The sequence below is a fragment of the Cyrtonyx montezumae genome, unplaced genomic scaffold (genome assembly GCF_038088225.1).
Source record: "Cyrtonyx montezumae isolate F1298 unplaced genomic scaffold, pur_monq_1.0 scaffold_10, whole genome shotgun sequence".
NCBI classification, from domain to species: Eukaryota; Metazoa; Chordata; class Aves; order Galliformes; family Odontophoridae; genus Cyrtonyx; species Cyrtonyx montezumae.
In genome coordinates this window covers 24,365,291-24,437,379 of record NW_027071826.1, presented here as the reverse complement: position 1 = coordinate 24,437,379, position 72,089 = coordinate 24,365,291, and the positions used below count along the sequence as shown (strand labels likewise).

At 37.1% G+C, this 72,089-nt stretch overlaps 1 protein-coding gene across 1 annotated transcript; it reads left to right on the top strand.

Annotated features, from left to right (window-relative positions):
• The first annotated feature begins 13,738 nt into the window (after window positions 1–13,738).
• ARHGAP5 (Rho GTPase activating protein 5) lies at window positions 13,739–57,615 on the top strand. Its single transcript, XM_065753669.1, has 7 exons — window positions 13,739–14,010; window positions 24,472–28,368; window positions 38,759–38,906; window positions 48,486–48,563; window positions 49,132–49,263; window positions 51,814–51,919; window positions 56,195–57,615. Exons 2-7 carry the CDS (start codon window positions 24,646–24,648, stop codon window positions 56,523–56,525), a joined length of 4,518 nt encoding a protein of 1,505 aa, XP_065609741.1. The 5' UTR covers window positions 13,739–14,010; window positions 24,472–24,645; the 3' UTR covers window positions 56,526–57,615.
• Window positions 57,616–72,089: the final 14,474 nt, after the last annotated feature.

Here is a 72,089-nt window from a genome sequence, read left to right as displayed (position 1 = left end):
TTAATATAAGTTGCCTAGATCTCATGAGAAATGCTTTCAAAAGCACCTACTGAGCATTTCACACTGCTTGAAGGGTTTAAAAGTTCTTAGCTAAAGTCTTTAAGATCAAAAGGAGTCACAAATTTCTACGTCATGGCTTAAAAATCTTTCTACGCACAATCTTCTAGAAATCTGGAGACAGTAAAAAAATGTTTCTTACCATGTATCTTGCTGATCATTAGATGGTGATGTTAAGTTCCTGGCTAAACATTTTTTTGACAATTAAAAGGATGTTGTCCTACTTAAGAGTTCAAATAAGGTTTTAGTCAAGTCCTTTGCTCTTTCTTGTTAGCATACTTCTGTGCTTCCATCTTCAGCACATTATTCTTGAGCCAGTTTTTTTTTCTCTCCAGAAATTCAGTATTTCTATTTTTGAAAACAAAGTTGTGAAAACTGTGTCAATGTCAAATACTGGGTAAAACCTGACAGAGGTGGTGGTTTCGAATGTGCTTTTACAAGCTTGTGTTGTTTCTGAAAGTGATTAACAACAGTATAAATTCCTGATACATTCTTTAAAAAAGCAGCTTTTCTTTGTTCTGCATAGATCCTTGAAGGCCTTAAGAAATCCTGATACAAACCTAATTTTATTAGCATTTTAGAAGAAACACTTATGGAAAAAAGTCATTTGAAAAGTTGTTTAGATAACTTTGGGATGTAGCTTTATTCTCTCATAGTATTATCTGACTGTTTAAAACTGAGAAGGAACTTGTTAAGAGTCCTGGTCCTGAACTCTGGAATGGACTGACAGAGGATTTTAATCTATAATAAGGCCACTGTTTTCAGGAAAATGACTTTCCTTACTATCACTTCTGAACATCCTGCTGATTCTGTCAACATACTCAAGGGAAAAGAGCACACAAGGAGTAAATAGTAACCATACCTTTCTTGTATGTGGAGGGACTGAGGAAATGTTTAGAGATGAGTAGTTCTTTGGGATTGTATTTTTGCTATCTGGTTCATCAATTTATTTTCAAAATATAACATATCAAAAAAGCACTGATTTCAAGTTTATTGAAAGTTACATCAATTCACTTAAAAACTTTAATTCTGAGTATAAGAAATCTTGAACAGTGGAACCACCCTACCCTCACTTTAATACCTCTAAGCTTACTAATTCAGCCACAGGAAATATTCCTATAAATGAATGCTGCTCTATCTTTGGGCAATTTTCAATATTGCTTGTCATGTATTAGAATTATTTCTCTGTTTGGGTGCTGGGGAAGCCTTAGCTAGTTCTTGCAGCACTCACTTCCCAGCATCTTCTGCTGCTAGGCCTGGATGTAATTCTTCAGAAGGAATTCAGAAGGAATTCTTAAGAAGGAAGCATTGGAGTACTTCAATTAGTAAACAGGGAAGAGAGTTAAACAGTTCATGTTTCAAAGAAATAAACTGAAAACTGAATATCCATATCAAGGTAGTACTTTCTTCATGGTTTGAAAACTCAAGGAGTCTGAATGAGAGAAAATTGAGTGAAAATACTCAATTAGATTACAGCATTAAAATAAACAGATAGTCTGAACTGAATTAAACCAGTGACATTTACATTAGAATGTAAAAGGCCATAAGAACAGTATGTATGCTGCTGAAATGCGCTAATATCATCATACTGAAAAAAAAAAAAAAAGAAAATCCTTCTGGGAGATTTGGGAGATTTAGTGAAAATCTATTTTTATGAGAAGAAATAACATGACTGTATTTTTTAAATTATCAAGAAGGAAGGAGAAACCTTACCTGGCACAGGACAACATATAGCAATCATTTGAGAGATTACATTTAAATAAAACCATTAACTAGAATGTTACTGACTTAACTTCTCTAGTTACAGCTGAATCTTGTAATTTTGGAAATGAAAACAACCAATACTGATTTTCTTGCTCCATTACTTAGAAGAATATTACATTTTTCTAGGATTTACAAAAACTGAAATAGAGCACCTTGTTTTCAGAATAATCCTACTTCAGCTATTAAGAGTAAATTAAGGGGAACATAACCATACAGTGAGAAAAACAACAAACAAGCAAGCAAACGAAACAGAAATCCAAACCCCTGACACACAAAAAGAACACTATAATAGAGTAAACCTGTATGTAAAGCAATCATTTTACAATAATCTCACAGATAATGAGATACATGCACTACTACATTTTAACAGGGAGACCATTACTAGTTTTTCTTCATTCAGACTGTTTAGTCAGGATTGTTAGAGAAATTAGCAAAACAGTCTAGATATTACAGCTATCAAATTGCAATTAAGCCAGATACAGTAGGCACCTTCCTTAAGCAGAAAATACAACTTCGAGGATTTTACAGGCCTACCTGCACTTTTACTGTAGACCTAATATACAAATGAAAAAAAAATCTGTTATAAGGCATTGTACATTGTTATCTACCTATCTAGTCAGCAAGTGAATACCTGAATTTTAAGTGCCTGACAGAAAATAAAAGCACAGAAAAATAGTGATGGGCATTACTTCTTTAACATCATATTCTCTTCTGTATTATATTGTGAAAAACTGGGACCTTGCCAACCCTGAAGTATATCTTAACTTTAGAAACTTCACACTGAACTTGGCTCAGGAGAACTATTGAAATGATTAAAGTTAACACGTACCAGGATGTTCAGACTATCATCTTAAAGGGGAGTAATGATAGCAAGAGTATTACTTTGCATACTTCAAATGGTTTCCAGGCATTTTACAGAACTGAAATACATGAAACTTATCGTTAACCTAAGAGGGGTAATATTGTAATTTCTTCGTGGATCTGAGTTATAAATCTGAACTATAAATATGAAGAATTAATTACAATAAAGGCAGAAGCACCTACACATTTGATGCCACAACAAGTAACTTTAAGGCACATGGTGATAAGAATGAGATTGAAAAACAGACTAGATGCTCAGTGTCCCCTTAGTAATGCAGGCGGAGTTGCTATTCATAAAATCGTGTGGTGAATGGAAAGTGATGTAAAGATGCCCAAAGAACTCAGAGAAGACACTTTAAAAGACAGACAGGTGACTCTACCTCTTAGATCAAAGATCTTCTGAAGTACAGTGGAAAGTTGCCTTGGAACACAGAAGAAAAATGTATATTCTCAGTGTTATTTTCCTCTTTGCTTTTCAAATGGAGAGTACTCAGACTTAAATCTTTTATTTCTAAGTAAAGATCCAAATGTCAAGGGAAGAGGCAAGAATGAAGTGTTTGCATTGGAGCTATCCACTGCAGCCACGTTAGTGGGCATAAAGGAAGGAAAGGCTCACATGGCTTCTAAGAGAGAAGAGATACATCATATCCAGCAGTTAGGCAACTAGCTGCAAGGGAGGATGCTGACATTCTGGTCTTCCTAACCATCCTACATTATGCAATCATTAGATAAAACAGAAATAACCCAAATTATGTATCTGTAGAGCTGGAAGATTCCTTACTCCTATTGCACTGGGCAGTATGAAATAGAGTGATCTAGCAGTAGGTTGATAGTAATCTTCTGGATATTTGTGTCCCATTTTGTATATATGCATCATTATTTTTTAAATTTAGCCCCAAGCAATTTGTTGATTCCACATAGCAATTTAACGGTGGAACAAATACAGGTTTCTGTATCATGGCCAACAACTGCAACTCTTGTAGAGCGCTCCTGAAGCACATTTTGAAAGCCTGAGGCAGATTTCAGCAATTTGTGTGACATAGGGTTTGAGAATCTGGTTACTTCTTCTGAGGGAAAAAGGGATTTCTTCAACAGCCAACAGAATATTTGATTTTGTTCATTGTTTGCCCATAATGGGTTGCATATCCCAGTCTAAGGTGGAGTAATCTTATAAGTATACGGGCAAGAGTTCCTTCTGTATATGTATTCTTGACAGAGGTCTAGCTCAGCTCTGCTGGAGATTATTTGCCACTCACTGCTCATCAGAGTGACAGAGCACTGGCATAGACTGCTCAGATAGGTGGTGGAGTCTCATTCTCTGGAGATATTCAAGACTCACCTGGATGACTACCTGAGTGACCTTCTATAGAGAACCTGCTTTAGCCAGGAGGGTTGAACTTCTAGTGGTCCCTTCCAACCCCTACAATTCTGTGATTAATGAATCATATACATAGACGACAAGAGAAATTTGGATCTCACTGAAATTATTGGCAAATATCCCACTGACTAAACAGGAGACGCAGTTGAACCCAGTGCAGAGTAAGAATATAGATGGATTCTTGTGGTTTCTCAGCAAAAATGAACTGCCCTGGAGCAGACAGGCCCCTAAAACAAGACAGCAATTAGCTACCTTATTGATTCTTTACGTATTCCAGGTAATGCATTTAGCTGAAAATAGAAATGAAGTTACTTTTATCTTTCGGGTGAAGTTAAAATGACTAAAAAAGTGAAAATAAATAACCTTTTTTTAAAAGCAGAAACCTGGTCAGCTTTCTGAATGCGATCTAAGTGATTAATGTGTCTCAAAAGACAGACATTTCTATAAAATATTAATCACTTTTGGACTATATTAAATTACACTCAGCGGTGTTGAAATTCCTTCTATATCTTTCTATGAGTTAATAATATTTCTTTAATTTGGAAACCACTTCCTGTGTAATTATAGTCCTTTAGCTAAAAAAACTGACTTGTATGCTAGGCACAATAGAAAACCAAGGAACCTCCTAAGAGCAGAGATGACTTCTGTGAGCAGGAATCTGTGGAATGTGCTTATTTTTGCTTACATCTGTTATGTTCAAAATTTCACATATGTGAATGTTGAAGATTTAGTACTTTTGTTTCAATTTTCTTTTTTTTAACAGCCAGATAGTATCACTGTAGCTTCTCTAATTTAAATGGTTTATATAGGCAAATTTATATAAAAGTTACGAAGTAATGCAGCTCAAATGCCTGACTTATCTCAAAATACCCAGAATGCATTTTATTTTCTGTTTTACTGAAACAAAAAATTCCCCTAATTGCAAAACTAATTTGGTGCCATATTAGTTGCTAGAAGTAATAGTCCATAAATACTACTATTACTTAACAAGATTATTTCTGTTTTCCTTTCAGTCTTATTGCAGATGAAACTTTGTAAAGAAGGACTAGATTATAAGATAACAAAACGGTAATAATGATATCTACTGTTTATTAAACACCAGATTTTCTCTTATTCATATGCTCAGAGATAGAGAGGAGTGCCACACCTCTTTCATGTGCACAACAGATTCACTGTCAGAAAGGAAGAAGTTGGCAGACTCATGAATAATGCTAAAGGAGGAGAAGCAGCTGTTTGGTAACAAAACAGCCTCAGTAGCTCTTTTCAGTCACTTGCAGTACCAAGTGGATGTGGTACTCGTGGAGCATGTGCATGCGTGTGCGCTTACAACTGGAAAGACAAGAATGTAGAAAAAAAATCAGAGTGGAAGTACTGATTACCATATTAACAAAGCAAATGTGCAATTTTTTTGGTAAGAGGAAAGTAACTGAAGGTTTTAATTATGAAAAGAGAGAACCACCTGAAGGAAACCTCTCCCATGTTTTTTTTCAAACTTCTTTTTGTCAGCACAAAGAAACTACATAAGGTATTGTGCCACTACTGCTGCTTCTGGAACACCACATCAGGTAAACTGTGGCTTCAGAACAGTCAACGGGAATTTTGCTGATCATACCAACTAAAAATAAATTTTACCCTATATAATTGGAAATGACAGTGTAAACATTACCAAAGAAAAAAGAATGGGAACTTAAAAAATCACAAAAATATGTATGCACCTGAGAAAAATGGCAAAGAGTAACTTTCAGAAACCAAATGAGAAAAATGTCTGTGCTGTTACTTAATGGAACAGTTTCCATAAAAGTATATGTGTGTAAGTTGTTCATACTCAGTAGAGTATTTCTCTCAACTGCAGTCTGAAAAATCTACATATAGAGAATGGGAAGAAACAGGCTCAAATTCATACCAGTGGGCAAAAGGAGAGAACTGTGTATCTATTTGTATGGGAACTGCTGAATCACAGCCTGAACCACTGATTGGTCACCTGAGGTGAGTACCGAGTCAGCCATGGTGCCACAGGTGAAGGTGATATACCTGTGTGAGTGGAAGGGGTGGAGCCTGGTTCCACCTCTCCCAAACCCCATTTAAGGGCTGACCACCACCAGGGAAGGATCTCTTCCTGGAGATCCCTCCCACGTGGAGTCCCTTGTGAGCCTTGTCATCATAAAGGTGAGCCATCTTCTCTTTTGTATTATCTGTATACTGTTTATATAGAACTACTTAAAATATACCATCCTCTATACTATCTCCTCGTGGAGTACCATCATTGGGAGTTATTTACCTTACACTATTCAAGACATTTAGCATCCATTATGAAAACACGTCTGCTCTGCATTCTTCACGCAGGCTAAGGAGCCATATACACATTTGGTGTAAAAAGCAAAACACAAGCAGGAGCAGTATATTTAAAGAGAATATATTCAATTATTCCAGAGTTGTATTTGTTTGCAGTTGTCCAGGACTCCAAAACACATTCTTCACACCAAGGATTTAAAGATTTTGACTAGGTTTTTTGTTGTTGTTGCTGTTGTTTTGTTGTTTTACCAGAGAGAAAAAAAAAAGTTATGTTTAACAGCAGAAATTATCTGCCATAAAAAAGCAAAACATAATATAAAATATTTAATTACATTAATAAATTTAGTCTTGCAGTTAAATGTGCTCAGTCAAAACTCAGTAAATCACTTTACAATGACAACAAAAGATCTTCTTTCTGTTTATTGCAAACGTATAATAACTTGGGGTTTTATTTGGCAACTCCTTTTAGGACATTTGCTCAACTGACTGTTTCCATGCATGTGTGTTTTAAGGTATGATTTGTTTATAAATTATTTGACTAGAAATATAGAACTCATTTCAGAATCACAGCTCGAAACTCACATTTTAGGAACACGTGTTTCCTTCTTACTCTTCTGCTAAATTATTATGAGCTCAAATGACCTGAATTCTCTTAATGTAGTCTGATCTGACTGCATACTGAATCCATGCTACTGGACAAAAGGAGAGAAATGAATATCTATTGAGGGCAATTAGCATCTACTAGTTTCCTAACAGACGGCTGTTTTGTGTTGTGCACACAGAAAAAAGAGTCACATACACTTAATATGTTACAAAAGCTCAAACAATAGATTTCCAGACAATGTATTTCATAGCAGCATTTGTTTGCCTTTGCCCAGGATTCTGATGTGTATGCAAAGCAACAGGCTGCTCAGACTCTCTAATCTTTAACACAAGATCTGGCAATCCTTTACTGTGTATTTCTTTCAAGAGGTGGGAAAGAGGAGATGTAGCCCTATAATTGTATTCTGTCTTGAAAGCATTGCAGCCTACAATCAACTTCTTGGCAATTGGTGGGCATTCCTAATTTCTACTGGATTTGCTGCTCAAGACAATTTCTAAATAAAAGATAAGTAGAATATTTTTATATGGATAGTCTCAATAGTAGGTGTCAATATAATCACTAGTGGGATCAATTCCTAACTGAAACCGCTGTTAGCAAAATGAACCTTCCTCCTCTTCTTTATGGTATATACTGCATTTAAATTTCATCAGCTGTGTAATTTGGAGGACACAGCTCTTCTTGTGATAGTAAAAAATTGTAGACTGACAACTTTTTATTAGAGAAGGTGCTTGTCCTATAAAGGTTGCTTTGAAACACAATGCTTAGTACCGTTTCTTTAGAAACTTAGTATTTTAGCATATTTTTCTCGTACGATCTAAACTGTTATTATCTGATCAGTAACTTGGTTACTGATATCACCTTGATATGTTTGGAATTTGACCAGTGATATTGTAGTCAAATGAGGAGGTATATTATTCACGCTTAGTTAGGTCAACTGAACACATTTCATCCTTGCTATGTTTGCAATCATCTTGACTAGTGTCATAATATTTTCCATCACCTCTCCCAAGGCATATTTAGCACCTTTTTTCTTTTTTTTTCTCCTTTTACAAAAAGAAATTCTCAATCACAGCTTTAAGGCAAACAAGCTACTGAAATCCACCCATTTCCTAAAGCTCCACTATTCCTGAGGCACCTGAAACAAAAACATTTTCAGTCTAATTATCTAGCAGAAAACAACCAAGAAAATAGTCTTATTCCCAACTCTCCTCTTCACTTACTTCTACAACCACTGTGCTTCTAAACAGAAAAGCCTGACTTGTCAGAAAGCATGCAGGGAGACATGATGATAGCACAAGCAAGCCTCCTTTATGCCCTTGTCCCCAGGAGTCTTTTCTAGTATCTTCTTCTCACAGCCCTCTTCTTGTTAACCTGTGATAAGCGTAATCTCTTCTCAGCAGCTCCCAATGCTTCATTCACTGATTTCTTCAACAAGCAAGCAACAGAAGAGTTGTTGTTCACAGAGCTCTATCTCTTTTTCCCTTCATCGGGCTGATGTTTGTACTGAAATGAGTTATCATCTGGCAAGTCCATAGGAGCTGGTGTCCAATGCTGCATGACAGCAGTAACCACTGTTGGGCAGTGCAGATGCCACAGGCAGGCCTGCACAAGCCTCAGGTATGGGCTGTCGGGTGCTGTGGGTTGTCTCATCCCCTGCTGGTACCAACATTTTCCTGAGGTCAGGCAAGAAGAGCTTGCAGTTTGGAATTAAAATTGCCCTCTTTTAAGTAAAATACCAAATAGAACTAATTGGCTATTTCCCTCCCAAAGTTGAGCTCTCTCCTGAGTGTTTAGGTTTCATTTGCAAATACCAAAGAGCTAAGCATATCCTGAAAGGTGTTTTTTTTCTTTTTTCCCAAACTAAAACATATGAAGTCTGGCTAATTTTTTTTATCCGTTAATGTTTTGAAGTAGAACAGGATACAATATCTTTGCAAGCTCTCTCTTTCTCATGTTCTCTTGCATCTTTCTGCATTCTCCTGGGACTTCCGAGTCCTTAGGAGCTTGTGGGCTCCATATCGGCAGTGTGGAAAGTAGTTTGGCTTACAGAAAGGCAAGGGGTCATGGCACAAAGAGCAGATTATGTGAATCTAGTGGCTGTCATTCTGGGACTAGGGTGTGATAGAAAAGTTTTGAGCCCTGGTCCAACTTAAATCTTGGGATAACTTTTTTTGTATGGCAGGTTCCAATTTATTTTTTCACAAGAATGATTTTTTTGTGTCTTGCTTAGGAGCAGAGATGGATAGAGATTTCTTGTCTAATATGCTCTTGGAGTCCCAGTATACTTTTTATACCTCTACAAAGTATTTTCCAAGCAGAACACACAAATATGATTATATAACACTGCACTGGTCCACAGGAAGATGGAAATGATCTGATCTGTGGGCATTGATGAGATGAAAACAAAAGACCCTGTTAAGTAGTAGCAGAGGTTCTGACTACCCTCAGTGCCCTTTCCTATGGCTACAAATTGCCCATTATTATGCAATGTAATATAAAATTATGGATTTTGTGGTGAAAAAAAGTCTTGAATGCTACATGATTTTCTCACAGATATGGAAAAAATTATGGTCCTGTCACTCACACTTACTCAAACTATAGTGTAGTCATGTAGTGAGAAAACGTGCATCATTTTGTGACTGTATATATAATAATCTTGGCACGGAAATCATCAAATTAAATGATGTTTTTAGTAAACAGTGTTGCATATAGTTAACTTGTATAAATTAGTGCATTGCCATATTCAAACATTTATCCACATTTCAGTTTTCAGTGGATAAGTGGCATTCTGCTGCAGATAAAGTCAATAAAAAGGGAAGAGACTTTTCCATAATTTCTTTTCAAAATAATTGAGTAGTGGAAACCCAAACAGTGGTCTATGCTGAACTGAATTTTTTATTAGTAGCTTTGTTGCATTTAAGTGAAGGATCCTTTAGAGGTAGAGTACTTCAGGAAAAAATTGCTTGATTTTGCACAAGCTGGGTTTACTGTGATGACTGACCACACTCCCGACACTCCTTTTGAAATTTCAGGTCATCAAAATGAATCAAAAGTGGTGATCAATGTAGAAGTAATTTTGAAAATGAATAAATGATTCTTTAAAACAATGACACAAGCACACTCAAAAACTAAACAAAACTAAGGATAGCTATGAGGAGAAAAGTACAGAAAGTTCTACCTGCTCTTTTTTTTGTCAGCTGCATAGATGATCAGGAAATCGGCAATGTTGGTGAGAATCTCTCCCCTTAATATTCTGGAATTACACAGTGATGTGGGTCTCTTAGTAAGTGAATGCATTTATCTAAATAAGCCATATCTGAAATGAAACACTTTTTCATCAAATTATTATTGGAGATGAAAGGGTATTCACACTTCTGTTTTGCCCTCTCTTCTTGTGTACAAATGCATTTACTTGCAATGCAATGAATTAATACGAGTGTAAGTAGAACAAGTTAAAAGCATGTGAAGATTTCAGTGTCTTTTCCTTGACGTAAGAAAGACCTGGCAGTTCTGCTGTTTAATGAAAGATATTGGGGAAGAGAGATGAAAAGCAGCTTGTGGTAAAATATTTTGTGCAGATTTCATTTTCTACAACCAACAATGGCACATTGATTTTTTTTGTTCTGTACACTGGTGAGATTACACAACTTGGATGTGCAAAGTAAACAAAGGAAGAGAAGATGGGAGAGCAAAGGCAATTAAGGAAATGTCATACCCTTGTGAAGTGCGAGCACTGCTGACTTTCTCTGTGGTTTGAAATCCCCAAATTCTAGAAGCTTGGAGAGACAGATACAAACTCATTTCTTGTTTGCCCCTGCTTAATGAGACAGAAGCAGTCTGGGAAATGGATTATTGCTGCTACTCTTGTTCTTTCATTCCTAAGGTCTTGCTGCCCTAAAGGAAAGACAGAAACAAATGATGCATTCTTTGCTCACCTTGCACAGGCTTCTAGATGTTTACTGCATTTGTGCTGATAATCGGTCCTTGAAACATTAGGGTTTGTAAGGGCAAGTCCATTACAGTAAAAGGCACAAATAATAGTTGTAAATAACAAATGGTGTATATCATTAATGCCTTTCTTCTGAGTTTCTCAAGCTTTACTAAAACATTTATATGAAATGTCTTTCTGTATAAATCAAAAAAACCTAAGATATTTCATTATTAATCAATTTTCATTATTGCGCTTTATTTTTATTAAGTTGTAATGTTCCTGTATTATCAGTTATGGAAAAGATTTTTGGAAGTATTTTTTTTCTGACAAATATTCACAAATATTTCAGATATACATTTTATAGAATTTCATATTTGAAAATACTTTGATCAAGTCATTTTCAAATAGCTTACTGCTTCATTAGTGATATGAAACTTTAAGCAGCTCCGTGGCTCTGATTATTATGCTCTTGTAAGGGTAACACTACTTGTATGTTTTTGTATTGATTTTCAATTTTCTCAATAGTTTTCCTGTGAACTTTTATAAACCTCACATGCCTTCTTAATATGGCTCTGAAATGGGCTATATTTCCATCCAATGGTTGACATAAAACTTAAAATTTTCATAGAATCTAAGGAAAATACTGTGTCATAAATATAACACTGCTTGCTGGTTCACTAGCCATAATTCTTGACTATTGGTAGCTTTATCCAGAATCAAAGGTTTTAATAAGCTCTGCAAAATCATAGCAAGCTGCCTGCTGTAGCCTGCCAGAACTTTGCATGGTTCCTGGAAGGGAACTAGCAAATGGAGTTTCTCCACATCAATTTCCTCTTACTGCAGCAATCTGAAGTAAAGAAATCTATATGAAAATCTCTGTATTTACAGTTTTCCTCTATTATACTAACTTTTAAAGCAACATTTAGGGGAAGAAGAATTGACCGATCTAATTCTGCCTGAAAAACTGTTCCTTTCTTTCACCTAAGGCTTCTTTTGGAGCTGATGCTGTCTCTGCTAGGGACCAGCACAATAAGATGCAACTTGTGCCTGCTGTCTTCCACCCTGTGACTGTGCATTCTTGAGAAGAATACCTCCACCCTCCCTGTAACAAAGGGTATTTCCATCTGCTTCTAACTGAACCATTCTGCATCATCCTTTTTTTTTATTTCAGGTTTGAGCTTGTTGGAAAAGGCTTCCTGCTATTCCCCTCTGCTTTATTAAACTTTTATTTTTAAAATGTACACCTATATAAGCCTGTTTGCTTTGCCTGAGTTTTTTGTCTTTAACACACTTTAGTTGGACATGAGGTTTGAGGTAAGTGATACAATCAATTCCTACATGAAAGGTCTTCTATGATAGAACTGTAAGAAAATTAATATTAACTGCTTAGGGCAATTAATGTAGAATTATAGATCTCATTCCTTAAATCCTATATTTTATTGAGCAAAAATAATCTTTTTCTAGAAATACTTTCCTGTAAGGCAGTGTCTACACGAGACTGTTTGCTCAACTTTAACATGGAAAGATTTTGCCAGTTAGAATTTTCTCAAAAATTCAACTTCACAGACCATGTGTCTTAGGAAGATATCAGAATTTTTAAACTGTTCATTTAATTTCACAATTTTCAGATCTAAGAGTGAAAAATGGGCATGCTGCATTATAAGTGCAAGGAACAAAACATATATTTATTAAATATTATGGGCACATGTTCAAAATGTTGAATTTGCTAGCAAAATGTTGATTTGTTTCTTTGTATGACAGTGATGCATACATACACACTTGTGCATGTGCAGAAATGATGCACACACAAGCAATGCCTAGCAATTCCCTGCCTCACGCATTGGATACAACAGAGCAGCACCAGCTTACCACTTCTCATCTCATGTACCATATCTCATCCACCCTGTGAGTGCTTCACCAACTGCAGTAGAGCCACGTGAGGGTGGTTTGACTGTCAGCCATCAGCAAATGGTGATACATGAAGATGACGGTGAAAAATGAGCGCCAAGTTTGGGTGTGTAATCGGAGCATTGGCTCTGTGATGATGTCTGCCTCATGGATAGGAGTGCTAGCTATAGGCCACAGAGCCTGCTTGCGTTTCCAGACCTTTAAGGCTGAAAGGGAGAACTCAGAAGCGGTGTGTTCTATGGGGAAATCCAATGCTGGCCACTCCAGCCCTGCGGCACGTCAGCTCTGATTGCCTGCCGTCACCTTTCTCTGGGGTCTGGCTGTCCCCAGCTGCAGCGAGAGGAGCACAGGAGCCCTTGAGAGGGTCCACATGCTTCTGCACATGGTCCTGAGTATTAAGCAGCTTTGAGGGTACGGCCGCACCCCGGGACACGAGGATACGCAAGGACCCGGCGTGGCTACAGCAAGCACTGCACTTGGGTGGGAGGGGACCGACTTCCGCCTCTTAAGAAGAGTTTTAAACACCGGCGTTCTGCCCTTCTTCCTCCACTCAGGAACAAGCCCGGTCTCACGCAGGCAGCGTGCACGGACACACCTCGAAGCGGCTCGCACGTACGTGACCGCCGCGGCGCCTCAGGCCTGCACCGCTGGCCGCGGCGGGACTAGAACCCGCGGCCCGCAACCCCTCGCCTCCCCGCGCTGCCCATGCGGCCACCGGGGCACAAGCGAGGCTTCGGGAGCGCGCGCCCGCTCGGGCTGGGGAGGGGGGGAAGGGGGAGGCGGGGCGGAGCGCGGGAGCGCGCGCTGGCTCGCGAAGCCCCGGCTTCCCAGGGAATCCAGCGGCAGCAGGAAGAGGCGCTTCCCCGCGCACGCGCAGCTGGCCCGGCGGGCGCGCGCTGAGCCGCGGCGGCGGGCGGGCGGGAGGGGGGAGGGGAGGGGAGGGAAGCTGCTGAGGTAAAGTTAGGGGGAGAGAGAGACTCCGTCAGCCAAGCGAGAGCCGGGGAAGCTCGGCGGCCGCCATTACTGAGCCGAGAGCGCCGAGGAAGGGAGCGAAGAGGCGGGACGGGACCGCGGCGGCCGGCAGCGTTCGGGAGCCGAGGGCCGTAGAGAGCCCCGCGGGGAGGAGAGACCGCCGGGGGCGCCGGCGTGGAGAGAGCGTCCCGGGAATGCAGGCGCTCCCGCCGCCGCGGAGGAGCCGGATCCCGGCGGCGCGAGGTGAGGGCAGGGAGCCGCTCCCCCGGGAGCGGGGCGGGCGGGACGGAGCCGGGGAGCCGGCCGCGGGCCGGGCGGGGCGGTGCGGTGCGGTGCGGTTGCTGCCGGCCGCGGCCGGAGCGCGGAGAGGGCGGGCGGCCCCACGGCACCGCGCTGGGGAGGGGAGGAGGGGAGGGCAGGGTGCCTGGTCCCAGGCAGGTGATGAAGGCCCGAGCGATGGGAGGGTCTGAGGCTGGCGTGCGAGCTGCCAGCTGGTCACGGCTCTCCGGGGAGAGAGGGAGGGAGGGAGGCAGGGCGGCAGGAAGGGGAGCTCCCTTGCTCCTCTGCTTTCCTTCCTCCTTCCCTTCTCTCCCCCCTCCAACTCCTCCGGCTTCCTCCCTCCTTCCATTCCCATCGCCGGTCTTTCACCCCCCCCCACCCCCAACCCCCTTCTCTTTTATGTCCCTCTTTCTCCGTACTTCTTTTCCTCCTCACTGCCCCCTTCTACTCGTCCTCGTCTTCTTTCAGTCCTCCACCAAATTTCTAACAGTTGTCAATTCTCCTCCTTCCTTTCACCTTCAAGTGTTGCGTTGATACTAAATTGAGGCAAACTTCGCTCTCCTGATGTGTGTGCGTTTCTGTTTTTCCACCAGGTGGATTTTAAGCCTTTGAAATAGGGTAGCCAGTTGCAGTGTTGCAGCTCTCAAGCATTCTGAATCCCTTAAACCAGCATAACCTTTAGACTCTCTCCACCCTAGGAAAGCACCACAGACACACAGATAGAGAGCCACGCTGTTGAAAATGTAGGACAGAAGAAGTGCAAAATACTATTTTAACTTAAAAATAAGGACCCTCTCTTCGGGGTCAGGAGAAATACAGGTCACCTTCCCCCAGAATCTGGCCTAGCTTTTGCTCAGTGGGCCCCTTTTGCCCTCTCCTGTATTACTTCTGGTACCAGCGTGGAGTATTTCCTTAATAAGTAGGAGGGAAGTGTTTTAAATCTAGATCAAAATAGGCCTGTGGGGGTATGTGTGTATTCTTTAGTTTAGTGTCGTGAGGATAACTGGAAGATTTTTTCATTTCTTAGTAAAAATCCGTGACAGAAATTTTAAAAACTATTCTGCAGTGTAAAAAAAAGAGAGAGATCAGTGTATGCTGGTCAATTGTACGTCCATTTTAAACCCGTGCACTGAGGCCAGTTACAGCACTGGTACTCATGTACTTACTGCCTAGATTAATGAGGAATTTCAGGGTGGCATTTTCCTGTTGAGCTGTTGTACCTTCCGAGGGCTCTTCAGCGTGACAGCTGCTGTCAGCAGTGACATCACTGAGCATAGTTGCACGTTTTCTCAGGGGAAAAAAAACGTTTGTATGTAAAACTTGTAGTGCCTAACACTAGCATGTTGCAGATGTTAGTCCAGGTATGTTTTTAGGAGGATCTGTTCTTCTTTGTGCCTTATTTAAAAATTACTTTTAAGATATGCTCTAATCTATTTCTAGTGCTCCCCTGGAACTCTTGTTACTAGAGCTCAGAAAGTGTGGTGCCGCTACAGTAGTTTTTTTGAAAGAGTCTACAGCACTTGAAGTAGCAGAAATCGTTTTAAACATTTGTTACCTGATCACTATCTTGGTGTATTTTATATCAAGTTGTTCTTGAGCCTGGGGCATACTGAACTGAAGTAGTGTGCATTTTTTAGAAGTATCCCTATGGGAAGTGGCTGCCAGTATTATGTATTTAAAAAAATAATTAAAAAAAGGGTAAATAATTGCAACCAAATGCTCTCTGCTCTCTGGTGTTGGGCTGTATTTTAGGTAGGTATTACCTGTGTAATGTAATCCAATTAAATACTTTATGCTCAGACTGAATTGTTTTAAAATCCTGTATTTTGTGCTAACGGTCACATGCTGCAATTTTTGAGGTTAAAATATGCTTTCCTAAAGCTGAAGGTGCCTTTTCATGTGCAAACTGAGTAGGACAGAGATGCACTGACTGGGCTGGTAGGCTGTTCAGTGTATGTTCCCTCCCTGGGAGCTGTTGCTCCAGTGGATGGAACAGAGCTAACTGCACTTGTGTTTACTGAAGGTACTAAAAGGAGGCAGTATCTTAAGGCTTCTCTAGGTATGTCCTTAACAGTAGACGCATCCTACATACTGGCATCTTCTGCCACAGTTTTGCATACGACTCTAAAACTCTCCAAGCATTTATTTTCAGTTGGCTGACACGTGGAGTGCCCTCAAAATCCCATGCATCAGCCGTGCTCTGGGTGCCGTGCTGGCCGACCTCCTGGGGGAATGTGAGTTTGTGCAGACAGGTGTTCAGGGCCGCTGTCATGGCTGTGTTGGTTAGCGGGCCGGAAGCATCGCATCCGTAAGTGGCGTTCCTATGGGAGCAAAACCTGCGTTGCGTTCTTAGTGTGGAGTGATGGAGAGTTCCTTTCCGAGGTTCTGACTGCCCTGTTAGGGCAGTTTTGCCCTGCCGGAGCCGTTGCGTCTGCGGCCCGGTGGCCGCCAGGGGGCTTCGTCGGCACGGCGATGCGGCCCCGCGCCCCGCCGGGTGGGAGCACCTGCGCCGGGGACGGGCGAACCGCTGGCCGCCTCCTGGCCTGCGGGTGTGCCGCCAGACCTGCAGAGAGCAGCGTGGGGACGAGCCGTCCCGGTGATACTGCGAGCTGTCTGTTAGCACTGCCAGGATTTCTTCTATCCGTTATTACCAACGTAAAGGAGGCAGAGTGCTCTTAATCGTCTTTTTTTTTCCCTGAGAGCTCTTAGCCTAGAGGTCAGTGTAACTGAGGTTGGAATGCCGTTGTTTTTTCATTGTTTAGGAGGTACTAGTGGAAGGGCATTTGTTTCGCAGATTGTTTGAGCCCTATCATCAATTCCATATGTTTGTGCATTTCAATGGAATATTTAAACTAAAGAAAAATGAGTTTGGAATTTTTGGCAGGGGAATTGAAGGAATTGTAGCGAAGTTATTAGCTGTGCTTTTTTAATATCTTACACCCATCAGAAACTGAAAGAATCTGTAGTTATTTCATTGTGGTTATGTGTTTTGTGGTCTATCAGAGCAGTTTCCTTGGTTTTGCAGTACTGTATCACTAGATATGCTAGCATAACTGAAGGATGTTTGCATTTAGCAAGGTAAAACTCATACCTCCATGCACAGTTCTAGAAATACGGATGTGTTCACATCGTAACATTAACTCAGATTAGCAAATAATTCTGCAAAATATTATTTGTCACTTTTGCATGGCTTTTCATTTGTTCACTTTGTGAACAATTTGTGTTCTCACGTTACACAGCTAGAAATTACACATGTGAGTTGTGCAAGTTACTCTTTGAATCAAGTCTCCAAACTTCTGTCAGTACCTAAACTTAGAACTCTGTACTGCAGTTCCTCATCAAGCCAAATAGCATGAAGTGATGCAGATGCATGGATTGGCAAGATTTATTTAAGTTGCAGCAGATGCATTTTAGCCCTGTTTATCTCCTTACCTTGATATCCTCCCTCATGTGCTTCATTTTCTTCCTGTCTGTCAGTTCAGTCTTGGGTACTTTTTGTAAGATTTCTTCCCGTAGTGCTTTTGTGTTTTCTTGAATGACTTTGTCAGTAGCCTGATCGTGTAGTCTTGCACTAAGAAACTCGCATGAACAGTAGGCATGTCTTCAGAGGGAACTATTCCTGTGGAGGAAGGATTATGATTTTTTTTTCCGGTAAGCTTGCACTATTTACTTTGCTGTTAAAATGAAAGCTTTGGACGTGTATTGAATGCTCTCAAGTATTCAGAAGTCTGTAGAGAAGTCACTTGTGGGGCCTGAGTTCAGACTTGTGCAGTGATGATAATTGGAACCTCTGCAGTTTACCTATGTTTTTCCTTCATCTAATTTGTGTAGTTTGTGTTTTGTGATTTTTGCCAACAGCAGCAATGACGAGAGATTCCCCTCTCAGTAGTACAGGATTCCAGCTGAGGGGTGGTGGTCTCTTTTGAATTCAGAAATAAAATTTAGGCCTTGCTTTAATTCTGGGCAATGCAATAGCGATTTGCAAATTATTCTTAGTACTAGAGTAGGCTTAGTAAACTTCTGTGTTAAACCCAGCTTTGCACTGTATGGGGCAGTCAGATATTCTTTCTGTCCTTTTATGAACGGATTGCTCTACTTTCCCATGTGAAGAAGTCTTTGGTGTCTCGCTCCGTTAAGGGTGATAGCTGGACATCGTAGGAACCAAATCTGAGATGAATGCGTTTGGGCAGTCCCTTCTTGTTCTCTGTTTGTTTATTGGGACCAGCCACACAGCATCTAAGACTGTATTCCTTTTGAGTTTGAGTGTTATTGCTGGAGATGTTTCAGGGCATCATCCCTTACTGTCTCCTTGCTTGATTAAGTAATTTCCTGATGTGCTGTCTAAACCACTACTTCCTAGTGTTGGTGAGTACTTGCAGAATTTTACCTCAGAGCATGGAGTTTACCCTTATTTATAACTAACTATACTTTATATTTTCAGATTGCCAGTTCTGGTGAGGATGTGATTATTGGCATGTTGGTAAGGGTAACAGGGCACATGAATGACTGGTGAATCAAGATTCTTAGTGAGATTATATTGGCAATCACTGGATCTAGTTTAGTTGATTGAAAAGACTTTGATTTCAAGAGAATATATTTTTATGCTTATAAAGAAGATACATCTTGCTAATTACTGAATGTGCAATAACACTACTATAAGCTGGGTTTCTTTTATTTATTTATTTATTTTCATTAGGTTACAGTGTGTGAATTGTTCTGTTACACTTTGGGTACAATTAGTGATGTGCTGATAGATGTTAGAATTCAGATATCTAAGTATTTTCTAACACTTACTTTTGGTTCTCAAAGTGTGAAGTGAGGGCTAAAGCTATAGGAAAGCTTTGTCAGCAGTAACCTGAATCCAAACCTGTGGCTACCTTGAAATCACGGTCCTTGATATTTGAAAGTGGTGTTTATTTAAAAGTCATCCTGCAAACCTTGTCAGAGGCATTTAATGTTTGAATTGACTTTGTGATCCACTGTAGAGGTCGCAGTACCTTGATGTACCTTGCATAGATCTTGCAAAGCAGACTAGACTGGGATGGCCCTTTTTTATAATGTGTGCTTGGGTAGCTTCTTTATGAACACTGTCACAAGACTATGGTAATTGAAACCAACCCTGGAAAAAATAGTGGTCCTTAACTGTTGTCTCTGGCCAGCGTTAGAGTGAGCAGAGGACCGTGGGAGAACTTTCCTTACCTGTTGGTATTGTTTTTGGCTGCTGTTTGTTGTGGTCATGAGCAGTTTTGGAGAGCCTTTCATACAACACTTACACTCCAGCCTTGTTAGTTCTGCAGACGGTAAACGTTTTTAGGTTCAGAAAATAACTTCAGAAGGTATTCCAGAGTACTCTTAAGTATTTGTGTGTAAGTGATTTTCTTGGCTGTGAACCCACCTGCAACTTCCTGTGCAGCTGCAATTACTAAATAAAGACAAGTAATACTATTTTAGTATTTATTAGTTGCTGATAATATTGTATCCCATGATAATATTTAGAATTTTGCTCAGAAGGCTTTGAGATACATGTACTTGGAAATAAATGGCATCTGTGACTCTAGCTGTCTTTGATACCACAAATTGAGAATTGCAGTATTGCTCTGGCATTGATACACTGCTTATCACTTGCTGAACGTTCTGGTTTTTTGTTTTGTTTTTTTTTAATCAAAGAGAAGACGTAGTAAAGCTTAAGCTTTACTATTTCCACACCGAAATAGAATTACTGAGAATATAAAAGACATAGATGAAAAGCATACTTTTTGGATGTTATGCTTAGCACAGTTACAGCATGGCACTGAGAACCTTTCCTTAGTTAAAAGTGGCTTGCACCATGAAGTAGTCCAAATGCATCAAGTTTCATTCCTTTTCTGTGTATTAGTGTATGTAACATTGTCCTAGCATCTAAAGACTTGTTTTGTGTAGTTGCAAATGTAAGCTCCGTGGAAGAGATCGGTTTTTCATGGCTGTATGTAGTTAGTTGCTGCTACAAAATCAGCGTTTACTGGGGTTTATTACACGCAGGAGCGTTTATTTTATGTATTATCTACTTAACTGATTGCTTGAAGTTCATCTTACAAAACCATATTCCAGGTCTCTCAGTTACAAATTCTTCTGCAAGATTCACTTAGAAGCCTTTGCAACCTAAACGCTGTTGAAATACCACCTTGCACTTCTGAAATCAAAGTTACTAAGGGAGAGTTATGTCTTCTGTCTTTTTCAAGTATTAATAGCTGTATTTAGAGGATTTTAAATGAGGAGGAAGATCTAGCTTGGCCTCTGAGTTGTGAATTAAGCTTGCAGATTTGTGATGGGGGAAACAATTTTCATGCATAGGTTAAGAGTTACACAATTTCTGATCGGTGCTTCTGCTTTTGTAACTTCGAAATTGTTGATGAATCTAACCTTTGTCTTCAGATCCCTCAGGGAAGGACTTATTGAAGGTCACTGTTTAAATGTGGTGACATCACTTCAGAAGGATCACAGCAGGATAATCATCTTGCTTTGCACCTTGTTTTTCTAACAGTAAGTTTAGGCTTTAGGTGTGCGTAATCTTTTGTTTAAGGGGGGTAGGTGGGTGAATGAAATATGAGATGATACACCTTATTTTCTGCATAATTGCACCAGGAAATCTAAAAGCCTGTAAAGACATGGTCTTATGATGCAATTGTTGAAGAACCAGAGATTCTTTCTGCAGTGATGTCATAACACTTCAGTTCCTCAAAATCCTGATAACACATAGAAGTTGTCTATTATTTTCAATTCAAAGACTGAAATAACTTGCAGGAAACCCCTCATTTCAGTCTGTAATAAAAAAATTAGTATGGCACTTTGGATGTTTTTAGTTTGCTATACTAGGAATAGGCAGATTCAAGTAAGGTAATGAAAGTACCTTATTGTAAACTCTTGGTATGTATGTTTTAAAACTGTACAGAGCTATAGAGAACTTTTAATAGCTCACTGTTATTTTAATAAAAATCTTCCTTTTAGGTGTGATTCAATGATGATTACACATTAAATAAATTTCTACCAAGTTTATTATTTAATTAAAGTAAATATCATTCTGTGGATTTCCATTGTACGATCAGTGTAAAATAGAAATTGAAACAAAAACTGCATTTAAAATATTTGAAGTGATTCAACTCCCACTGTTTTGAAAGTCTTCCATGTCAGAAACGTTATGAGAGACTAGTTTCTTTCCTTTTCCTTGTTAAGTGTCATGCTTCAGCTTATTCTTAGTACTTAGTCTCTTAAAAATATAGCAGTTAGATGAAAAAGTTATTGGTGGAAGAGGAAAAATGTTTGCTATGCGGAGATGTAGGTGATCTGAAAGTACTGAGTCTAAACTAGTTGCAAATTGATAGTGTCTTCCTGGTTAAATGAAATAATCTGGTGAAGGAAGATCTCTGTTTAGTCCCCATCAAATGTGTATTATGCTGTATTCAGTAGAAAACATTTTTATAGTAGAAGTAGTGACTAAATTTCTCATTCTAGTGGTCTGAACGATGCTACACTGATAAAGTATCGCTTAGAAAGAAAACACTGGTTTGGTTTATTTGTACTAATATATAAATAGTGTTTGTGAAGGATTTACTTTCATTAAGTTTACTAAGTTTCATTAAGCAATATAAAAATATTAAGTGTAAAAATTACTGACTTCACTTTCCCTTTCCTTTCTCAATGTAAGTCATAGTTTATTCTTTCTTAAGAAGGTACTTTTCTTCACCATTTCTATAACTGAAAACTGTCTTTTATAATGTATTATATATTTCTATATGTGATCAATGAGCTTTATGATAAAGATGGTTCCATAGATACTGTTCAGATTTTCAGACTTTCAGATTTCTAGGTGGAAGATTCTGCCCAGACATTTATTCTGTATAGCCAGTATGTTAAAGGTTTCAAAACTTCCATCTTCTATTACAGCGTGATACAAATACTTCTTTAGAACTGCTAGATGGCTTCAAGTGTTCTAATGTTTGTGAATTAGTTTTTGAGGCAGATTTTGAGTCCATTGGGTGACAGATTTGAAGTCACAGTATTACCATGTGTCATGAATTGAAAAAGACCCAGAACGTCTGAGTTTAATTCGTAGCTCCATACAGCCCTCCCAAAAAATCAAAAACTTACATATTTCTTCCTTTTAATACTAAAGGAAGTTACTGTAGTAGTATTCTCAACAATTTTTTGCTTAGAATGCCAACATAGTAAATAAAACAGAGATACTGAGGTTAAGATTTTAGTGCTAGGACTCCTCATGCCTTTTTCTTTCATATATAGTTTGTTAACATTTGTATTTAGGTAATTTACACTGTTCAAAGTAACATACTCCAGAAATACAAAACCAAGTATGTTAAGTAACCTATGTATTGTATTTATAGCATTGTGTGGTTACTTTTATTTTTTCATTCTCTTGATTAGAAGATACGTTTTTAAAATAATTTTCTATCAAAAGTAATATTATGAATATATTTTTCACAAAATGGTTGAAGTTAGCAAGGGCTTCTGAGTCATTTTGGTCCGATTGCTTGAGTGGGGCCACCTAGAGCAGGTTGCCCAGGATGATCTATGTACAGGTGGCTTTTGAGTATATCCAGGTGAGGGAAGTTCTGCAGTCTTCTCTGGGCACCCTATTTCAGTGCTGAGTCACTTGCCTTTTTTTAAATAAAAATAAATTTGCTATGTGCATATGGAAGCTCCTGAGTTTGTTTGTGTCCGTTACCTCTGTACCAGTCATTCACCATTGCTGAGAGGAATCTGTCTCTGCCTTCTTTGTACCTTCTGTCCAAATATTTATATATATTGATGAGATCACTCCAGGTTAATCAATTTCATTCTTTCCTCATATGAGAGAATGAGAGATGTTTTAATCCCCTAACGAGTGTGGTGGCCCTTCACTGGACTCCAGGTGTGGCCTCAGCAGTGCTGAAATATTGGGGAAAGACCAGTTCTCTTGACGTACTTGTGACTCTCTTCGTAAGGCAGCCTGAGATACCGTTGACTTTCTTTGCCACAAGACAAAGTACTGCCACAGTACTGACTCATGATAACTGGGATCCCTAGGTCTGCATTTGCAAAGCTACTTTTAGTATGGTTGTCCTCCAGCATATATTTATATGTGCAATTGTTCTTCATGTGCAGGAGTTTGCACTTCTTGTTGAACTGCACAGGTTTCTGTCAGCTTGTTTCTCCTCTCTATCAAAGTCCCTCTGTAAAGCAGTGTAAACTTGTGATCTGACAGCCTTTCCTTCTAGTTTTATATCATCTTCAAACTTGCTGAGAGAACTCTGGCCCATCATCCAAATTATCACAGAAGATGTTGAAGTGTACTATTAACTCCTGGGTACTCCTCCAGTTTGTGACCTCCAGCTAGACTTGATGTTCAGGGCAACCTGCTGGGTTGCTGGCCATTCAGTCTTCTTTTGTTTGTTTTGTTTTCTGCATAGTGCAATTATTTCTAAAACAGTAAATCTCTTTCAGTTTGTAGTAATTACATAGGCAGCATCTTTTGATTAATAGCTGATAGTGCTACTCATTATACGAGTTGACAGCTTCAATGAAGCCACTGAATCCTTACAGTAATTCTGTGGAAGTTTGTGTATTTAGTTTCTGTTTACAATTATTGCTTTTTTTTTTTAATTTTATTTTCAAGGGACAGGAGGATGGATAGTATCCATCAGATAAAAACCTCAGAATTATATCTTTTTGTTTTAGTATCTGCATACAGGTGTTCACATTTTTTTTCAGTTGAATTTAGGTTAGAAATTTTTCCTTAAAAGCAGTTTACTCTTAGTGGGCAAATGAAGTAGTTTACTTTTGCAGGTAGGTGATAACTGAGTTGTATTGTCAACTACCTGGTTTTACAGCTTTGTATTTAGAATGTTTCTTTACTGTAATCTAAAACAAATGTATACAAAGTTGATGTTTGTGCAAGTAAGCCTGCTATCCTGTGGAAATGTGAGCATAATTGAAAGTCTATTTATGTGAATTTTTCTCAGAATTTGTTACTGTAATGTATTTATCTATAGTGAGTGCCAGATACCATAAAACTTAACTTGCCCCTTATCTCAATTAATAAAGAAAAATCTTGTAAAGCAGAAAATGCTGCTTGGTGCCTGTAAGTTGTAGAATAAAAGTTATTTGTTTTTTCCAGCCATATTCTGATCACCTATTCAAATAGGTGAACTATTACTAAACTGTGTCTTATACCTGTTTATTTTTAAGTCTGTGATATAAATAAGATTAATATGAATAAACTGTGAGCTCAGGATCTTATTTAAAGTAGTTGTGAAGCATTCGTGTACAGAGAAAATAATTTCAGGGTAAACAAGCAATATTGCTTTTAAAATCTCTTTTCTCTTGTGAATTACAGTCAGGACATACATGCAATCTATAACTTTTTTTTTTTTTTTTTTTTTTTTTGTCCTTTAGGAAGATGATCCTTCTTCATCCTGTGTGTCTGAGCTCTCAATGACAAGCTGAAGCAAGGGCAACTGAAAGCTGTTGGTGAAACCCTGGATATACAATTTAAACTTGTAGGATCATTTCCAGAATGAAAACCACATACAGTTACCTTAATAATTGCCAGATGATGAGAGGAAAGTTATGATGGCAAAAAACAAAGAGCCACGTCCCCCATCTTATGCTGTTAGTGTTGTTGGACTGTCTGGAACTGAAAAGGATAAAGGCAATTGTGGAGTTGGAAAGTCGTGTTTGTGCAATAGGTTCGTTCGTTCAAAAGCAGATGAATATTACCCTGAGCATACCTCTGTGCTTAGCACAATTGACTTTGGAGGAAGAGTTGTTAACAATGATCACTTTTTGTACTGGGGTGACGTAACACAAAGTGGGGAGGATGGAATTGACTGCAGAATTCACGTCATTGAACAGACTGAGTTCATTGATGATCAGACTTTCTTGCCTCACCGGAGTACAAACTTACAACCATATATAAAACGTGCAGCTGCCTCCAAACTGCAGTCAGCAGAAAAATTAATGTACATTTGCACAGATCAACTGGGCTTGGAGCAAGACTTTGAGCAAAAACAAATGCCGGAAGGGAAGTTAAGCATAGACGGATTTTTACTGTGCATTGATGTAAGCCAAGGATGCAATAGGAAGTTTGATGATCAACTTAAATTTGTGAATAATCTCTATATTCAGCTATCAAAATCTAAGAAACCCATAATAATAGCAGCAACAAAATGTGATGAATGTGTGGATCATTATTTACGAGAGGTTCAGGCGTTTGCTTCTAATAAGAAGAATCTTGTGGTAGTGGAAACGTCAGCAAGATTTAACGTCAATGTTGAAACTTGTTTTACTGCCCTGGTACAAATGATGGATAAAACTCGTGGTAAACCTAAAATAATCCCTTACTTGGATGCCTACAAAACTCAAAGACAGCTAGTTGTTACAGCAACAGACAAGTTTGAAAAACTTGTTCAAACTGTGAGAGACTATCATGCTACTTGGAAAACAGTGAGTAATAAACTGAAAAACCACCCTGATTATGAAGAATACATAAATTTGGAAGGAACAAAAAAGGCCAAAAATACCTTTTCAAAACACATAGAACAGCTTAAACAGGAACATATTAGAAAAAGAAAAGAAGAATACATAAATGCGTTGCCACGAGCTCTTAATACTCTTCTGTCAAATCTAGATGAGGTTGAGCATTTGAGCTGGGCAGAGGCATTGAAGTTGATAGAGAAGAGGCCTGACTTCCATTCTTGTTTTGTAGTGCTTGAAAAAACACCCTGGGATGAAACTGACCATATAGATAAAGTGAATGACAGAAGGATTCCGTTTGACCTTCTCACCACGCTAGAGGCAGAAAAAGTTTATCAAAATCATGTGCAGCATCTTATATCTGAAAAAAGGAGAATTGAAATGAAGGAGAAATTCAAAAAAACTCTTGAGAAAATCCAATTCATTTCACCTGGTCAGCCATGGGAAGAAGTTATATGTTTCGTTATGGAGGATGAGGCATTCAAATACATCACTGATGCAGATAGTAAGGAGGTGTATGGTAGGCATCAGAGGGAGATTGTTGAAAAAGCCAAAGAGGAGTTTCAGGAAATGCTTTTTGAACATTCAGAGCTATTTTATGACCTGGATCTTAACGCAACACCGAGCTCAGATAAGATGAGTGAAATTCATGCAGTTCTGAGTGAAGAGCCTAGATACAAAGCTTTACAGAAACTTGCACCTGATAGAGAATCTCTTCTTCTGAAACACATAGGATTTGTTTATCATCCAACTAAAGAAACTTGTCTCAGTGGCCAAAACTGTATGGACATTAAAGTAGAGCAGTTACTTGCCAACAGTCTTCTACAGTTAGACCATGGCCGTTCAAATTTATACCATGATAGTGCCAACATAGATAAAGTTAATCTTTTCATTTTGGGCAAAGATGGCCTTGCGCAAGAGCTTGCAAATGAAATTCGGACACAATCCACTGATGATGAATATGCATTAGATGGAAAAATATATGAGCTAGATCTTAGGCCAGTTGATGCAAAATCCCCATACTTGTTGACTCAGTTGTGGACCTCTACCTTCAAACCACATGGTTGTTTTTGTGTGTTTAACTCTATTGAATCACTGAATTTTATTGGGGATTGCATTGCAAAAATAAGAACTGAAGCATCTCAGATACGGAGAGACAAGTATATGGCTAATCTTCCATTTACATTAATACTGGCTAATCAGAGGGACAGCGTTAGCAAGAATCTACCCATTCTGAGGCATCAGGGACAGCAGTTGGCCAACAAATTACAGTGTCCTTTCGTAGATGTGCCTGCTGGTACGTATCCACGCAAATTTAATGAGACCCAAATAAAACAAGCTCTAAGGGGAGTACTGGAAGCAGTTAAACACCACTTTGATGTTGTGAGTCCTGTTCCCACTATTAAAGATCTGTCAGAAGCTGACTTAAGAATTGTCATGTGTGCTATGTGTGGTGATCCATTCAGTGTAGATCTCATTCTTTCACCCTTTCTTGACTCTCACTCCTGTAGTGCTGCTCAGGCTGGCCAAAACAATTCTGTGATGCTTGATAAAATTATAGGTGAAAAGAGGCGTAGAATACAAATAACTATATTATCATACCATTCTTCAATTGGTGTAAGGAAGGATGAACTCGTTCATGGATATATACTGGTTTACTCTGCAAAGCGGAAGGCATCCATGGGAATGCTTCGGGCATTTCTTTCTGAGGTTCAGGATACAATTCCTGTCCAGTTAGTGGCTGTCACAGATAGCCAGGCAGACTTTTTTGAGAATGAAGCTATCAAGGAGCTCATGACTGAAGGAGAACACATAGCAACAGAGATTACTGCAAAGTTTACAGCTTTATATTCATTATCTCAATATCATCGTCAAACAGAGGTCTTCACTTTGTTCTTCAGCGATGTATTAGAGAAGAAAAATATGATTGAAAGTTCCTATATGTCAGACAGCACAAGGGAAACAACGCATACAAGTGAGGATGTTTTTTCAAGGTCTCCCAGAGGAAGTTCCCTTGACTATAATTATCCAGATTCAGAGGATGATGCTGAGGGACCACCACCGTACAGTCCGATTGGTGATGATGTAAGGTTACTGCCAACCCCTAGTGACCGTTCGAAGTACCGATTGGACTTGGAAGGAAACGAGTATCCTGTTCACAGTACACCACTCAACTGTCATGACCACGAACGCAACCATAAAGTGCCTCCTCCCATAAAGCCGAAACCCCTTGTTCCAAGAACAAATGTGAAAAAACTGGATCCTAACCTCCTGAAAACAATTGAGGCGGGTATTGGTAAAAACCCAAGGAAGCAACCTTCTCGAGTGCCTGTAGCACCACCAGAAGATGTAGAGCAATCTGACAATTATGCTGAACCCATTGACACTATTTTCAAACATAAAGGTTTTGCAGATGATATCTACGCAGTTCCAGATGATAGTCAGAATCGCATTATTAAAGTTCGAAACTCAATGCCTATAAATGCCCAGGGTGATGAAGAAAATGGGTTTTCTGACAGAATATCAAAAAGTCACGGGGAAAGAAGACCTTCAAAGTACAAATACAAGTCTAAGACATTGTTCAGCAAGGCTAAGTCTTACTATAGGAGAACACATTCTGATGCAAGTGATGATGAGGCTTTTACCACCTCTAAAGCTAAGAGAAAAGGAAGACATCGTGGAAGTGAGGAAGACCCACTTCTTTCACCTGTTGAAACCTGGAAGGGTGGCATAGATAACCCTGCTATTACATCAGATCAAGAATTGGATGATAAAAAAACAAGAAAGAAAACTCAAAAAGTAAAAGAAGATAAGAAGGTAAGTCAGTTATTTGTGATTTGAACCACATGCATTTATATGTGTATATTATCGACTTTTTTACACATCTAATGCACTGTAAGAAGGGAGAAGCCAAAATAAGCAGCTCTTTATTTTGAAAAATATTCTGTAAAATTTGTAAGTAGCATTGTTTCGTTCTGTCCAAGGTTTCTCCAGCAGACTTGAGGAATGTGATGGGTTGTCCACCTAATCAGTTGTTTTACAAGTTTTAGTTCTTTTCATTTCTGTACATACCTGTTCAGTTTCACTTCCTTCTGTATGTGTAAGTGAAGGCAGAATTTAGTCTACAAATCCTCCCTTGTTGATTGTGATATCTGTTTAAAAAAAAAAAAAAAAAGAAAAACCTGAAGAAAAAAAAAAAAAAACAACAAAACAAAACCTACTTTATGAATACAGGGTAGAACTGGTTCTTGCAGTTCTTGCAGTTCTGGCTGTTGGAATGAAGTTAAGGGCTGGTGAGTGAAAGGAGTGGTTTCTTTTTCATTCTCAGTTGTCTGCTGGGAACTTGGTACTCTTTTTAAAGAGCATGAAAAGGGAAATTTTTATAGTGGCTTCGCTGATAACGGCATTTTTCTAGTGCGTGCAACCAAATAATCAACGTGTACAGTTTTCTGCTAAAAACAAAACAAAGGGAACAAAATGCCCACTTGGTGTAAATTTCTAAATAATTGATACTGCCCTTGAAAAATGCCTGTTCTATTTTAGTCTTTATGTTTCTTGTTTACTTTTTCTTTTATGCTTCTTTTTAAGTTTACATTCAGGTAGTATTGTGACTATAGGTACTAAAATTTATACTCTATAGATGAGCAGTAGTGTAAGTAGCTTCTGTTTAACATTACATTGGTCAGTTATGTGTATTCCTTCTTGTTGCAAAATAAGTTGTCATACTTAATACTGTCTTTGATAGGATTTTAAAATGTTCCTATTAGCTTATATCTGACTACAGGAATAGCGTATAGAGAAGTAAAATTTAACTCCAAAATTTCATAATCGTTTAAGTTCTGAATTGTTCATAGAATCCAGCTGTGATTTGAATTACAAATGACTGATTTAAAGGATACTGAATTTTCTTATTTTCCTAACAAGCATTGCTATTGTTATCTTGTGATTATAAAATCATATGATTAAAAATACTAAGAAGATACTTTAGGGGGAAACAAATTAAAAAAAACAAACAAAAAACCCAGAACAATTGTATACTTTTGACTGAAGTTATCTTACTCCGTAGAAATTGAAATACAGCATTTGTACTGCTGTCTCAGCTCTGTTGAGTTGTCAGAAATTTCCTTGGAGGTGCATATTTATGTTTAAACTTTGTCAACTGGATGTCATAGGATTTTCTCTTCCTGACATTGTGTCAGCAACTCCCTTGCTGTGTTTATCAGGGCTTCTGCTGTTGCTTTAACCTGTTCAGGGGCAAATGGAGTCAGAAGTTTGATTGTTGTAACTTTCCTTGCAACAGCTAAGTCTACTACAAGAGTAGTTTTAAGTTTTCTGTAGCCTACCTCTTGCTTTTTATCTGAATTTGTATTCTGTGGTCCAGGGCTGTTGCTCCCCTTTCTAAAAGCAGAAATAGAAATTATTGGAATGATGGAGAAAACAAATTTCTCTTTCAAGGTAAAATGCTTATAAGTATTCAGAAAGTCTAAGAATGTTGAATGCCGAGTTCTTTTAATAAGTAGTGGGGTTTTTTGTGTGTATGTTGTGTTGATACATATTACATTGAAAAGTAGTTCCACTTCATGTGGTAAGTCACTTCAGTTTATAAGTAATATAGTCCTTTGTTTTTCTTTAACTGTAGTTTCATTTTCTGAAAGAGGTGCATAGTTTTATTAATTTTGCAACGTAGAATATTTTAGTGTGTTGTATGGGCAGCCAGCAATCTTTAATTACAGCGCTGGGAGAATTATTCACATGATATTTTTCTTTCCTTCATGTGCTTTGTGGACCGTGCTAGAGTTATTAATGAACAAGTATTTTACTTGTTGTTTTTTGGTTTTTTCTTTTTTTTAATTGAAAAGTTTGACCTCATGAATGTGAAAAGGATAAATAAAATTTTGTACTACTTCCTGAGTATTTCTTAAGGCTGTTACTGATATTTTTTCTAAACTGTTCAGCTGTATGTAATGGTAACATAAGTTAAAGTGTAGCTATTTTTGCTATAACTGTAGTTACACTAAACTATAAATATTTTATAAACAATATGAATTTATTCAATTCAAAACAAAAACTCAAACTGTTAAGACTGAGGTCCTTGTTGTCAATGCATCTGCAGGGACAGGAAGGAGGAAAGAAGTTTTGGCAAACAGTAGGGGAAACAACTATTGCTTTTACCAGCCCTAGTTCTATTGTTCTGAAATCTACTCGCACCGAATAGCTTGAGTTAGTGAAGAGAGGCAGTGATTATGAAGCCCAACTATTGGTTCAGTGTAGGACCATCCAAAATTCAAGTACTGTGTTTGAGGATGTTGTCCAAACGCTCCTTGAACTCTGGCAGCTTTGGGCTGTGTCCACTTGACCTGGGGCATCTGCTCCATGCCCGTCCACCCTCTGGTGCAGAACCTTTTCCTAACACCCACCTTGACTCTTCTGATGCAGCTCCGTACTGTTCCCTCCGGCCATGTCACTGTCACAAGAGAGCAGAGCTCAGTGCAGCCCCTCCACTTCCTGAGAGGAGCTGTAGGCTGCCAAGAGGCCTCCTCTCAGTATCCTCTGCTCTGCACTGAACAAACCAAGGGACCTCAACTGCTTATTATCAGTTTTGCCCTTTAGACCCTTCACCATCTTTGTAGCCCTCCTTTGGACACTCTAATAGCTTTATGTTTTTCTTATATTGTGGCACTGAAAGCTGTGCGTACTGCTTGAGGTAAGGCCATAAAGTAGAGAGAGGGGCAATTCCTTGCCCAGTGGCAGTGCTAGGCCTGGTGCATCCCAGGGTATGGTTGGACTTTAGTGCTGCTGATGGATCATATTCAGTTGCTGCCTGTCAGTCAGTCCCCAGACTTTTTTCCACAGGGCTGCCTCTCATCCCCTGACTACAGCTAGCCCCAGTCTGATTTATACAGCCAGGATTGCTGTGTCCCCAGGTGTGCCCCAATCTGGCACTTGTTAGTTACATTTGTACCAAACTTAAAATGTCTATTCTGAACACTTGAGATGTTATCAAGGACAGGAGTAAATATTCAGTATTGCTATACTTACAGCAGTTTGGAATCATAAATTAGAATGTTTTACTTGTGAAGCATAGCAATGACAAATCTATGGCAAGCAGATAATATTACTTGCAATATCCTCTAACATTGCTTACTATCAAAGGAAATGAAATAATTTAAAACAGAACAGTAAAATTGAGTGTACTTCAGTCTGAATTTATTGTCCACTGATGCTACTGTTAATGCCATTAAGTGTTTGTGTTCTCAGATCTCATTTCTGTGTGCCAGTAGTCAGAACTGGAGGAACCATCCCTGAGCTTTGTTTGCAGTTGCAGAAATAATCCATCTGAAGACTTTCTTTCCCTTCATTGTCACTTTTCTGTGGGACTCCAGAACTTTTATTGTCTTTCTGTTGGTGAGGAACCCTCTTACAGTTTCTAGTTATCACCTTTTCTTGCTGTAACCTTTCTGATTTTTTTTGCCTTCTGTAGTCTGCTGCCCCTGAACAAGTAAGCAAAAACGCTTCTTACTTCTTCACCTGAGTTTTATAAGGTGAAGTTTTTGTAATTCCTCTGAGTTTGTATTTTTGAATAAGGATGACTGAAACTGTGGATTGTATTGCAAATACTGTTGTATTTGTTGAGTTGCACCCACTTTTTACAGCAGTTACTGTCACTTTAGTATCCTTAGGCCCATTCTTGTCCTCAGTAAATTCCAATTACTATATTCCTAGTATATAGTATAGGTGGTAGTTTTCCGGTGTCTGATTTTTCCATTAGACTGTGACTTTTATGTTACTGAATATTGTCCTGTTTCTGTTCCTCTATTCGTCACAGTAATTTCATATCATCATTGAATGTCTTACTAAAGTACAGATTGGCAAAACTGCCCGGTAACTGTGTTTTCTTTGCCTCAAGGAAAGTGAATATATTTTTGGTGGAGAAGGTTGGATCAGTCTATTGTAATCTGATTTATGATACAGGCGCCTTCATCCTATTTTATTACGCATTAGAGTTATTACCATAGCTCTAAACATTCTGAAAATAATTGTTCTGTAGCCTTGTGTATATTACTAACAAGCAGTCTGTTAACCTTTCTCTGATAGAGAGATAAAATGAAGAATAGTAGATAAAAATGAAAATGGACTGGTTTTCAGAGTAATAGTACCTTTTAGCCAGGTTGATGTGGAGCTGTGTGTGCACCTCATGCATGAGGGCTGGCTGTGCTTGAAAGCAAGCTTTCAAGTGCACACTACATACTGGTGTTCACGAGCCCAGGATTACTAAGCACAGAGTACAGTTTTTTATGCAGCTTTACCTTGGTTGCTTTTTTACCTTGCCTAGTGAGACCTCTCCAGATGAGATGTATACCTGTGCTCATTCATCTCTTTATAATAGCACAAGTAGGAACTTCTGCTTACCTCAGGTAAAATTCTCTAATATTGAGGTGTGGTATTGTGTGTTGATCAACACCAGTAGCAGCAGTGTTGCAGAACACATAATAAAGTAATTGTGTTCAGTTCAACTTGATGAGTTTAGAAGTATGGAACAAAACAGAGAAAAAGCAGAAAGTTTCAAGACGTGGAAGGGAAGTGAGCATTTCTAGGTGCTACAGGAAGCCTTCCTGTCTCTCAGACAAAAGGAACTTCTTCATATGCACTACACTCCCAAACTGCTGTAGTTGGGAAGTTTTTACATTGATACCATAAATATGTAAGGCCCAAACCACTGTGTGTTTTTAAATATATAAATAATAATATTGATAAATTGGTATGTTATTCTTTATTTGTCAGTTAAATAGCCTAAATTAATTAGATGGACTCTAGTCTTAGTTTAGTACTGCTAACTTCAGGCAGGAAGCCTCTATGGTATGGAAATCTACAGCTGTGCATTGTAGTTAATACTCATTATTTATCATTACTATGAAATTAATGAGTCTTAAAAATTCACCCACCTTATATAGCACTCCTACCTTTGTAAACCCTCTGATATATGTTTGGTACCTAATTTAAGCTGTATTCTTCTTTCCTCCCTCTCATCAAATGTGTTTGTTTCGTGGGTGTATTTTTTTCCTCCACAGTGTACGAGGAGCAGCATATATCCTGAATAAATTTATTTGAATGAAATGACAAATTCTTATCTTGAAATTCTGCAGGCTTCTTGCCTTGTTACCTTGCAACTAATATTTACAAATATTAAGTTTTCACAAAATACTTATTTTGTAAATATAAGAACAAAACTTGTATGAGTGGATTTCATTTTATCCTGCAGATGAAATTATTTGAAGCTCTTATGAAAACAAATCCTAACTACAGAGATCTTGTAAACAATAGGAAATTAACTACGTTTGCTTTGACCACTAGTCAATATTTTTATTATTCAGGGTCAGATAATCTTTTATTCCTTTTGTTTTGTTTTGTTTTACCTGGATTTTCTAACTGTATTGAATCAGATTTAAAAACTAGCACTTTAAAACATAATGCATTGTAAGCTTGTTTTCAAGCACTGTTCAACAAAGGATTGTGTGTTACCTTCTGTTTCATCTTACACTGATTATAAGGTGCCTTTTTAAATTAATATGAAAATTTGTCATGGTATTTCAACAGGAAAGGTCCTATAGCATCCAGATAATTTCTAACATTTTACTCAGGTGATATAAGTAGTACAGGTTTGATATCTATTTACCAGGTTTAAACTTGTTAGTTCTCACTACAATTTCAAAACTATATGGAATTTTTTGTTGAAACTATTTTTGAAAAGTGTCAGAAAATAGAGGGACCATATATGTTGATCTCAGTTTTAATAAGACCATGGTAAACTTGAGACAAATAGGAGACCAACTTAAATTTTTGCTCAGCTGTTTTTTTGTACATTCAGTGGTTGATATAGCAAACTACTGTCTACTTCAGACTGGAATGTTTAGTGAAATACTGATTTTATTTTTTGCCCTTGAGAAGTATAGGAAGATCCAAGTTGTTACTTACAGTTTTCATCTCTTCAGATATACCACTCTTAAAATGTGTACTTGTAGCCATATATCTTTTAGAGCTACTGTAGCTTAAAACTCAATATTACAAGTTTTAACTTTAAAACTGGTAAATGTAAGAGGAGGAGAAAGTGCATGTTGAAGACCATCATCTGCATTATTCATGTGCTGTATGGTTTCTGGGGAGCTTGACGTGAATTAGAAATTGTTAGTGCTTTATTAAGGCTGTAAAATGAATGCTGCTCATGGTATGTGGTTTCATGAACTACTCTAATAGTTTTGAAAATACTGACTGCCCTCTGTGACTTTAGGGCTGACAGCAAATAAAGCAGGCAGAAAATTTCCTTCACATTAAAAGTAGTAGTGTAGTGCGTGCATTAACAAATGATGATGGGATTCGTGTGGGAGGGAGGTGAGAAGGGAAAAAAACAATAAAAGAATAGTCCCACTGGGGCAGAGAGGACTGGCTAGAGTAAAGAGCCCTTCAACAAAAGGAATTTGATTGGTAGGTTTAGGCAGTTTGTTTCAGTGCGTTGTACTTTCAAGATTCACAACTGGCTGATACCTCAGACTAGTTATGCCAGAACATGAGCTCTACTGAGCTGGTTCACTGGAACCTATTGTCAAGAGGGTTAATCCTGAGTATATTTTAAACTTACGTTTTCATGTTTTTATGCTTTTCATAACAATAATTCTAGCTTAGACATTGAGATTTAGTTGCTGTGTGGTGCTACAATAAATGTTTTCATGTTCATCTTGTCTTCTGTTGGGAGGACTTCAAGTAATCATTCTGAACATGCTTGTTTCTGTGATAAAATTACTAAAACTAAAGCAGTGTTGTCATTGAATGTTTTTGTAAAGTTTGGGATTCCCGGAGTTGGAATGCTTTCATGCAGAAATAAAAGGGTCCTCCTGGAGTTTGGTCCACTGTTAGGGAGTGAAGAGAGGCATCTTTGTAGGCTTTTGGCAAGCAGCAAGTGGTAGAACTCACGATGGAGATGGTGTAAGACTCATTTATAAAAATAAAATATCAAATTTACACAAAAACAGAGGATTTCAGCTTTAATTATTGACATTAAGCTATGTCATATGACACAGCTGTTTGAGTTTGTTTTTTTTTTTGCTAAGATTAGCTGACATCTTTTTGCTGGTGCTTATCTTTTCTGACTTGGTACCTGATTGTTCTTCTTTATTATGATTTAGGAGAAGCCATGCAAAACATTCTGACTGTACCTACCGTAGTGCTTACTGCATTCAGTATTATTTAACTGCTATGCTGTGGAGAAGGGTGGCTTAAAAGTAAAAGGCAAAAATAATCTCACTACCAAAATCTGAAAAGGTTAGAAATAATTCAAGTCTTTTAGGGTGCTGTTTAACGAACTGTGTAGTTTAACTGGTTTTGTTCTAATGTTCTTAACATTTGAAAACTTTTAGAAATTGATTTTACTCTCAAAAATATATGCTAGGAACTGGCTCCTATAAAAGTTCCATAAGATTGATGGATAAGAAAAGCTGACTTCTTTCTTCTTACAGCTGAGAAAAGGGATTAAAGTTAGCTTTTAATGAAGGTAGTAATAAAGCTAGAAAATTGTAGAGATAAGACCTCTGTTTTTTCTGAACTCATTTGGACAGTTGAACAAAAATGAAGTCCTTGGCACAGTAGTGCGTCTTTCTGTTGATAAGTTCCAAGCTTAAGGAGACTAGATATGCAACTTAAGGGAAGAGAGAACATCTCGAATCAGGAAATAACTTTGTTTTATTATGTTAAAGATGTGTTATTAGTTTGAAGCTATATTATTGTGAAGATTGTGTATAATGTGCTGTTTGCAGAATGATTTCATTTGGAGATTTTTGCCTGCTCACTGCATCAAAAAACAGGGTAATGAGAAAAGAGATACTTTAATATATATATCACAGTATAGAGAGGAAATTGATACATAATGGGAATAAGCTGATAAAATTGCCATTCTAACTTCAGTTGTATCTTACAAAATCTTAATTTAACGTTTTTGCAGTGGAACTAAAACAATTGTTTTCCCTTTTCAGTTTGAAAAGGACTTCTGGTTATGGCTTTCTTTTTCCTTGTATTCTTTGCTATAATTTCGTTTACATTCTTGGTGAAATCTTAGTTTCTGATTTCATTTACCAGATTGCTTTTCACTGTAATAAACATTATTAGTTATGTTAATATCGTGTCTTTATCAAAGTGGCAGCCTGTTTGTCTGTTGTGTTTGAAATATATGAGTGTTTTTATACTGTTTGTTCGAAGATGGTGTGGATGTGTGCTGAACATCTTGAAAGAAAATTGATTTCAATTATTATTTGCTTTCTTCATTGTGTTAATGCATGCATCTCTAAAATGGTCTTTCGCTCAGCATTTGACACCGGTGTTCACCGAGTTTTACATGTTCTTTATACATAGCTTCAGCTTGGCCCTTTCAGTTTCTTCTGAACTGTAATGTATTTGTTCCCTAAGTAAATAAGATTTTGCCACTATGGAGAAAATGGCCAATGAACTGAGGGGAGTGCTGGAGACTTGGAAGCAGGGAACTGCGGCAGTGAGAAGTTAAAGCTGTTTCCAACCTGAAGGCACGTAGTGGAGGAACCAATGGTGTCTTATCCAAGAGAAATAAAAGTTAGTTGAAGAGTTGACAGTTGAAAGAACACTTCCAGATGTTGTGCCCTTTAGCCATGGAAGCTTATCTTGAAGTGTTATCCAACTTTTAAATTTTTATTTTTTTAAGTAAAAAATAAAATTAATATAAAACTTAGGGAGGAAAACATTTCTGGTGAGCAGTTTCTTTCTAATGGTTTGAAGAATTTGCTAATGCTTGTTTCTTTCTTCTAAATTATAAATGCCGAACTTTTTATAGAAATTCAGAATTTTAAAGATAAATCCAATCTTTTGTTGACTGTTACTGTGGTCAGTAACAGGTATGCTAATGCCACTTCCAACAGGCAGAAATTAACCTCAAAACTTTACACATTAAAAAGCTGTACTTGTTCATTAGGCTGTTGAATGGTTTGGATTAACCAATCTCGTCATCGGTTGTTGGAGAAGTTCCACAGTGCTTCAGGATGATGGCTGGAGAAATGTGGTTTCCATCTTCTCCCATAGAGTTACACTTCAACTCGTTGCCTCTCAATGAGCAAGTCAGTGATGAACATACACTTTTCTAGCTTGAAGTTCTAGGTAGTCTGTAAGACCTCAGTAAGTGAATTTGATGGTACAAAATTCCAGATGTTTTGCGAAAGAGGTTAAATTAAGAGTTTTCTAACTGTTAAACCTAGAAACGTAGTGGTGGTGTGTTTTACATAACTGGTTACATGAGATACAGTCTTACTGTAAGTTGTAACATAGTGTGGAAACTTTGTTATTAAATTTAAATCTTTGTACTCTGCATTAAGTGAAAGAAAACAAAATGGGCAAGTGAGCTTCTATATGACAGCATAGCTGCTTTTAGCTTACAGTTTTTGCTGTGCATAAACTTAAATAGAATGCTAGAGTTGATTATATTAATTCCATTCCCGTAGGGTAAAGCCACTTATGTGACCATCTCTTATTGTCTTAACACTCAGAAATGAAACATGGAATCTGGTATTGTATGGTACTCTGGATAATTGAAAGTGAATTTATTAGTTAAAAGTGTGCAAAGTTCTTCCAACAGTAGGTTGGAGGGGGCTGTGGAGAAAACAGGCAACAAATCTTGATTGTCTTGATCTTTTGATTGAGACCAAACTTCCTTTTCACTAAAAACACACGCCTTCAGTAGTACTTCCCTGTAACAGTCTTGTTTATACTAGTGCCTGCAACTCTTACTCTGTGATTTATTGTTAGACATTCTGTGACATTAAACCTGTAGAATAGTTGTACTATAAAGATTATTGTCTTTGAATGGCATGCAGAGGGCATTGTCTGGTGATAGGAAACACTACACTCTTATTTGAAAAACTTCTATAGACCTGTGATCAAACTGTACTTTATGTAGATTCCTCTGTGAGTCATGCTGGAAGTTGTTAGGTATGGAGCAAAGGTGAGTAAATCTTTTGGAAGTGATTGGAGTGCTGTTTATCTAGTGAATGCTACTTTCAGGGTACCTTTGTTTTTATTCAGTTTGCTGTAGAGGTTTTTTTTAATGTGCGATATGTGTGATTCTGTGCTTGAGTTGGTTGTGATGTTACTTGAATATTACTTAAATAATTATTACTTAAATAACTCTCTTTTGTTGTAGCAAAAAAAGAAAGTTAAGACATTCAATCCTCCAATCCGTAGAAACTGGGAAAGTAATTACTTCGGGATGCCCCTACAAGACCTGGTTACATCTGAGAAACCCATACCTCTGTTTGTTGAAAAGTGTGTGCAATTCATTGAAGATACAGGTAAGTTAGGAAAATTATTGCAGGAGAACTTTCCCACATGCAGATTAAGCAGTGCCTCTCATTTTTTGTTTTAAAGCACTCTAGAATTTTATGCCCAGAATAAACAACTTTATTGTGGGAAAAGCACATTTTAGAAATAGGTTATGTTCTTGAAATTGTATGTTTAACATGTAATTTTTTTTTTATTGTTTAAACTAATATTTCAATTGTACTATACCAACATTTGAAGTGTAACATTTGTTTACTGTAATTGAGAAAAACAACTTCATTTTCTAATTTCAAATGACTTTTAAACCAGGAGCATTGCAGTCTTGCATGGCTCACTGTTGCCAGTGTATTTTTAGTGATATACTAAGAAGCTCTGAAATCCACTTTCAGATATTCCATATGGTTTAATTAGTCAACTCTTTTTTTTTTTTTTTGCTGGTAATCCTATATTTGTATTTTACTTGTTGCGAAGGAAAATCTTTTGTCTGAATACTGTGAATTTCTATGTTAAAAGTACCAAATGATCTATTTAATTTCCAGATTTTCCACTTGTTGTACAGTATTAACATGTCTGTTTTCACTAAGGTATGGTTTTCATCTATTTCTTCTACCTGGCTTTCTAGTCATGTGTTTTGAGCCCTGTCTTGCTTTCAGCCTATTTACTTACATGGTCATGAGGGAAATAAAGTGATCTTACTGGTCCAAAAGAGGACTTCATTGGGACAGGGGCGTTATTTTGAGTTTCATGTGTATTTCATGTTTTTTTCTGTTGTTCAGCTTTTAAGATGGAGAACAATAACTTTTCCTTTGTGTGCACCTCTTCTTTGCTCTGAGGTTGCATTAAATGCTCTACTGATGTATTTGCAGGTGGTTATGAAACATGAGCATATTTTGGCAGTGCCTGTTGTTTGATATTGTTGAGTGTAGAGAGTAAAATGGCACCTTTGTCAATGTTTCCTTAGTTCTATAATACAATTTTTTTTGCTCTAAGGTGGCAGTAACTATTTTAACAAGAATAAAACCAAAGAGTTTTCTTTCTGAAATTAAAATTCAATTTTGCTCACACCTTGAAGAATAGTAAGCATTTCCAGATAATCTATTACAGGCCGTAAGTCTAATAGCTACCTCTGAAGACTTCTATAGTGTGTTAGTACAATTAAAAAAAAAAGCAGCAAAAAAGGTTGAAACCCCAGGCACTGATCTGTCAGAGATCTAAGTATAACCTTTATCTCTGATTGATTCTTTGCCTGCAGGTGAGAGAATTTCTTCCCTTTTGCTTTCCTTTTCCCCTCCTCACCCAGGAAAAAATGGGGAAAGTGAAAGAAGAGCAAAGAGTAATAGAGTGGTGCAGGTCATTTAATACTTATTTTGTTTGCCATTGTATAGTCAACAAAAGCGTTATTTTGAAAGAGTTGTGGTCTGAATTTGTATTCTTTATAAATGGCTTCTTGCAGATAATATATATACTGTACAAAAACAGATATTTCACCAGTAACAAAAGACTTTTTCTAAATACTACAGATTTTTTAAAATAATATCTTGAATTTGAGCATTTTTAGCTTTGTAAGAATACTTTCAACCAACAACTGCTAAATTGTAAAGTAAATCCAAGCCTAATGAAAATTCCTTGAAAATGATGTTGTCTGATACCTTGACATCGTGGTGGACTTATTTTAAAGAAAGCCTAGCGTTTCTCTGAAAGGATTGTTTTTACTAGCTTATAGGATGAGGAGAGAGAACTGTAATAGAATGGAAATGTTATTAGCTGTCTTTTTTACTCATAATCATCAGATTGAAGCACTCAGTCACCTTAACACTTTTTTGTTCTCTAATGACCTGTCTTTGTAGGATAAGATATTTAGTTAAGCGGCTGTTGTGTTCAAAATAAGCAGGGCACCTCAAAAGTGATGACGTGGGAGATGTTGCTTTTCCTCTAGTTGATTACTTATAGATTAGTTCTTTCTGCAGATCCAGAAAGCTGGAGAACTTTAATTCTGGCCATGTGTGCAACTTGCACAGACCTTGTGCCATTTCTGTGCTTTGTTTGTAATTCTGAAGACAGTAGTTATCTGGCTGTTTCTGTTAATCATTTTGTAAAAATGGAACAAAACCTCTATTTTTGATCTTTATTGCAGTTTTTCTTCTGTGGATTCTCTTTAAGTAGATTTGGTTGTTCTTTTCAACTCTCATACTTGGCTGTGGGAGTTTTATTTTTAGCGTATGTTATTTTTATACTGGGTTAATATCCAGTAGGTATCTGATGAAGTTCAGACCGTGTGCCGTAGTTCTTGTGCAGAACTGCTATCTATTTTTGCCTTTGAGGGAGAAGTGTATTACAAGGGAAATAAAAATTTTACTTGTGTTGCTCAAGTCCTCTCCTGAAGTAGTCCCAAAGTCAATGATGTACATTTATCTGGAAGAAGGTTCGACAAATACAGTTTTGGAGATGATCAGTCTGCAGAAGGCAAGTCCAGATCTGTTTGTTTCAGGCTAGAGTCCTGAATGGTAACATTTTCAATTGGTAAAGATAATGTATTGGGTGCTTGGCTCTGGGGAGTCCTGCAGTAGTTCAGCTGTCTCTTATTGAGTACTATTAGTGCTCACTGAGCTTCTGATGCACCACTATGGATGTTCATCATCTTTGTTTTTAATCAAGAGCTGTAGCCTTATTCCACATCTGCTTGAAGGAAACTAGTCAGTATGTTTCTTTTACAGTGGACGTTAAGAGCTTAGCTTTTCTCTTTAAGATACTTCATTGTGTTCAGCTCCTTCCCTTTGTATTATCAAATTTAATTAGCATTGTGGCTAAATTGATTTTTTTTTCTAACGAAGGTAGAGTTAACCTCAAATTGAAGGGCCAGTGTCAATTTTTACTGTACTCTCTCTCTGCCTTATGTATACATAATATACATACTTTTCTAAACTGTGCCTGAGGCAAAAAGTACTGAGTTTTCTCACAGTTTTCACTGTTTTGCTTTGGATGCTCAGGTAAGATCAGCAAGTGTTATTGAAGATTCCAACGTAAATGTTAAAAAATTGAGAGCATATAGAAAATGTTTGCAGGTTTTTTTGTCTTATTGTGCTGTTCTGAAATGTCCCCACATTAAAAAAAAATTAAAAAATAAAAAATTTTAAAAAGGAAGAGGAATGATTTGGAAAAATTAAAGTAAATCCAAGAGCTGAAAAATTCTAGCCTTTTCTGACTCAACAGATTTATTATTTTTATATGAAGGAGCCATAAAATCTTCTCAGGATGAAGGTAGATCTGCTGAAGATAGGGAATATTAACTCAAGGTCTAGATGATTAGATACCTACATCTGAAGATATTTTCTCTGTGTTCCTGTTTAGATTGATATTTTCCAGCAAGAATTTTAATTCCACACTAATTTATCTATATGGAGACAAATAATTTCTGTTAAAACAAACAAACAGAAAAACCATAAAAATCTGGGACTTGATTTTATTTCTATTTTTTTATTTTTTGGAACTTGTCTTTATAGCATTTAAAGTAAGGGAGTGAAGTGCTTAATGCTTGAGCCTACCTAAACCTAGTAAATGGTTAAGTATGTATCAGAACCCTCATGGCTACAGTGTGCACTGTTATTGATATTAATAGTACAAGACAGGAATAGCCCATAGAATTCTGTTTTCTTAGATCCAGCTGATTAAAACAAATGTTTTATCATGTAACATTATCTTAAATAACTGCCACTTCTGGTTAAGGATTAAGGAAACCTTGCCTAAATACCGTAAGCAAACTTTGTGTGGCTATTCACAGATTGTGGTTATTGCAAAGTTGTTTTCTCTCCAAGCCTTTCATTTTGGAATTCATTGGAATTATAGCAGGTTGAGTAATCTTTCAATTGGTTGTCAGAGCTCATGTTGACTCACTGAGTGAGATGATGAAAAGAATTTTTAATTGTTTGGTAAGTAATTTGATAATGGTGAATTTATCAAGATTTCCATTAAATTTCTTTGTACATCGATAGAACGCTTTTAGGAAAAGTTATTTTCTGGTAATTTTGCCTGTAACCTTTTTATCATAAAGTAAAAGGTTACCTGTAACATTTACTGACTACATAAGCACTTTAATATTTTTGGTGACATAACATTACTTACAAGCTGCTGGTGTTTGTGTTCTTTTACCTCGGTCACATTCTTATTAAATCACTATGTAACTTGCATTTGAAGGCAGCTATTTAAATAGACTGTTTGACAGTAGTAGTTATTTTCAGTTGAGGGCTTCTCAAATAAGGTTTTGAGGATAGAATATTTCTGGTGCGTTTTGTTCTTTCTCCTGGTTGAAAGAATAGCAGGTCATTTTGTTTCATGGCTTAAAATAGACACTTGAAGTAAGTATACTAGTGTTCTGCAAACTAGATTTACTTACACAGCAGGGAAGCATATGTAATATCAAAAGTAAAGTTGAGTTTAGATTTTTAAGTAAATTGTTGGGACTGTTTTTCTGTGGAGCTGGTATTGCTGTGGTATGATTTAGGAGAAAAGATAATTTATCAGGTTTTTTTTTTTTTTTTTTTTTTTTTTTTTGTTAATTTTCTTTTAGATTCTGTCCAATGTAGAAAGTTCTGGTTTTTAGTACATCATATTTTTTTCTTATCGTAGACAGCAGAATTGAGATAATGTTTGAATCTCAGCTGTTCTGTAACTGTTTCAATAGAATAAATGCTGTGATTATTCATTTCCCTGTTAGAGTTGTCATATGGAGGGTAAGGAGGATATTCTGTAATACTTCAGCAGTGCATGACCTTAATCGGTGTTTTGGATTTTTTTGTCTGTGTTGTTAAATGATAAATGAAAAGTTTGATAAAAATGACATTTCAGTCTGTTTACTAATAAGAAGAAATAAAATATTATGAAAACATAACAGTTTTCAATTTAATACATGTAGTGCTTGACTTTATGCAACTCCACTAGTAACAACAGGAATTCACTATGTTTTTCCTTGGGTTTTCAATATTAAAAAAATCATTGTAGAATATTGGTATGTCCTTAATTGACAAGATTATTAATTTTAAATTCAGTACTTAATAAAAAATCAGTAATGTTACTATGATGTTAACGATACATGAAACCATGAAGGAAGGAGAAATGTACTAGGCTAATATCTATTGTAATAATTTATTAAGTTACTCTGTATATGTGAGACATTGATTGGAACAAAGTAGTGTGAGTCGATTTGATAGAGCCACATTAGTGTCTTGAATAATCTCCTTGGAGAGCTACAGTTGAAATCAGAAATTGTATGTTTGGAAAGTAATTACAGCTTGTTAACATTTTTTTGGTTAAGTTGCAGTTTTGGAGGTAGAATGAGTAAAGAAATATTGTTTTCTATGAAGTATACCCAGGTTTTTTCACTTAATCTGCCACTAAGCTAGATTTTTATACTAAAAGCAGATAATGCAATATTTGTCTTAAGAGAATGAGGACAGTGAATAAATAGGCAAAGAGCTGTATGAGAGAATGAGTCAGTGGAGCCACATGAGGTAAAAAGGCTGGCATGTATCATTGAAATCCAGTGGCCACAAAATCCATAAATTCAAGATGGATTATCTCTTATTCATATGGCTTGGGAGAGCTTATAGAAGTCCATTCTGTTGAACAGAGAAACAAAATTGGATGAGGGCCCTTCCCTTAACTGTTGTGTATGGGACCCAAAATTTTAAGGTATGTTTAGTAAAAAAGTGTAGTAACCAGTAAGTTCTGAAGATCCTCTCTTGCTGCATGCTTCTGCCACTTCTTTTTCTGGGTGCTTGTCAGTTCACTGACTTGGCAAAAGTAGACTTGGGTCCTGCTGTTTTGTATTGCATCTGGCAAATTAAAGTTCAAATATATGTCAGTTCAGATGCAAGGCAAGGAGCAGGACTATGTATCAGTAGAGCAGGGAAAGAAGAATTAAAGGAATTGATTGATCAAGCAGGGAGTTACTCAAGCTTTTCAGCCATAAGTTAGCTTACCTATCCATGAAGCTATATGTGTAGGAAAAAAAAAAACATAGGCCATGATTCTGTGTTCTTGATTCTGGACAGTAACGGAATTAAATAGCTCTAGAATGCAACGTGAACTCTCTTCTAGTTTACGAATCACCCTAGAACAAGGAGTTGGTGTTAATGCGTTCAAGGCCAGGGCTTCTATTCTGGGAGATGTGGACGAGGGGGAAGAATGGGACAACAGAAACTTTGTGGAATTCGGTGAGGACACGTGCAAAGACTAAATTCTTGCAGCACTAAGTGCTGAGGGCTTGGCTTGCTGGATAGCAGTGCTGTTGGGAAGGATGTGGAGGGCCCTCATGGTAAGCAGACTAAGCATGTGTTGGTAGTGCATCCTAAACTAGAGGGCTAGAAATGATAATTATTAAAACTGGAGGTTTCAAGTAGGTAGAATTTTTTTTTCTTCTGAGGGTTATTTAAACAGTGATTCAGGTTGCCCAAAGATGTTGATGACACTCTGTCCTCAGAGGTATTCAAGATCAGGTTAGAAAAAGGCCTACCAATTTAAGCTGAATTTAGCATTACTCTGTGTTTGAGTGGGAGGTTGCAGTAGATGAGCTCCTGAGCTCCCTTAAAACCAGAGTGATACTGTGATCACTTCAAAATTGACGTGGGATAGGAAATTGCAGTGCTGATGATCAGTTTATGCTTTGTGACTTTGGAATTAGTTAGCAGAAGTAAATTAATTGCTGTTCAAAATATTGTTCTCAAATTATTGTTCTGGGTCAGTCAGGTGGAGGTTCCTTTAGTTCTTTATAGTCTGCATAGCATAGGGATTGAGCAGAGTTATGCTGGGTCAATCTGTGGAATAAAATTATGGCGTGATGATACAGATCACAAAGTTTACAAAGGTAACTGTAAGAATGATTATCTTGGCTGCTGTAGTCGCAAATGATTCCTAAAAAATTCAGTTGGTCACCATAGGGGAAGGAATTAAACTGTGGAGGAACAGACTAATTGTGATTAAATGGCATGTGTTCAGAGATGTGGACAGTACAATGATATTGAGAACCTGGCTACTGCTGCCAAGTTGGCAGATACTGTGTGACTCTTAGGCAAGCTAAATATTGGTGTAGCTGTTGTCAATCAAGCAAAGTCTCTAAAATCATCATAGAAGCTGTCTAAAAACATCAGCTCACAGAACTTGGTATTAAACAAGGAAGAGGAATTAAAGGAACTAAAAAGAGAGAATGAATGGGGAGAAAAAACAATTATGTAATTCCATGTAATTCGTTAGTTACAATTTGGAACAATCTGTCTTAAAGTAAAAAAGAGCTTGGAAAAGAAACAGCATAGAACAATAATGTTAAATTTTGGACAAAGAAGGGCTAAGCTAATTAGCTTAGAAAATTACTGAGAAAGGAAAATTATATAAATCAAAAGAAAACAAAGAACATGAGTGGTGCTGACAGAGAGAACTGCCTGCTTTTTAACACGTAAAAAAAATCTTGAAAAACTTCAGATCCTGAGCAATAAAAACAGTGTGTTTTCACAGTGTCTATTACTGAGATATGGAACTGCCACAGGTTGTTATAAAGTCCACAGTTGAATGGCTTCAGGGGAGTTAGATGGATTAATGGAGGATAATTCCTCAAATGGTGAGTACAACTCCCCATGCAAAATACTATGCAAGCCACCATCTGCAGGAAGATGGGAGGATATATCACAGAAAAACAGCTGTTTTCTTCTCCCACTGCTCCTCCTCTCACTGCTTCTGCCTGTCCTCTGCCATATACGACTTACTGGCTTGGGAAGTGGATGTTGCCTTAGGAGACCTTGTTCTGAAGTAAATGTGTTCTTTAGAGGAACTGAGAGCTGTGGTGGTTAAAATCTAAAACTGGTGAACTACGGTGTTGTTCTTGAAGACCTTAATGTTACAGAACCTACAAGCATATATATATACGAGGAAGAGGAAGTACTTATGTGAGGAATTTTGAAGACTAATTTAGTTAGCTTAATCCAGAATTGCAGCATTTAGCTGCTGTTCTTGAAAGATGCTTCATTTCAGAAGACATCTCTTGAAATGTTTCTGAAGTTCTGTACCTTATCTTTTTCAGTATCTCAGAGCTATGCTAGTCTGAACAAAGAGGTGTATGCTGTGTGATAAAATTGGAAGAATTAACTAAAATTGGAAGAATAACTACTAAATATTACAACAGACCATCTCTGTCTCCACAGCAGACCAGTTCAAGTATTCAAGATTTAAACACTACTACTAAACAGCAACTGAATTGGACTTCTCAGAAAATGCTATTGCAACAGATTCAATTCCCTTTGTACAGAAAGAAATTGAATAGTAGTTGGATAAAACACAGAATAGCCTGAGGCTGGAGGAGCTGCAACGGAGAATTCTCACATATTAAATGATCCTTGCTTGTTGTTATCTACCAGTGGGTTTTTTTGTTTATCTTTAGTTACAAATTTGGTAAGAGGAACACAGAGTATTTTTGTCTGATAACATTCAGGACACTGTTTTGAAGACACATTTTAAGCCCCTCCAGCTGTGGGAACTATTGAATCCCAACTTTTGCTCTTTGCCACCAATTTTTATCTGCTGGTGCTTTTTGATGACATCTCTGAATGACACTATTGTTTTTTGAGCATTTTCTGTTTAGGTAAATATTTAGAAGAGAAAACTCTTGGCTATGGAATTGGAGAGCTAAAATAAAGGTTTATTGAAGAAAAAATAATCAAAACTTACTATGGTAGCTTTGATGGAGCTAGTAAAGAGAAATGCAAATTGTGAAGGGAGTTAAGAGGGAAAAGTGGAATTGAGTAATAATGAGTGGTTTTAAGCAATTAAGTGCATTCTGTATTTTGACCATATTAGCAGGATTCCTCATATTTCTCAGTAACATAAACATTTAGATTTTACATGACAGAGGATAAGTTTCTGTATTGATCTGATACTGTAAAAAAGCATTCAGCTACTTGTCTGCAATGGTAGAGACCCAGGAAGTTGCACAGAGCTCTAGAACTTGATTTTTTCATAAACCATGTACTGCTATGTGTGCAGCATATGGATAATTTTGCAGCCATGAAAGGTAGATTTATGGCACTGTATACTGGTTGTCTTCCTTAATGGTTTCCAAATTAACAAAGAAAAAGATTATTGGTAACTGTGATTAGCAGATCAGATGCTTCCACTTAGTGAATAGCTGTGGGTAAAACAGATCGCATTATGATACAAGACATACAAAATGGAGTGGAGTGAGCAAGTGTCTGTATGTGTTTGCATCTGTGTTTGTATATTTGTGATAAAGACGTGGATTTCTATTGTAATGCTATTTACCTAGGATGCCTGCTGTAATTATGACAACTCTGTAACATGTTGTAAGACAAGGTAGTGATGAGAACCCTGGAGAGCCTTCGCTTCCTAGCAGTCTTTCCACTCCTGACTCACATTAAATGGAACAGTGAACTCAAAATGCAACTGGTATTCCACAGATTGATATTTAGCACTGCAATGGTTAACGTTACTTTTTAGGCACTATGTACTGTTTCTCAGTAGGTGCTTACAGCCGACTCTGTTTTGCTCTGTAGTACATAACCTATTTTTGAATATATTTTTTCCCTCCTAAGGATTATGTACTGAAGGGCTGTACCGTGTTAGTGGGAATAAAACAGATCAAGACAACATTCAGAAGCAGTTTGATCAAGGTAATGACAGATTTCATTATTTTAAAGCCAAAAGAACTTGAATTCTTCATGGATTTATAAGACAGTGCAGCCAGTGTAAATGAGTTTTACATTCAAGCTGATCCTCCCTAGCACTGAGTGCTTTCCTCTTTGTTAGGTTGTAGTGATACAGTCGAGATTATATGTAACTAATGAAGCTGTGTGTAAACCATGGATGGGATAGAATCTTGTATCCAGTTAAAACAAAATGCTGCATATTGGTATAGTCTGTGCCAGTTTTCAACAAAATTTGGGATGTAGATTTTGAAACTCATATTCTTGGGCAGGATTAATTATCAGAAATGGATTGGTGTCAAATAGAAAAGCATTTTAGTCCACACTGAGAGTTAGACAATCTTATTTTTTATCTACTGCTTTCTTAATATTGTCAAAGCAATGGCAGTTTACCCGCTGGTTTTCTCTGTTGTTGACAAATGCTAGACAATGTTTTCATTTTCAGCATTTCAAATAAATTCTCGCTTTTGTAAAAATATTATGAAAAATCATAACTGTAGATTTTGCTTAAACTACTTTTGATTTTGTCTTCCAGATCATAGTATCAGTCTAGAATCTATGGAAGTGACAGTAAATGCTGTGGCTGGGGCTCTTAAAGCTTTTTTTGCAGATTTGCCAGATCCATTAATTCCTTACTCTTTGCATCAAGAGTTATTAGAAGCATCAAGTAAGTAAGAAAGAATGTTATTGCCTTCATTTTATTTTTTTACATTGTTTACTGTTATTGCAGTTTTTAATTCATTGTAAGTTTACAAGGCTTGCTGCACTGACTTATTTTTTTAATTGCTTAGGTTTACCCTTGTTTTAGTGTTCTTCAAAATTAACAGGATTAAATGATGAGAACAGAATTATATGATGATTACATTAGTTATTCTAAATAAATTGTAGTCTGTTATTTCCCCACTGTCTAGGAAATTTAATTGGAGGAATCTCCTTTTCCTGCTATTGGCACTGCAATGTTAGCACTTGAAAAAGTATCGTAGTTGTTTACAGGGGTGGAAAAAGCATACCTTGATTTAATAAAGTCTTAAATTCAAAATAGCCTTTAGAAGTCACATGTCTGTGGAATGTTATGGTGAATCTCTTTGAAATGTTTTTCAAATTCTTCTGAACTTTGTGTAGGATGAAAAGGTTAATTGTGTTTACTAATGTTTCAAACTTGAAAATGTGATTGCGCTGTTCTCCTTTTAAAGAATATCTTTCTCAATTTGGAGAAGTGGGCCTGAGTGAACCTAATGGGGTTCAAGGCCAAGTGCAAGGGGTTGCACTTGGGCCAGGCAATCCCAGCTATTTATGCAGACTGGGGGAAGAACTCCTGGAGAGCAGCCCTGCAAAGAAGGATTTGAGGGGTTCTGGTGCATGAGAAGCTGAACACAAGCCAGCAGTGTGCGCTTGCATCCCGAAGGGCTGCATTAAAAAAGGGGTGGCCAGCAGGGAGAGGGAGGTGATTGTCTCCCTTTACTCAGCTCTTGGGAGGCTCCATCTGGAGTACTGCATTCAGGCCTGGGGCACCCAGCACAAAAAAGATGTGGAGCTCTTGGAATGGGTCTTGAAGAGCGCCACTAAAATTATCAGAGGGCTGGAGTACCTCTCCTGTGAGGAAAGGTTGAGGGAACTGGGCTTATTTAACTTGGAGAAAAGAAGGCTCTGAGGAATGTCATTGTGGCCGTCCAGTACTTGAAGGGAACATATAAACAGGAGGGGGAATGACTTTACATGGATTGATAGTGACAGGATAAGGGAGAACGATTTTAAACTAAGACAGGAGATTTAGGTTAGATGTTAGGAGGAAGTTTTTCACAGAGAGGGTGGTGGCACAGTGGAACAGGTTGCCCAGAGAGGTTATGGATGCTCCATCCCTGGAGACAGTCAAGGCAAGGCTGGATGTGGCTCTGGGCAGCCCGGTCTAGTCATTGGCAACCCATGGGAGGGTTGAAACTAGATGGTATTAGAGGTTTTTTTCAACCCGGGCCATTCTATGATTCTGTTATTCAATTTGGGCAATTAGACTGGCAATGAACTATTTAGGAAAGTACTGCTTCACGTTTTTCCCATGTTGTTTTTTTTTTGTTGTTGTTGAAAATGTGACAATAGTGCTGTGAACCTAAGGCTTCAGTGTAGACTAGATTAATGTGTGTTACACTAGAAATTTAGTATTTTTGAATGACGTTTTTTGATAGTTTAACTTTTAGGCAAATCCCTTGTATAATGTAGTTAGGTGTTTTTTCTTATCAATTTAAGATTTTTCTAAGCTGATTAGGACAAGCTTTACTGATTACCTATTACCAAGAAATTGTGTATTACTGTAGCATCCCAGGCTTAAATAAGATTTGAAGTTTTTCTATTGAAACAAACCTTTTTACAAAGTAGGATATGGCAAAAATGTGAATAGGTGTAACAGCAGCTTATGAAAAATCATTTTGAGAAAGGAAGCTAGTGTTCTTTAATACTTGAATGGTTGCTGGTATAGCATGGATTCATCTAATTCTCACACCAGTGTTAATGATTTTATTGCAAGAGAGTCATTTTCCACAGCTTTTCTACAGTATAACACTATTCTGGAATTCTGAGATATCTGAACCAAAGTGCAAGTTTATTTCAAATTTTAAGCCAGTGTCAGCTTCTTGCTGTATGTAATTTGATGTCACAAGAAGCACTTACTTGCTGTTAATTTCTATAATCTGTTATTTTTTACCATAGTCCTTTTCCTATTGCTTGCTTCCTCATAAAACATAAATAATATCCATTGAGCCTGTGAAAATTTGTGTTAAAATGGCTGCACCAGGCTTATTCATAATTTTTTATTATTTGAGTGGTAAGCTTAAGGTTTTATAAGCTCATGAAAATGTCTTTCATCCCCCAAAACTTTGTGAAACTATGATCTGTATGTATGTGTTAAGAACGCAAACAGTGGAAAATCTTAAAGGCTTCCCTGTATCATTGTAAGTTACCTACAACAAGTTGATCAAGATGATCTGTTAAAAACACCATTAAATAGCAGTAAATAATTCTATCTAAAAACAGAAAAAACATTTTTTGTATTTAGATACCTTTTCTTAATAAGTCGAAACTAATTCTTTGCAGTAATGCACGTAAATAGGAATTTTATTGAATATTTTCTCACTTTCTGTTTCTCTCTGTACTTATTAGAGTTGGAAAAAGACTTTGCTCAGCATTTCTTTCTAAATGTGTGAAAAAATGTCACTTATTTCTGTAGAGATCTTGGATAAGACAGAACGGCTACATGAGTTGAAAGAAATTGTGAGGAAATTCCACCCAGTGAACTACGATGTCTTCAAATATGTGATAACACATCTGAACAGGTTTAGTATTTTTCTATTAAAATTTTGTATAAATTTTAATGTTAAAAAAAGAAGTATTAGAATTGAAAATGTCATGCTGCATTTCTGCTCTGTTAGTATTAATATTGAAAATGAAAAGGAATTAGAGGTTGATATATTATGATGTCTGATTTAATTGATTCACATCTGCCTTTGTAGATATGGATGTGGCGCTTACGGACATGGTTTAGCAGTAGATTTGTAATGTTAGAATGATTGTTGTATTTCATGATCTTAAAGGTGTTTTCCAATGTAAGTGATTCTATTTTCACTGAATGTTTGGGAAGCTTTGAAACTTGGGCACTTTATTTTACACTTCTCTCAATCACAAATATAACTTGTAGTTTCCTTTGCAAGGAAATGCACCGATTCTTTTTAGTGTAATCTTGACAAGTAAAATTCTATTCTAGGGCTAGAAAACTGAATCATATGAGTGGATAAAACTATTTCTTGCATTTATATACTGCAAACTTACAGGTGTACTGAAGTAAAACAAAAAATCACAAACTTTTCGTAAATTGCTTGAAATGTTTCACTAATTCTTAATGAACCAGGTTCCTTGAATTCAGTGGAGGAGTGTCAATCTCAGAACTGTTAGAAATCTTCAGCTGATCACCTATTTGCATAGCACAGATGAGAGTAACAAAAATCTTAAGTGTAGTTTGAAGTACCTGGATTACTGCAAGTAAAAGAGCTAAATACAGTTTCTGACAATCCTAAATAGACTAATGCATACAAACAAATGAAATACATCACAAAGCTTACTGGAGAACAGGAATAATGTCTTCTGGCCTTAGCACTCAAGTCCGTTCTCATCCTTTTAAATATAGAAATGTAGAAGAATTTGAAACAGGAAGAAGAACTTGAATCGAAGAACTTGAATCAAAACACTAACTCAAGTGAAAGCTTATAATTTTTGATTTATTTTCTTTGAATGTAGAGCAAAATGTTACTTTCTTAGGAAGGAAAGTGTGAATATTACCTTCATTCAGGAATAGTGTCCAAGTATCCATTGGGCCAAATTTATTTAGAATGGGTTGAGAGGCAGTATTTGTGTTCCCTTATGCTATTTGGAATAAGTAGTGCACATGCTAAAATACAAATCAATCTTTTATAGTTAAAACTGTATATTCATGTAAATACGTGAAAAATATTTTCGTATTCCAATAATTGTAGTGTTTACTATGGCTTTCACATCTTTTCACTCAGTGAGCTGTCATCAGTAATTCTTGCAGTCTGGTTTTGCTGATCGTCAGAATAGTAATTGACAAGTTGCTTGAGGTTTTTTTGCATTGTTTCTGCAAAACTGTATCTCAGTTACCTTTGTACTTTCTGCTATATCATAGGAATTGTGTGTTCTCAACTAAATATTGTTAGTCAGATTTTTCAACAGAATTTTTCATGCATCTCTAACTAATAACTACTACAGAAAATTGTACTGTTACTTTAGAATGCAGAATATTTTTTTTCTGGAAACATAATATCTTGATTCTGGTCTATTATGAATAAGGTTGCGTTTTTCCAAGGAGACGTTCAGTTGTAGAAGATATATTCAGTAACAGTCTTTCTTCCTCTTGCCAGTATTGTTGTAATAATAAATTTAGAGTAAAAATGAAGAATGTGTTTCAGCCCCTGCTTAAATCAGGAAACTTAATAGAAATACCCGGTCGGGAGCCTTTGGTTTATACATTGAAAACTAAAGCAAAACTGTGCTTGTCTTTAATTAATTGCGATACTGTATAGAGAAAATTAAAAAGCAGAAGTACAAGTAGAATGTTGACAAAAAACTAATTTGTAGAAAAATGTATATAGAAAACTTCAATATTCATTTTGTCATTAGGAGTTCAGTAACTCTTAAAAATAAAAACATATTCCTTTATTTAAGCTTAATGCCAGATATGTTGGTGACATTCATAGATACAGTCGTAGGAGACAATCACCTCAGTCATTATCATGGTCCTGTGGAATGATTTCATGTTTAATAGCGATCGTTCAGAATTTTGAAGAGAATTTCTTCTTCTCGTTTGAGTTTAATGGCTGTCTTGAAGCAGCAGTTTTCATTAGGTGTGATTCATCTTATTTGCAGATAGTTCTACCTGAAGCTTTTACAAAGTTTTATTGAGAGAAGAACGTCATCTTACACGTCATACTGTATTTGTAAGATAAGTAAAGGAGTGCAGTTATATCTGCGCAGCCAATAAACACATTAGAGCTTGTTTTTCCCATAGCTCCTGTTAGTGGCATGCCTTCTGCCTGAGCAGAGTCCATGATGAAGCAATCAAGCTATCACGGTACAAATACCATGCAAGGAGCACAGAAGCATATATACTACTTAAATATAAGGTTAGGGAGAGGATGGTTTTGTGTACTAATAGGCAGATAATCTTATTAATTGTTAATATTACATTATTTTAGTAAGTTAATTGTGTTTAATAACAAGCAAGTTTTGGGATTTGGGTGTTTGATTTGGTTTTTATTTATTTATTTGGTTGTTTGGTTGTTTTGTTGTTTTGTGTGTGTGTGGTATCAAACAGTTTGAATTTATTCTAGAGAATAGGTTGACCTCAGAATGTATTAGTTTTGTAAACTTTATATTCTTTGCTGAATTCTTTTTATTGAGGTATTTAATAATCCACTCAGGAACTGATCTCTGTGGCACTCAATTGAATAGATCCCTAATTAAAACTTAAAAAAATGGTTTTTCTTTTACCCTGTCTTAGTTTATATATAGACTGTCTTGACATTGATTAATGTTTGTGTTCTTTTAATTCCAGTGCTTATGATACTAGTCTAGTGGATAAACCCATCGACTAATTGACAGTGAGACAGAGTAAAAACCTGTCAGTACTTTCCTTGTCTGATTTCCACCCTCTCCCATTCAGTTGGTCCTGTGAAGTTTTGGAAATCTGGAACTGAGGTTGAATTTATTTAATTTGTTAAAATGGTAAAAACAGGAAAACAAAGCAAAAAAACTCCACCTATTTTACTAGGATAGTATTCTGCTGTTTCACTAAACAGTTTTGCTCACAGAGGAGTGTGACAAGTGCCAGATGTAACAAATATAAGGAGAGAAGCATGAACTTCTCTGTACATGATGGTGAGAGAGAAAAGGGAAATAATTCCCTATTCTCTATTGTGAGGTTAATTTTGTTTTTCAGACCTATTCCTCTGGTCTTATATTGGCAAAACAGGTGACTTGTTCATAAACTTTTCCTGATCAGAGTTTGGTCACAGTTGCAGCAGTTGCTGCTTGCCTGTTAGATAGATAACCTATTTCATACTAATTTAACATCTTGTGAAATACAGCAAGTGCCTGCAAGAAGAAAATGAACACAGAAATAAAAAGCTAGCTCATTGATTAGGCATTGGTTTGGGGGATTACTGCAGTAATTGCTGGAATTGCAGTACTATATGCTTAGATAATCAAAGCAAAATAGAGATTTTGGAGCAGGATGACAGGGTAATTCATAGTTTCAGAAGCATTAAATACATAATGAAATAGGATAAGAGAAAGAGAATTATAGAAGTAGAATGGAACACTTTCTTTCCAAGAGAAGAGTCTCTAATGTCCAAGTTTGGACAATGAAGAATGTCCAAGTTTTTAAAGAGGTTGGAGTGTAAAGCTGATTTTGTGCCTGTTCCTTTTGCTTGTTTTGTACAATTTTAGGACACTTCTGACTGCAATCTACCAAGAGAAAAAATACATTGGTAACATAGTAATATAAAATAAATAAATAAATATAAATCCTTTTTCCCCCCTCCAAGGTTGTGATTTATTAAAAAATAATATAAATTTTGCAGTATAGGTGGCACACGATATATAATTGTATACAGTTATTCTTATTTGATAGTTGTTTTTATGTGCTGTGCATTTGACTATCCAAGGCCATTAAAGAATCTCATCTTTACAGCAGAGCCAAATTCTTTTGGTGGCTAATATGAAAAAGCCTGTAGAAATGTGCTTTTAATCAACACTTGATATTTTTTGTTTGTTTTTAACATGTGATCTAATATGTTCCTTTTTTCTTTAAGTACCATAAATGTTGTTCAGTATCTGGCTGTACTGCAGTAAGAAGCCAGTTCTGTCATTTGTCTAAACATTGTAATCAGTTTTCTAACACATGAAATCCTATGGCTGGTTGAAGAATTTAAAGTTTGTTTATTATTATCACTTCAAAATGTTGGCATGTGTTTAAAGTCCTCTGGTTGATTACGTACCATTTTTAATTCATTCTGTGCATGTTGTTCTCATTTCAGGGTTAGTCAGCAATATAAGACCAACTTTATGACTGCTGATAACTTATCAATTTGTTTCTGGCCTACTTTGATGAGACCTGATTTTGAAAACAGAGAGTTCCTTTCTACCACCAAAATCCACCAGTCGATTATAGAGACTTTCATTCAGCAGTGTCAATTTTTCTTTTACAATGGAGAGATTGTAGAAGCACCGAACCCAGTGGCGTGTCAGCCACCGCCTTCCAACGCAGTGCAGATGGTGGAGCCAATGGTACCTCTGCAGTTGCCACCACCACTGCAGCCTCAGCTGATACAGCCGCAATTACCAGCAGACCCTCTTGGTATTATATGAATAGAAGATGATTGCAGGCAGCCTGGCACTGGACAGTAAAGAAAAGCTATAGACATGCATGTTTCAGGATACAGTAATGTACTTCATATTTATGGAAAATAATTCTCATCCAGCTGGTTGGACTTTTTTTTTTGTTATAACCCGTACTGTGTTCCTCATTTGTACACACTGCAGATAAAAACTATGTGGTAAGCATGACTGGAGAGGTTTAATTTTTAAAAGCAAAAATAGCTATAAAGTACAAAGCTGCTGCTGCATGATACTTTATTGCAATCACTATATCATTCCTGTGACAGTTTGTCACAATATATTGTGAATAAAATTTTTCTATAGAAATTTAATGATTAAAAAAATTACATTTATGAAACATTCAGTGCTTACAGCCTGCTTTATGGCTGTTTTTGTTATTTAACATGCTATTTTTGGCAATTTTATTCACATTCGAGCATTCTGTGTAAACAACTAAAGCCCAGCTATAGTTTATTTTATAATCTCCTGGCTACTTACGTGATAGTAAGCTTAGGATGGTTTATGGAAGAATGCAAAATGCACTGTTGAGAATTTTACAATGCCTCACCTACCATCTTTACTTGTAGGTAAACCTGTGGACAGTTTGTTAAGGGTGGGTGAACTTGCTTATTATTTCTTACAGCACAATACCAAGGACATGCTTGTTGTAAAAGTGAGTTTCAAATATTGTACAAAAATTTTGATGTTGCCTACTTATTTCTTTATGTTCCATTCCTTAACTCAACATTTTGTAAAACTGTTAATTCTGTAAACAGCTGCATGTTTAAAAGATCATTGATGGTCTTGTAAACTTAATCTAATATATTTTAGATATTTTAATTTTTCCCACTTGGGAATACATTTAGTGTTTAGAAAATAGTTCATGACATTTTCATACAAGGTTATATAACTTTTCATACATAAACATGAACTTTGTTGTAGTAAAATTCTCTAAACCAAACAATGTTTTAATCTAGGACTTCAATTAATCTATTCTTTAAATCTATTTTTATGTGACCCTTTAAAGATATACAAAAATGCATTGCTAATACATAGCAATAAATACTTTGGGTACTGACAATTAACTTCTTTGGAGTATGTATTATATAAAATCACATAAACTTGTATTCTTTTTTTTTTCCCTGTGGTATGTTGTACTTAAAATTTGAATGACTGATCTTTTTGGGTTTGCACCATTTTTTTAAAATGTTCTCTTTTTTTTTTCCTCATTTATTTTCTTTCTTCATTGGTACCAATTTTGCTGTAAAAGAATGCTGCTTAATTTAAACAGAACTTCTGGTTAAATATTTTGTTAGTGGTAAAAATTTTAGAAGGTTACAAAGTTGTAGCAAATGGGAGACCATAAGTAATTACTCTTTGTGAGACTTCTCATAGCAGCTTTTTTTCTTTCATGCTCAAAATACACCTTTTTAGATCTGCAAAGAAAAAAAAGTTTTGGCTTATTCAGCTGCTAGAATGTTTTGTGTAGTTTTAAAGAAGAAGCTTTATGATGGTCACTGTTGTAATCTTCACTTATAACAAGATTTAAGATCGTCTTGTATGTATTATAGTAAATAGCTGATTTTGAGTATTAAGGCTCTTAAGAGTTTGATTTGCTCCATTTGCATAAAATAAAAATTGCCTTTCCCACTTATGTCCTAGGTATTGTACTTCTAATTATGACTTGGAATATCATTCTAGATTACTATGATACCATAATCTCGGCTGCTGTTTGAAGTACATGTATATTATAAATTATCTTGATATTGTGTTATATTCTTGCAATTAATTATCTTTTTTAAGAAAACAAAAAAGAAAAGTCAACCTTATTCCTATTGCAAAGCACACAGGAATTAATAGTACAATAAAGTCTGTCCTGTAAATTGTAGTATTCTTAACTTGTTCTACATTACATCTGTTGTCTATATAGCTTTTATTTATAGTTGTCAGTCTAACATTGGCATGTTTAGCAAAGAAAATGCAACTTTAAGTGTTTTATAAACTATTTCTAAGTTGCTAAAGAATTTATTTTTCTACTATATATGGTATAGACAATGCATCACCTGTACAGGAAACAAGTCTATTTCTAATAGAAGTAAGCTTAAAAATAAATGCCAGTCATATCCGTATTTAAAAGTTCTATCTATGAAAGTATCTCCAGTCTTTGTAATGTGAATTACATTTTAAACTTTCTACGAATTCCAAGGTGTTTGCCATACTATTTATCTGATCTTTTGATTACTAATTTTTTAGAGTAATCTACATTCCTTTCCATCAGCTTTCACACCAAATTCCTGGTCACTTTTATTGTGTATGGTGTTATGGATAAATCACGTATTTCATAATTTCCTGATAAGTAACACGTACATTTGGCCAAACAGGAGAGCGTTACTACATTTACTGAATAAACCATTAGAAGAAAAAAAAAAAGCATGGCATGTGATTCTTGATTGTCACATGGCAGAGTTCCTGCATATTATTTGCATTATACAAGTGTTATATGCAGGAATGTGGATGTGCGTGTATCTGGATAATGTGTACACTGGTGTTTTTGATGTGCTTGTGTTTATGGACACAAGCACATGTGTGCAGACTTGCATGCACATACACCATCATAGCAGAGTTCGAAAACGATACTAGGAAATAATACCATTGTGATGAAAGATACTGAATAGAGCTTTCTCTATTATTTTTGTTAGTGCTATAAAATGAGGAAGCATGTCATATACAAATTCCTCATATTTTGGCTCCATGTAGTCCCCTCTAGTTTTAATGGAAATACAAACAATAATAACTATATTTTTTAATGTGAGCATTTTTACAGTAATATCTATCTTGAAAAAAAAATGGAATATATTATTTTTGGTTGAGCGTCTCAGTGACACTTTATGGGGTAGTTTGTCTTTTTTATGTAATTTTGTTATAGGCATTCTGCAGTGTTTTGTTTTTCCATGTGTTAGCAGTTTTGAAGTACGACGTGTGAGTTAAAAAAGTACCATTCTAAGTAATGTTTAACAGGTTACTTTAAAATTCCTTGCCCTCCAGAATGTCGTGGAATTTTAACGTAGTGTACATAGATCACGGATGTCAATCTAAGTGAAAAGAAACTTCTTTTCTTGTATGTTTTCTCCATTACTTGGTTGCTAGAAAATATAGATTTGTTTACTTTTAGTAAGTTTTCATTAAAGTTTAGCTTCTACTATTCATGGTGAATACATGCAAGTTATCAATTGGAGACCAAAAACGAAAATTTGGCCTTACCTTCCATGCTTATCTCAGTTTTTCTCAGTAATGTGATCATGTTTGTCAACTGAAAAAAATAACATATATAATTTTTTTAAGTACAAATTCTGTTCTTTGTTTATAATGTAATCTTTTGTTGCTACATCTACAGAATACTGCAGTGCGTTTAATATCAGTGAAGCTCATTCTGTATAAAAGATGCAATGAATAAAGTACTAAGATGCTTACTGTGTATGATGTTCAGTTTAGTTGCCTACTAAATTTTTGAAGGCAAAGCACCCAATTATCTCTTTCACATACACAGAAATGAAATGTAGCATTAAATTGTGCTAAACTGAATGCATCAAATGTTTAAGAAATTCCTTGAGGGCGGGAGGTGGGATGGGGAAGGAATCTATTTTTTTGAATCTCTTTTAAACTGCAGAATTTTGCTAGTTATTTACCCAGCGATTAATGTGCTGTGCCTCTTTCTGTAGGTAATATACCCCTCTTTCATGAATACGTGCAGACCTCAAAAGAGACAGGATGGAGGATGTTCTGTTTAGCTGTGTAGCACATGTTAAATTCTGTGGCTTGTATGATCTCTCACATTTTTCACTTGATTGATCTGCTCAGCAAGAAAGGCTGTGATTATGGAAATGAGTTTTTCAGATTTCTACCATGCTAGATGAATGGTTAAAAAATGAAACACTCTTTTACAATTGTTTTTTTCCTTGTAGTTTTTAAACCAGTAAGAAACTGCATTGTCAGGTCAACTTTAAATTCCCTGAATTTCAAATTATTTGTCACAATTCTTCTAGCTGTATAGGAGAAATCCAACTTTTAGTTGTTTTAATTGTTACTAGTACTCATTTTAGCTCTTGAGTGTGCAACGTATATGCTTAGTTTGTTTCTTTAAGGCGACTTGAGTAATATGGCTAATTGAGAAGTAACTGCAAACACCTCCTGATAGCTTTGGTGTCTGAACACTGTTCAGGGTTGTTTTTATTTTTTTTGAGGGGGGTTGAGATACAGTCACGTTTTTATCTGAAATTGTATGGATTCTTGCTGTAACTCAGTGTGAAAATCTCAGATTGCTGTATCAAAAATCATCATCTCTGTGGAATCTGAAGCATAATGCTGTGTTCAAGCACTGTTACAGACTGCAGTTCTCTGATGAGCAGCTGTCCTAGAGAACCGACGTGTTAAATTAGTATGTTTCATTTTTTTTCCTCTTCAACTAATCTGCAGAAATTCCATGTAATTGGAAGGAGTGAATTTGATCTGTCATCATGGCTAATGAAAGCAAACACTTCCTTATTTTTCTTGGATAATTTTTCCCAAGTATGTAGATAGTGCATGTATAACTGCTGCCTGTGTGTTTCTCATCTTCCCTGTAAGATATAATGCATGTGTGCTTGTACCTGGTATTTCTGTTGTTGAATTGAATGTTACTGGTGCACAGCAAACATTCTAGTACTTTTATATTATGGAATAGTGTTTAATATACCTGATAACGTTAATAATAATTTGTCCCTTACTTTCATTTGGTGTGATTGAGAAAATACAGAGAATTAAACACTTTCTCTGAAAGCCTACAGTGTAGTAACTTTTGCTTTTTCAGTCTCAGTATGATAATGAAAGGCTGTTGTTTCAGACTGTGTGAATTAAGAGGAGGGAAGCCAATTTCTTGGTGGTATTTCCAGCCATGACTGTGTGACATTTTAAAGTAGTCTGTATTTGATCTCTGGGATGCTCCACGTAGATCTTTGAGATGCAAATCTCTGCAAATCTTGTCATGTTAATGCTTGTTCTGGTTTATCTTACCTGCATTTTTCCTGTCTTTAGTGGTGGCCTGTGACAAGCATAGGGCAAACAAGGTGATTGAGCATTGCTGGGATGGCCGTGTCTCGGCTTCAGGGGCAGACAGACTCAACTGGAGATACCTCTGGCTGCTCATGTGACCAGCCAGTCCAAATACTGTAGCTGCAGCTTATGTTTTCCTCTGCATCACAGTATCACAATCTGCCTCATACGGATTTTTCTGCTTCATGCATGAAGAGCTGAAGGGAAAGTAAATGAGCTGTTTCATCTTCTGTAGTTCTCTCAGCTTTGCCCCTGATGTGAATGTCTGGGACTCTTAAATCATTCTTGCTTGGTTTTACTTAAGTTTGGAAAACATGGAATGCAAGTTATGAGTTGAAGTTGTATTTTTCCACAGATGCTCCACCAGCTCACCATTTCACCATACAAGTTGCTGTTAAATTACAGACAGTGTGACCTGACCTTGCAGCGTCCACTTGGCCCTGTTGACCCTATGCGAGAGTGGGGAATGAAGAAGAGATCAAGAAAACTGCCTCAAAAAATCCTGTTCTGAACAGCTGCTTCTTAAAATACTTAGATGAGGATATTAAACACAGAGTATAAGGAAGAGATTATCAAGAAATAAATATTTGTCTGTGGTTCATTACTGAAATATGTATGTGTGTACGCATACTTTTTTTTTATCTTAGTAATGTACATGTTGATCACCAGTTCTAAAATACTAACAGATGGCCAGTCTGCTACTGGTAGTTATTGATTACAGTTCTGTTATTAAGTTTTCAAAACTGAAAGTAATCAGAAGCAAGTTGGTCAGAGAGAAACCTGATGAGATTTCCATAAGAGCTCTTGTAGAGCTTCACCTGGGGAAGAAATAACTGCATGTATCGGTACAGGTGCTGACCTGCTGGAGAGGAGCTCTGCAGAGAAGGACCTGAGTGTTCAATGGATGACAGGCTGGCCATGAGCCAGCAGTGTGCCCTGGTGGCCATGAAGGCCAATGGGATCCTGGGGTGCATTAAGAAGAGGATGGCTAGCTGGTCAAGGGAGGTAATCCTTCCCCTCTACTCTGCCCTGGTGAGGCCTCATCTGGAGTACTGTGTCCCCTTCTGGACTGATCTGTAATTTTGTTATCCTCTGAATTCTCTAGCTAGTCTAATTTTGTCATCCTCAGCGGTCACAGAAATTAGCCTGATCTTATCTCCTTTATTTAATAGCGCTAGAGCTGAAAAGTATCTTTATCACAGGTGACTTTTGTTTGTTGTTTCTTGTCATGTATATTTGTTTGGTCTTAAAATAATTAGTTTTAAAGTTAAAATCTGTAACACAATCATAATATTTGTCTCTTCTAAAACATCCTGGGTCCCACATAAAAGTCTCAGTATATGTACCCTGCTTGTTTGTACACACTGTGCAGGACCTAGGGCAATGTGACCCTTGCCTGTGTCTGTAGGTTCTGCATGGTAGGAGGTAGAAAAGGTGATCCTTAATGAAAAAGTGCTGAAACAGATAGGACCCAGTTTAAAGTGGAAAGGATGAATGTTACAGATCCTGAGCTTACCAGGGAGGTAAAACTGCTTTCCTTCACTGTGTGTCTTTTTTTGTGCTACAGGTTTGTGTTTAAAGTGCTTCAGTCCTTAGTGATACTGTAAAGGAAGGAAGAGATGGAAAAACTCTTGCCACTATTCTCACTAATCTCAAGGGCTAAGGCTGTCAAGCATTTTTTTTTTTCCTTTTTTTTTTTTTTTTCCTCCAAAGAAGGCAGTTTGTAAGAGAAATGAGAGGGCTGTGCTGTTATCTGCCAGAGGTATATTTTTGTAGCATGGTAGTGACACGGTGCAGTAAATAGCCAGTTCACTGAATGAGGACATGAAAGTAGTGCATGAATACATGAATCCTGCTGGAATCATTTGGAAGACTGTACAAGGCAGACTAAGTGATCTGTAGAACAAATTATCCTCTCAATCATGCCTGTTTTTCCTCTTTGAAGGAAGCTAATGTTTTGGGGTTTTTTTCTAAGAGACAGGAGAACTGGTGTGCATGTGATGTGATTGTCAAAGCTGAGCTGTGACCCAGGGGGGAATTGAGCAAATAATTTGTCATGCAGATACCTATGGCCCTGTCCTAGTATTCATAGTACAGGGAGGAGCCAGTTCTGTTTTTCTCAGAGACCAAGTGCTTCTCAAATGCTGCAGGGCAGGGTCTTGCAGCTCTATTTGAATCCATTTGAATTTTGACCACTGTCTCACTCAAAACACTGTCCATCATGAAACCATTTTTAAGGTACTGAAGCTACTGCTCTGCAGGTAGATTGAGTTTGATTTCCTTCTGAGAGACTTTTTTTTTTTTTATTCCCCAACCCCAGGAAACAGAGGAGCTGTGGGTCTGGGGATCTGGAGTTTTCTCAGTGTGAATGAAGAGATTCTGCTGCAGGGCATTTTCATTTGGGTGTGCTTGGCGTTAGATCTTTCTCCTCCTTGCACTACAAGAATGTAGGTTTGCAAGCTGCTGGGCTTGCTACAAAACTTTTTTTTCTCCCTAAATTTACTGAGAAGGAGTGGGCTGAGGGGAATGTCTACATGCAGTTATTCATAATTAACTTTGGGATGGATGCCCAGAGCCCCAGGCTGGCAGATCTTCAGAAATGTAAAGAAAAAAAATGACTACAGCCTCTAGGAGCTTGACTTTGCCTCTTTTCTGCTTCTAGTATACTAGTTTTGGAAACTTAGTGCACATTTTTGTTGTTGAATTGCAAACAACATTTTACTTGCTTCATCAGTAAAAAAAACAATGAATTCAGTATTCAAAGAAAGGTTACCCCGTTACTGTTAGTTTTTGTACTGGTTTCCCAATTTTTTGAGTAACAGATTTTTTATTTTTTTTTCATGGCATTGTGTAAGTATATTTCATTTGAAGGCATACTAAGACATTTTAAAACTACCAAAATTGTACTGTGTAGTTTCAAAAACTTCCTGGTAGCCAAGCTAATTCTTCTTTACTGCAGGATAAAGTCATTTCTTCTTCATTCAAGTGGACGCAGTGAATATTTATCACTGTCAGCGTTATGGCGACCTTTAGATGCTGAAAGACTGCTACATCCATTGCTTTCCACAGCTTTTTTTTTTCTTCTTAACAACGCATTCCTTTAAGCTTTTCTACAGGTTATGTTCATAAGCCTTGTAGTGTTTTTGGTGCTTTTTGAGGCTTCTTACAGCTATGTAACTTTATGTTGGTGGTCCAAACTGGGCATTGTCCTGAGCACTCTAATAACAGTAGTATAGCACCTCTTCCATCTTGCAAATGATGTGTACAGCTATTTAGCCCCACAGCTTATTTTCAATAAACCCCAAATTTTATTGCCAGTGTGTGCTTTAAAAATAATATCCTGCCAAGAAGGGAATTAGCTTTAGCTGAAGCTCATGAGGCCTGGGGTTCTTCTCTTGCCTTGTTCAGTGTGTTTCTGTCTGCTCAGGGCACTGGGAGCTGTTTGGCTGCAGGTGCCTTCTCATATGTGCCTGAGTGTCAGGGAGAATGTGCTGCTGAAGTTCAGCCTTTCCAAGAAGTCAAGAGACAGGAGTTCTCATTATTTGTCACTCCTGAGATAGCTGTTCAATCATGCTGCAACTCTGTGATCCAGCACTGTCATCAAGAAGGATGACAGAGAAAGCATTAGAGTCATCCTTGGATAAAAGCAAAGGCAGCCTTTCAAATGGTTTGCTGAATTAAGTGGTCTGGAACAGAAGATGAGGTTTAGCACATACACTTAATTCAGCTGTTCTGCATTCCTCAGTTATCATGGCTGGCTTGCTTTAAAAATATTAAAATTACTCATTGAAGTTTCTAGAATTAATAATTTTCTTTAAAGAGTACTTCAGATATTTGAGAGAAATATAGTGAGGTTATATAAGTTAGATGCCTTCACTTCTGTATTACTTAGCTTTATTCAAAATGTGAAAATGCTTCCTGTTCCTCAGTATGTCTAATTAACACATTGTAACTCTTTATTTCTATTGATTTTGGAATAAGAATTTTCTTGCAACATTTTTAGCTTTGTTTGCAAAGAGATATGTGCTGTTTGTATAAATGATGCGGATATCTTTGGCACTGAATCCCAGAGATCTCATTTAGTACATGCTAATTGCAGATTTAATGTCATATTTTTATAAGGTTTGTTGCCTATTAAATTTAAGGCTCCCTTTATCAGTTCCTGGGTTAGATAAAAGCACAACTGCAACAAAAAAAATAACCAAACCCTCCTCCACACCCCTCCCCTTCCTCCCATTTAATCTGTAAAACAAAGTCTGTCATTTGTGTTTTTTGAATGCAGCTGTCCTCTCATTTTCTCACTTCCTTTACATTCACAAGAAGCTAAATCTGTAGCATTGTAGTGTGGCTTCTCAGTGCAATTCTTAGCAATAGAGGCCATTAATCAGGTTATGCTGGTTTTGTGCTGCAGTATCAGTATCTCTCCCTTCAGCCTTTAATGTTGACACTGCACTCCAAAATACAGAAACAGCAGTTTCTTGAATGACAAAGCAATTAACTTACAGTACATCTGTGAAAGGTAATAATGTGATACTTTTCTTAAAGCTATTCTGTTAGGAACTAACTTTTCTCTAATGCTCTTGGTGATATGTAGTTATGCATACATGCTGTACAGTGCATTGTATGTCATTCTAGAAATGCAATATGTGAATATGAGGATTTTATTTACAAAAGTTTGGGGTAACCATAGGACCTATTGTTTATGAAACAACTTCTGTAATTGGTAACATATATATAGTATAGTGTGTATATGTATAGTACAATGAAATGTCTGTATATATATATTCATTTTTCATACTCTTGCAGGTATGTCCATTTTTGAGGTAGTAACACAAGATGAATTTGTGCTCTTTCTACCTCAATTATGTGATCAATATTCATCTGAAACGCTATTAAGATATGCCTTTGAAACATGAAGGGTTTTGCTAGAGTGCTGATCATGTTAATCAGGGACTGTTTTTGAGGTAAGGGTGGAAGAGAAAGATCACTGGTTCACTCATATCACTGGTTTTCATCACTCCACTTTGAATAGGCCCCCAAATAATCGTGTTTTATCAGCAACAGGTGACTTCTGACTAGCAAAAGCCTTGCTGTCTGTATAGTTCAGATAAACTCTTAATGGTTCCCTGTCATTATGGTTTCAGTGCTTTAGACGGTAGAATGTTATCCATTTGGTCAGCAAACAGTTATTTTATTCTCAGGAGCAGTCCCACGTTGTCCTGTGTTCACATGCTCTCTGATGATGAGGTAGGGTGCCTCATAACCTGAGGCTTCCTGCCTATAGCCAGAACTGTGGGCCACAGGTAAGCTGGTACTGCAACTGAGCTTCACAACTGAGCTTCACTGCTCCGTGGGTGAGTCTCTGTGACAACGACAAAGACAAAAGGAAGCACATACCTAGGCAAGTAAAAATCGACCCTAAGAATGTTCCTTTTCAAGGCCCCAAACCGTACTCTGACACGCACCAGGCCCAGCACTGCCACTGGGCAAGGGAAGGGATTGTCCTGCTCTGTGCTGTGCAGCCTCCCCTCAAGCACTGTGTGCAGCCTTGGGAGCCACAGGATGTAAAGACATATATATAAGTATATAAAGCTGTTAGCATCCAAAGGAGGTCTACAAAGGAGGAGCAGCTGAGATCTGTTGGTTTGTTCAGCCCAGAGCAGAGGGCAGCCTGCAGCTCCTCACGGCGAGCAGAAGGGCAGTGCTGAGCTCTGCTCTCTGGTGATGGCAACAGGGCCTGAGGGGACGGTTCTGTGCCACAGGGAACGGGAACAGGCTGATATGTTTGCATGTTCTCCTCATTAATGTAAAGCTCCACAGCATTCCCTATCAACACTTCCTGTCTCCTCAGTCTGAGGAGCTCAGACAACAATCTAAGCAGAACTCTTGCAAACCTTTTGCATAGGGAAGCTGTTGAGCAATGCCGTGCAAGTTCCTTCTCTCTGGTACTCAAACATCACTCTTTTGAAGTGATGGTTTCTATTGGCTGCTGGCCTACACCCACAAAACATTTGATGGGGGACAGGATACACCTGAGTCAGTACTACAGCAGAGAAATGTGCAGTAAGGCAGCAGACGTGTTCACAATAGACTGCCAGAGGCCAGGTCACACAACCCCAAATGCAGAGTTGTGCAGGAGGAAGGACAGGTTGCCTGCCTGGAAGATTCAATATCATGGCTCAAGCCTCCATAGTAAACACTTGTGAGTTGGCCTCTGCTGTTCCTTCCCTCACTTTCTACCACATCTCCCCTTACTGCATCACTCCCCTGAATCTTCACTCATGTTTTATTACTGTATTTTTTTTTCTCTTGCAGATGGATTAGCTTCTATTTTGCTAGGCTAAAAATCTCTTTTCTGCCAATATTGTAACCTTTCTGAATCTCATCTCTTAGCTGTGGTTGTGTTCAGCAAATGTATTATCACCTCAGAATTTGACCAACACACTGATCTCTTCTTTGCATGCTACTTTAATTAATCAGTGTAGCTGTTGAAGGGAATGAGGCTGAGTCTGGGATGCAATGTGGTGATAAAAGTTTCAGCTTGATGTTATGCCATTTGCTGTCATCTTTGTTTATGATTGTTCAGTTTTCATTTGTGTAACTTGCACAGCTAGACCAGCCCTCAGTTAGAGGCTGCAGAATAATTGCGTTGAATAGTTTATTACAATTTGAATAGGGGGTATTTATAGCACTCTCTTCATCTGTGATCCTCATTTTTTCAGAAGAAAGTTACATGTGAAATCATCTCAGATTTGCTGTTGATCAACTCTATTTTCCAGTGCGGCCAATTTTTGTTCAGCCTAATATGCAGAGCCCTGTTGTGCTGTTTTCCCCTTCTACCACCAACAAACCCAGAAAAACACTGATTAGATGGAAATGTATGAATAGTTTTGGTAGAGTGTTCATTTCTTTGAGTCTCATATTTCACTGGTAACATTTTCATTTTTAATGAGATCCTTGCTTTTGTGAGGTTCCATTTAGCTGCTCTAGACTGCGACTGCCTAGAATTTAGAGTTTAATTCATTCAGTTTTATGGATGGATGGGTAAATAAATTTTCTTTCCATTAACATAAGTAGGGAAAGCATGATTTCTCAGACGAAGTAGACAGTGCTGTTCATTGAGTTCTCAGTGTGGTATTTTTTCTACTCTTTTATTGAAACTATGCACAGAACATCATCCAGATTTACCATCTTCCAAGTTTGTCTTAGGTCTGCATATATGACTCAAGCTGAATGGAAAACCAGAGTGTTAAGTATTTTCATATCTCTAAATCAGGTCCTCTTCTTTATTGTCTTAAAAAAAACCCACCTTTTTCCTTGAGTCTATTCATGGTCAGAAAATCAGTATATGTAGGAGGCAAATGCTTCACTAAAATATCTCTGTCTCTTTTGGTATGCTATGACCCTTTTTTAAACGCTGACTATTCCTGTTTATTAGAGTGCATAAAAAATAATGGTCTTCACCACAAGTTACTCTTAGAAAACAGGTTTTATTTTCTGTAGTTCATGCAACGTGATGTTTAGAACTTCATGCTTAAAAAAAAAAAAAAAAAAGTGCTGTGAGAAATACGGTCAAGTTCCCTTGAACGTTGGAGCACAGCAAATTTTATAGAATCAGAAATATAAAGACTTAATGCATCAAGTCTGCGTGATAGACATACCATCTCTGCACATTACAGCTCTTTCAAAAAATTGTGAATTGTATTATACTGAGAGAAATGATTATGTGTGCTAGAGGCTAATCTCTTGAATAGAAAAGCCATTTGTTTTATTATTCTTAAGGTTCTTACGCTGCGGGAACGTGCTGCGATTCAGAAGTTTAAGGAGACAGGCAGGTGATAGAAAATATTGTAAAAAGATGTTTATAAAGAAAACAAACTGATGGCTGAGCGTATTATTTCCATTTAGAAGATTTCTGATGTTGTCTAAGTGCAGTTCACCAGGGATAATTGATATTAGTATTATTGAGTTTTGTTTTGGGGATGCCAACATTGTTACTGCTGCTTTGTGTATACACATACACGTCTACTGTATGTTGAAATGGTTCGACTGTTTTGATTTGCAACAGGTAAAAATATTTAGTATTTTAAAAATACCAAGTCAATTTCACTCTACCTTTCTGTTCCTGTGCTAAAGAATGCTCTGTACATAAATATTCATAGAAACAAACATTCAAAGCCTAGTTATGGAAATAGAAATTAAATTAGCCCACATCCTCACTGGAGGTAATACAAAAAGTTCAAAATGTTTTAAGAGGAGATTGGGTCTGATCATATCTCCTCTGTTTTAAAGGATTGTTGCAACCATTTAACTATAGAATGAAAAGTAAAACCTCCACATGGTCTCTTGATCATGTTTTACAAGCAGTGTTTTTTGTAGGCACCAAAGTTTGGGAGCAGGCTCAAGACCCAATTCCTGGTAGACGTAATCCCTCAGTCTAGTCCTTGTCTCATATACCAAGACTTTGATTTTTATAGATGCACCTTAAACGATAAAGTTTTCCACGTATCATTAGGAATGCTTAAATCCCAGTTAATTTCTTTGTGTTGTACTAGACTAAAAATAAGTGCTCCAAAAGCCAGCTGTGTATTCAACCTGATTAACAATTGGCATTTTCAAACCTCTGAAAATAACCAGGAAAGATAGTGGAAAAGCCTTCATTGTAAGTTCTCCATGTTTCCCTCCCTACTCCATCCACAAATCTGAGCTGTTTACAATTCAGGGGCTTATGTTTTAGGTTTTACAGAGAACTGTCACTCATTTTGATGTGCTTTAAATGTATTTTGTGATACAACTCTTTGGGATACATTTCACAGACAGTTTGAAAATCCATGTGGGATATAGAACTTGTCTTTTCCCAAGGTAATATACTCTGGACAGTTAATCAAATCCTTGTGTTAAAGCAGGGTTGCAGTGACTGACTTCTTCCATGTCCCAGCAACACTTTTGGAAAACCATCTGTTAAATAAATTGTTAAAAAGGTACTCCTCTTAGCTTTGATGCCAGCCCACCATGTAACAAGCAGCCAGCTCTGGTCTGTTTACAGCCCTGGGAGAGATGTGCTTCAAGGAAACTTCTTTTTACTGTCTATTCAGTTGTCATCTGGAAAAAGCAATTTGTACATGCTGTCATTTCTGTACAATGTTGTGGTATGTATCTTATATTTTTTTGGAAAGTTACTTTTGTTGTTTTTGTCTTGGTTCATGGTGACATGAAACAGGCAGGAAATATGAGATAAAGGCAGGGGCAAACAGCAGTACTTGGTCAGCTGTCTGCCTCACTGTGCTGATACAGTAGCCTTCATTTCTCTGTTTGTATTTGGTGCATTGGGTTTACCTTTATTCATACTTTTTTTTTGCTTTGTTCACCTTTATGTGGTTCTCTTTTTAAGGTAATTACTCTTCTTTATTGTTCTTGTGTACACAGTTCCACTGCCACTATATTTATGAAGGGGAGTTTACTCAAACAAACCATCTTAGCCTGTGCTCCGTGGGGACCCATTAAAGTTCTTGTTATTCTTAGTATTCATTTTAATGCTTTGAATTTTAATTGCATTCACATGCAGATAAAGAGGACGCGTTCCTTTTACTTGTAAAGCAGGTTCTATGAATTCTTTAAAAATCACTTTTGTTTCATCTAGTATTTGTTTTATAAGATTTTCAAATGGAGCACATGCTGTAGAGTTTTCTGTGTTACAATTCCCACTGAAATGCTTGGTGATTTCTATCTGTGCTAGATTTGAGTTGTTACAGTGTAGGGTACATAACTGTAAGCTTCTGCCACACATGCATTCCAGGCCCATGCTTGGTTCCATTACTGCATTTAAAGAAATTGAATGTCACTCTTTTGGTCCCCCTTTTTTCTTTTTTCTTTTTTTTTTCTTTTGCACACACACATGCACCTATGGGAAGAGCATGAGCAACAATAAAACACTGAGGCGGTATGCTTGACAGAAATAATAATGTGACAGTTGAGATCTGGTAAAGTGGTAAGCTGAACTGCAGAACCAATGAAGATGATTTCTAATGGAGTTAACAGAGTGATGCAGGTGTATCAGAGTGAGAAGGCTCTTCTCCCCAAATAGCCCCGGGGAAAAGGACGGTTAGCAGCGGGTGATTGAGACACAGCTGCATGCTTAGGAATTTTCTGAGATGTTTGCTCCTTCTGTAGATAACATGACTACGGACTGGCCCATTAATTTCTATATGCACAGACAATTCGAGTTCAGGAACACCATTTAAATCTAACTTCATGAGACCTGCAGCAATGGACTATATTATGAGCTGCAATATTTTTTCATTGGAAAAGTATGTTTCTTGATACCCGTGGTAGTGCTAAGAAACCATATTAAAAAATCCTTAATATCACAGGTGAATTGGTTGTTAAATAACTGATTCCATGTGAAAAATAAGTCATAAAACATTTAGTCCTTGAGTTCTGTTGTTTGAAATGCCTGTATCTTTGTGA

Coding starts and splice junctions, on each gene's coding strand:
- ARHGAP5 (XM_065753669.1), top strand. CDS start 24,646: ATGATGGCAAAAAACAAAGAGCCACGTCCCCCATCTTATGCTGTTAGT. Junction 48,564..49,131: donor TCAGAAGCAGTTTGATCAAG/GTAATGACAGAT, acceptor TTTGTCTTCCAG/ATCATAGTATCAGTCTAGAA. Junction 49,264..51,813: donor AGAGTTATTAGAAGCATCAA/GTAAGTAAGAAA, acceptor TTATTTCTGTAG/AGATCTTGGATAAGACAGAA.